The sequence below is a fragment of the Leptonychotes weddellii genome, chromosome 6 (genome assembly GCF_054177405.1).
Source record: "Leptonychotes weddellii isolate Sample4059 chromosome 6, ASM5417740v2, whole genome shotgun sequence".
Taxonomy (NCBI): domain Eukaryota; kingdom Metazoa; phylum Chordata; class Mammalia; order Carnivora; family Phocidae; genus Leptonychotes; species Leptonychotes weddellii.
In genome coordinates, this window is record NC_138374.1 from 12,119,117 (window position 1) to 12,189,444 (window position 70,328).

The 70,328-nt window shown below is 51.5% G+C and overlaps 1 protein-coding gene and 1 long non-coding RNA gene across 7 annotated transcripts; one reads left to right on the plus strand and one right to left on the minus strand.

The window, feature by feature from the left end:
• Positions 1-24,383: 24,383 nt before the first annotated feature.
• Positions 24,384-31,093, minus strand: EMX2 (empty spiracles homeobox 2). Of its 2 annotated transcripts, XM_006749209.3 has the most exons (3): positions 30,237-31,093; positions 28,117-28,301; positions 24,384-25,890 (listed from the first exon to the last, which is right to left on the minus strand). In XM_006749209.3, the coding sequence occupies exons 1-3, from the start codon at positions 30,643-30,645 to the stop codon at positions 25,723-25,725; spliced, it is 762 nt and encodes a 253-aa protein (XP_006749272.1). In that variant the 5' UTR covers positions 30,646-31,093; the 3' UTR covers positions 24,384-25,722. The 2 variants fall into 2 exon arrangements, with proteins under 2 accessions (XP_006749272.1, XP_006749273.1); XM_006749210.3 differs by lacking the exon at positions 28,117-28,301.
• A 275-nt stretch (positions 31,094-31,368) lies between these two features.
• LOC115938911 (uncharacterized) lies at positions 31,369-52,209 on the plus strand. Of its 5 annotated transcripts, none has more exons than XR_014146178.1 (5): positions 31,369-31,797; positions 41,859-42,023; positions 42,289-42,427; positions 46,974-47,167; positions 51,940-52,209. It is a non-coding gene; the product is annotated as an uncharacterized LOC115938911 (long non-coding RNA). The 5 variants fall into 5 exon arrangements; XR_014146176.1 differs by having other exon boundaries at positions 31,421-31,797; positions 42,336-42,427; positions 51,940-52,208; XR_014146180.1 differs by having other exon boundaries at positions 31,421-31,797; positions 42,336-42,427; positions 47,077-47,167; positions 51,940-52,208.
• Positions 52,210-70,328: the final 18,119 nt, after the last annotated feature.

The following is a 70,328-nucleotide window of genomic DNA, read 5'->3' on the forward strand; positions in this document are numbered from 1 at the left end:
CATTTAAAAGACAATTGAGAAGAAGATGCAGTGTGGTTCATTTATTCCACGGTTTTTGAGCATGTGCTGTACTGGGCTAGACTCTGGCCCTCTGGGAGCCCCCACCTGATCAAGGAGACACCCACTAATAGAGAGCCAGTGGGGAGTTGCAAGGCATAAAACTCAAAAGGGAGGATCAGGCCAAGTATGTGAGCCTTATAAGGCTCCAGGATAAGACGTTTGCATTTTTCCACTAATCACTTGGTTTCTCCATCATGCGTCTGTCCCTGAGAGTCTGCAGAGGCAGTTATGGGGAGGGGGTATCTATGAGCTTTTTTCAGCAATTCTAGAAGTTTAGCAGGAAACACACATTTACCCAAGGTAAATCTGCATAGAGTAGTAGGTTTCTTTCCTTTGAGCTGAAATTGTATTAGTACTTCTTATCTCCTGCTAATCAACAGGTCCGTTTGGCAGCCATGTGGCTTTGATTATTTGTAAATGGAGACATGCATTAATTCACAAGCCGTGGAGTTTAGTCTACACATGACCCATAGGAGAAAATCATTAAAAGAGTACCATGGGAGAGGTTTTAAACAGGGAAGTGAGCAGGTCCGACCCAGGTTTTAGAATCATCTTTGCAGGTGCAGTGGGGAAAATGGATTGAAGGGGTCAAGAATGGAATGTTTGACTGCTGTAGTCACCTGGGAGAGGCTGGTGAGGGACCCAGGCAAGTCCTTGTGTACCATCCATCCACTCGTTCATCCATCCATCCATCCATCCATTCAACAGGTTCACCGAGCAGCTACAATGTGCCAGGCACTGCCCTGTGTGCTAGGGACTCAGCAGGGACAAACTACAGAGACAGAGCCTGCCCTAACCAAGCATGCCATCCACGAGGAAGTAGCTGATACACTGTCACACAGGTGGATGTGTGATTAAGGGTCAGGATGGGTACTGGGAAGACAAAATCCAGGGTACTGGGACAGGGTCTTGATGTTAATCACATTATTATGTTTTTAAGGTCTGGGGAGATAAATGGCGTGCTGGAAGAATGCATTAGCCGTAACCAGAATATTTGCCCTTCTTTATCACAGAATAAGAAGGGGCTGGACCTGCCTCCTGCACTGCTGTTCGGTCCCGTACCTAAGAGGGTTCCGTCAAAGGGGTGAGCGTCATTTAGTAATTATTGAGTGCATGAATGGACACCTAGACACCTACAACCTAGGTCAGTATTTTATCTGTTTAATACGTCCATAATACTAATTTACCATGTGCCACACTGCTGTAAGAGCTTTATGAATATGGGGCGCCTGGGTGGCTTAGTCGTTAAGCGTCTGCCTTAGGCTCAGGTCCCGATCCCAGGGTCCTGGGATCGAGCCCCGCATCGGGCTCCCTGCTCAGCGGGGAGTCTGCTTCTCCCTCTGCCCCTCGCCCCATTTGTGCTCTCTCTCACTTTCTCTGTCCCTCTCTCAAATAAATAAATAAAATGTTTAAAAATTTTTTTAAAAAAATTTAAGAGCTTTACGAATATAACTCAGTTAATCCTCCTAATACCCCTTAGGTAGTAAATATTATGACCAAGCCCATACTGCAGATGAAGACACTGAGGCTTAAACAGCTTCATCCTGGCTCCAGGGTCTGTTGACACACAATCAGTGGCTCTCAACCCATTGTCCCCACATCAGCAGCATCCACATCCCCTGGGAGTTTGTGGGAAATGCAAATTCTCAGGCCCAGATAAGAAGGTCAGCGCTCTGTTCTCCATAAGCCCTCCGGCCAATTCCCATACCTGCCCGCAGTGGAAGAAGCACTGGGCCACCCCCGCAGAACGTATCCAATCACCAGAATTACCTGTGATCGTGTTAAAACGACAGCTTCTTCACGCCACCGCGCCAACCTCCTAAATCAGATTGGGAGAGGCACTGGGAATCTGTATGGTTTAACAAATTCCCCCATCGGGCAAGTTTGGGAAACATGCATCCAGGTTGTAACATTTTACCATCACCCTGGGAGAAAACAAAGAGAGGGCTTGACACAGAGCATGGGTGTGGCCGCCGGATGGCAGGTTTATCTTTCCTGAACTTCTGCTCAAACGGGGCAGCTGGTCCTCCCAGAGCTGACCAGCCAAGTAACAGGTATAAATCTTCCGGCCGGACCCAGGGTGCGGGCTGTGCACAGCTTCCCCATCAGGGGGGCAGACCGTGAGTCCCACAGGAATGTGAGCGCCGCCCCAGTCAGATGCTGGCTGACCAGGCTCCCCGAGCCCCATGCTCCGGGCAAAAGTGCCTTTATTGCTGTCTCTTGGGGAAGCATAGATCATCCTTGCCAGGGATTTCCTGTAATAAATACCTTTGTCATCTTGACCAAAGACGCTGTTTACCTGAACCGCCCAGGGCTGAAATATGACCTCTGCCTCCTTCGGCGCTGTCACTTGGGCTCCTGCAGCGCTCGGGTTTGGGGGAGACCAGGAGGGGAAGGAATGAATCACCTATCAACAGCATCATTGCCCCCCACCCAGATTTCTCCCCATTTTCACCTATTACTGCGAATCAAGAGGGGAATGATGAAAAAAAAAATGGGTATAATTTGGCAGAACTTTTAAGATGAACATTTCTACATTAAAAGGATAAATCCGGCCATGTGGCTTTTAACCCAACTTTTCATTTATGATGCATTCTGGAATGCTCATGATGCTCCATTTGCCCAAAACAGGTGGAAATGTGCTAGGCTGGGCTGCAGAGGCCTGGAGTTTAGGTCCTGCTTTGCCACCAGTTACCAGGTCGTGTGGCCTTGAGCAAGTCTTTGAAGCTCCCCAAACCTTGGATTATTTAACTGTTGGGCGATGATAATCACACCCATACGGCCTACCTCAAGGGCTCGTTGGGGGGCTACAGGAGGAAATGGCAGTGAAAATCACTTTGCAAACTGTAAAGTGCTGTCCCCGTGTGAGGGGTTATCATGGCATCAGAGCAGGGATGGGCCCCGTGCAGATCCCAGACCTGGAAGTGTCAGACACAGAGGAAGGGGGATGGGCAGCGAAATGTCCCAGGGTAAGGGTGGGAGCCATCCACTCTGTGGGAACAGCTGATTTCACAATGAAATCCATGTCCTCAGCTTATCAGTATGACACCGAATGGGCCACAGCCAAATGGACCCAGGGAATCATTTCTCTTCCCAGAATGAGTTGGACCCTTAGAGTCCAGCTCTGGCAGGAGACCTATGACAGGTCCCCTGCAATGTCTGCTGCAGCTCACTCATGCCACCTGGGGACCTCTTCCCAACTCCTGCTGCCAGTGACGTCACTTGGCATGAGTAGCAAGAGGTGGCCACGGTGGAAATGTTTACACGCCAGAATGTAAACACTGCAAGTCAGGGTGTTTGGGGTTTTTTTGTTTTGTTTTGTTTTTTTGCTTTGTTCCCCAGAGAGCTAGTCATTAAACACTTACCAGTACATCACTGGGTAGCAGCAGAGATGGGGTAGAGCTGTTGGAATCTGGAGGCCACTGCAGACGTTGAAGAGAGGACAGGAAAGTTCTTCCTCCACTCGGGAGTAGGGGAACCATCAGCCCCTTAAACTCCTGATTAGTATAGGGAGACCTTTCAGAGGAAAGAACATTTATTAGGTAAACCACTTACACAATGAGACATTGCCTTCTCTCTATAAGACACTGAAGCAAACCCCACTCCCCTAACACACATGTTCCAATATCAGACCCAGTGCCGCCACCTCCAGGGAGTCTTCCAATGGTCCTTACCTTATTCAGAGAATTCCAACATCCTCTCGTCTCCTACGTAGATAGTAGAAGGTGGCTTGTCAGGGATCAGGCTTTGGAGTCAGAATGCTTGAGTTAAAAATTCCAATTTGAAGGGCACCTGGCTGGCTCAATAGGAGGAGGGAGCATGTGACTCTTGATCTCAGGGTTGTGAGTTCGAGCCCCACGTTGGGTGTAGAGATTATTTGAATAAAGACGCTGTAAAAAAAAATTCTGATTTGATCACTTGAGTCTACGAAAGCGTAAAGAAATGCTTGGGAAGTGCTTAGCATCATGCCCAGCACCCAGTAAGCTCACTAATCATGATGACAGCAGTTCTCTGAACTGCGTCATTTCAGGCGAAAGCCGTGTCTCTGCAACTGGGTGAAAGTTTCATGAGGACAGGGACCTTGCTTTCTCCCTGTGTCAGTCTCCCACAGTGCCTAAAAGGCCTGCCCACCTCTGTTGTTTGGAAGAGTGGATGAGATTTCAGCCCTCTAAGCTCACTGTCCATTCTCCAACAGATTCTACCACATTCTCAGATGACCTCTTCCCCACCTCTGTGCTGGCCAGGGTTTCACTAAGGGCTCCCCTCAAAGGTCGGACGTTAGCAAAGGAATGCCCCCCTTCTTCCCTGGTCCCATTTCTTTCCCCAGTCTTGATCCTCAGTCTTGTTCAGACCTGTGTGGGGTTAGGTTCAAAAGCAGACCTTGAGATGAGAATTCATTTACAAGGGATTTAGTAAGGAGGTGCTCCCAGGAGAGAGTGGAGGGAAGCAGTAGGTGAAGCAGGACGGAGAAGAGAGAGAATCGAAGCAAGGGTGCCATTCCAGGTGAAGTCCCAGCACCAGCTCAATCCCACAGGAGCTCTGCGGAGTGAAGCACACTTTGGAGTTTGGGCTTCCATACTCATGCTCTAGTCAAATTCTGGCTATGGGCCACCCAGGGGATGTTAACTTCTCAGGCATTTTCAGCCCCGTGCTTGGGCAAAGGGCTATAGTGCCTAGAAGCAGGTGGGCGGTCAGACACGGAGCGTAAAGGGAGCCCCATGGGCCTGGGCAGAGCATCCGCAGCACCCCCTGCAGCTTCACCCCTGATCTCTAACTCGAGGTTGGAAAACAAAGACTTCAGGGGGATCCTGTGCTATCAGAAATCTGAGCCCTGCCTGCTCTTTGCTGTGTGATCTTGAGCCAGCCTCGGTACCTTTCTGAGCTTCAGTTGGTAAAAATCAAGATGATAAGGCAAACAAACTATCGCTACCTCTCAGCGTTGTTGTGTGGCTTAAATAGAATTATGTGGGGCAAAATGTGTTGCGAACCGCGGGGGCTAGATTCCTGTCCTGCAAAATGCAGCCTGCTGTCACCAACATAATCAAGCCTCGATCCAAAACTCAGCTTGGGATTTCCTCCCTTCTCCCCAGCGCACTCCCCCTTGCTGACTTCATTTGCTCTCTCTCTTTAAAGGCTTCTATGTTTGCCCTGTAGGCTGTTAAAACTCCTAATTCAAAATAACCCGATAAAATGCTCTGGGAGGCTTGCTGGTTTCAAACAGATAGATATACTAGGAGCAGGTTGGCCTGAAACACAAAACTCAGAGCTCCAACTAGGACAGAGGCAGAAGGATGGCCCCAGATCACTAAGCTCTCTGCAGCCAGCTCATTACACCCTGATCGCGGGGACACCCAGTCTGGGGTGAGGAGGGTGAGGGCTGCCTGTCCAGGGCTGCGTGAGAGGCACTCGGGGAGCAAACTCCGCATATCTGACCTGGAAGCCAGCCCAGATAGGACCCCTGGCCTGGGGTCGTGGTGTCCCCATCCACATTGCCCATCGGGCAGCTGGGGACCCCCTCCCTTTTTCCTGGAGCCCTCCTAAAGCTGACCCAGATCCATGGGGTGGTAACCCAATGCACTCTCAACCTAAAGGGCTGCTTACGCCTTGCAGAGGAAGATGCACCAGACCCCCAAGGGCAGGTGAAGAGGACCAAGAAACTGCTGACTTGATCCATTTTATCCTTATTTCTGTCAGCCTGCTGACACGGAAATACCTCAGCAGCACGAGGACTGGCCTGGGAACCCAGATGTTTGGCCTGAGGCCCTCCCTGGCTTTGCCAAGGACTACCTGGGTGGGTCACTTCCCAGCTCAGGGTCTCATTGTTCTCACCTGCACAATGGGGGTAATACGTCTCCCATCAGCAGGGTGGTAAGGAGCACGAGGAAAGGAGAAGCCTGTCTGGGCAGGTGGAGGTGGGAGGAGGCTCAGGAGCAGCTTCCACTCCAGAATCACCTGCCAAAGGTTCTGCACACATTCCCCCCAGCGAGCCCTGCGGGATAAATATCACCCCTCTGCAGATGAAGAAACAGGCTAGCTGGCTCCAAAACTCACGCTCTTTCTGCCTTAAAGGAAAGCCCTGGGGCGGGCGGCCCGGGTCTGGAGAAATCAACAGGCAAGCCTTCCGTCCTTCACTGGTTCAGTGAGGCATTCTGGAGCCCAGCCACGCTGCATGATGACAAGAATGCCACACGCCATGGCCCCCAGGGAGCATTTTCCCTCCCGCTGCAGCTCTGCCTCCTTGCGGTCTGGGGTCTGGTCTGCGGTGGCCTCTACCATTTAGCTCTGGGTCACAGGACAGAGCCTGAGCAGAGCCGCCCCTGGGGGTCCTCAACCCAGCTGCTGTTGGACTTGTGCTGGGCAACTCACCAAGGCAGAGAAAAGGCTTTACCGTGGACTAACAGGCTACACTGAGAATCAGCAGGTCTCAGCCTAAGGACAATAACGACAAGAATAGCAATAGGCCGCTGGTGCCAGGCACAGGGCTAGGCACTTTCAATAAATGAGCTCGATCCCCTCCGCCATCCTATGAGGGCATTTGCTGTTCAAGTTCACAGAGCCGGTGAGGAGCCGTGCAAGGCTCAGAGGCTCGAAGCCTCATCTTTGTGCCTCCAGATCCTATCCCCTAATCTGCAACCTCTCTTTCTGTCCCTGACATGCTGACGACTTTGAGCAAATCCTTCCACTCCCTAGGCCTCAGTTTCCCCATGTGTAAATTGTCGAAGCAGGATTTGCTGAGCTCTCTTTCAACTCTGACAATCAAGGGTCTTGATCTGGGAGATACAAAGCGTATGGTGGCGTATGGCTGCCCGCCAGGACCCAGAAAGGACCAGAGCAGGGGACACAGAGCCCGGCTGGGCCAAGCCTCTGCGAATGGAAGGGGAAGCCTTGGAATGGAGGTCAGTCTGGCCAGACGGCTTCTCCCTGGAAGCCAAATTTCTCAATGACGCCCAAGTTAAAGCCCCTTTGTGACATCCCCGTGGCAAGCTGCTTGCTGTAAGGCATGCCTGCACTAATGAGCTCAGAATGTCGAATTCCATCAGTCAGGCAGCGTGGACAGGAAGCGACCAAACATCCCGTTCAGGGAGGAGGTATGGCTCTCTTGCCTTTTTCTGTTTTTTAGTAACATTTGTCACTGCTGCACATGAAAATAAAAACCAGATGGAATCCTGAGCTGAAGAGAGCGTCTTCCCCATCCCTGGGCAGTAGGACAAAACCCGAGGCAGGCACCTAGGGTCACTGTGGCCCAAGAGAAGCTGCCTGTCCGCTTCTCAGCAGCGAGGCCTCCCAGCCAGGGCCACCTAATGACAAACACCTGGGTCTTACCTGCTTCCTCTCTGCTGGGCCTCGGGAGGTTGTAGAGCAGGTGATGAGCTGAAATTTCCCCACCTCTTCCAAACTCCATCCGGGCCATGAACGCTCATAGCTCCTTTTTTCCTCCTGGGAGTCTGTTTTCAGCCCCTGTTCAACACACAGCTAGGGCCACTCACCAGAAGCACACTCCTGTGAGGCCTACTTGGAAGCACGGGGCACTGAACAGGACACACTGGACCGAGGCCCAGCCAGGACCACAGTCTGAACCTCACCTCCTCCAGGAAGCCTTCCCTGACTATCACTGCCTTCTCCTTCAAAGTTGTTCTATCTGTTAAGACCAAGCCACATGACTTCCCACTTAACACCAATTTGCCTTGCTTACTAAATATGTCGTGTGTGGCTTACATAGATCCTCGCTCAGACCGTTGGCAGCTCCTAGAGGACAAGAAGCACTTGATACTTGCCTTGAGGCCCCCCTTGGTCCTTAGCACAGTGCCTGGTTTATTAAAGCTGCTCCATAGATGTATGTGGGAAGAATGCAGTTACAGCAACACTTTGATACGCTATAAGCATTTAGATGACATTTGATAAGCTCATCTCCCCACTACCTACTATGTGCTGTGCACTGGGCAAAGTATTTTAACTGCATTAACTCGATCACACAACAACCCTATCAGGTGCTATTCCTCCCAATTAACAAATGAGGAGAAGAGAACCAGGACTTGCCCGAAGAAGGAAATAAAACAGGAATTTGCGCCCAAATCTGCAGGCCCCTCACCACTTCCTGTGTGTGTGATTGGAGGCCCATCATGCCTCGGAGGTGCCTTGTTGAGAACAGCCCCTCTCTGTTCTGATCCAGGAGGGTACAAGGGAGGATAGAGTGGAGGTCTGGCCAGTGCTCCTTCCCCAAGCCTCAGTTTGCCACACAGCTCATTTGGTTTCCTGCACACAGTGGTGCCGACTCCCTGAAGCTCCCACCCATCGTAGGCAGGCTGCAACCCGGCAAGACGGGAGAGGCCAGTGGCCTCTTCCTTGTTCCCCAGCAAACATCCTAGAGGCCGGAGCAGAATCTCCCTGGGCCTCAATTTGCTCATCTGCAAAGTGGGAGGGTCCCTGCACACTCAGAGGGTTGATGAACAAAGAATAAGAAGGCTGACGCTAGCTTAGGCACCTATGGAAGCTGAGATGGAATCTAAGCTGGGTCATTCTCACTGTCCCCTCTTTCTCTATGTCTGTTCCGCCCTGGAATAGCAGCAGCGCCCAGGGCAGCCACCACCAAAAGAGCAGGCCAACAGAGTGGTGAGTGAGCAGGGCGCTGGGCATTGGTCAGTGAAGGAGAAAGGGGCACCAGCTCTCGAAAAGACCATGCAGCCGGGCCCCCATTCCCCAACAAAGCCCTAAGCACTGCCCTGGACCTTTTCCTGTATTTTCTTCCTTTCCCCCCAAGCCCCCAGTCGGAGAACATTCCAGATGAACCGCTTGTCTCCAAGCCCGGAAGCTTTCCATAGTTTTCAGGCCAATTCATCTCAGCTTGGGGCCTCCAGGATAGGGTTGCCAGGCAGCCCGTGTATCAGAACATCCTCCACCTGCTGGACGCGTCCCGCACCCTGCATGGGCCGGCAGGATGTCCTCCACATCCAGTATTCAGCTTTTATCAATCGATCACAAACATGCAGCCCTTTAGAGCTCTGCTCCTAGCTTTTCTGGGCATCCTCTATTTTTATTTGCTAAGTCTGGCAATGTTACCCCTGGGGAGCCAGGCGTTCTGAGACCGCTAGCCACACCACACCACACCCTGGGTGAGGGCAAAGGGGCTGGTTTCTACACAGACCATGTGAGCAGCTGTGTGTGTGTGCCTGTTATGTGTGTACTGATGTGTGTGCTGTGTGTGGGCAGGTATGAGCCTGTTCAGCACGGGGGTGGAACCATCTCCTCCAATCTCTGAACAAAGCATGGCGGCTAGGGGAAGACTCACCAGGACTTTCCAATCCCCTTTCGCATTGGAACTGTTCTTTGGAGCTGAGGATCCCTCCTGCGAGGTCCACTCTGAGGGCTGCTCAGAGGCTCCTCCCGAGGTGGTCTACACATGCTGTTCAGGGAACATCACAGCCCGATCAGCCTGAGGAGATCGCTTGGTCCAACTCCTTCGCTGCCCAGGTGAGAAAACTGAAGCCCAGAGAGGGGAAGCGACTTGCCCAAAGTTACACAGACTTCAGGCAAAGAGCTGGAACTAGAATCAGGGCCCCCTGGTTTGAGTCCAGGGCTCCTCCTCCTGCATAATCTGACTCTTTTGAGCAGCACACAGTCACAAGAAAGCTGAGTTCTTGAGTAATCAATGGCAGCCACTCAATCCCCAAACCACGGAAATAAATAGTTGTAAGAGTGGTTAGCATTTACACAGCTCTTGCCCCTTACTGCATGCTGGGCTCTTTAATTTACCAGGCTACTCCATGTCATAAGTTTTATTATTGCCCACATTTATGGATGAGCAAACTGAGGCTGAGAAACTTGCCCCAGGCCTCAGAGCTGCTAGGTGAGCGGCGTGCACCCCGGGCCACGGTCAGAAGCTGGTCTCCTCACGCTGACTACACGGCGCTCCATAGCCCGTTCTTCAGATGCCTCCACAGCTGGGGTGAGGGAGGGCCCAACAAGATGGGTCATCAGCAAATCCCCAGGGTCCAAACCCTCTCTCTCTGAGTCAAAAGCAGCTGTATCTCCTGGCCCCTTCTCCTCTTGCCCAAGTCACTCATTGGAGGTAAGATTTTTGAAGCCACCTCACTAAGAGATTTTCCAAGACTCCCGTCCTAGACAGGAGGTGGGAAATGATCGTGTTTCTAGCTTGTAAGCCCTGCCTTGCAACTTGCCCCTTGAGACAAGACACTTTCTCCTCTTTCCTTCTGAATGGCCTTTCCCTATGCGCCCCCGACCCCGCCCCCATCTTCCCACCATCCTCAGTTCAGGCCAGCCACTTAATTCCACAGCCATTTGTCCCAGTGCCCCCGACACCACACAGGTGTACTGTGTACGGACCTGCTTTCAGGAAAGTAAGTAGTTTTTTGGTGGGCAGCCAGTTAAGGGGACTGGATACAGACAGAGAACAGAATACAGCCCCCTCCCCAGGGGACTGCCCTGGGCATGTTATCAGGCGCTCGTGAAACCCAATGCCTGGCCCTGGGGGGCAGCAGGTGTGCCCCAAGACAAGGCTGGTTTTCCTCTCCAGGAAGAAGCATCCCCTGTGGGGAGCGGGAAAGGGGTTCTGCTTCCTCCTGCCAGGTGGGATCTCACTTCCGAGGACCCTCTGGCTGGATCTGCTTGCTTTCTTCTCCCCCTCCCCACTCCATTATTCCCCCCATTGCTCCTCATCTCCCTCCTGACATTTCTGGGTCATTCGGAGTTAACCTCCTCCCACCTTCCTCTCCACGCTCCCCAACATCCTGCTCCCCAAGCCTCCCCTGACTGCCCCCTCCCCTCCAGACCAAGCCTGTCCCTCCTTCTTACAGGATGCAGATGGGCTCTTTCAAGGTCAGACAACACCTCAGCTAAAAATCCCTGCTCTGTCCTGTGTGGCTGTGTGACCTTGGGCAAGATTCTGACCCACTCTGAGCCCAGGTGTCCTCATCTGTAAAATGGGGATAAGAGAGTCCCCACATTTAGGTTATTATTGAGAGGATTAAATGAGATAAGGCACATAAAGTTCAGAGCCCAGCACAGAGCACATTTAATAAGCATCCCTGCTAATACAGAAACCGTAATAATATCTTACAGCACATCCATGTTCTAATGTCCCCCTGGTCTCGACTCTTAATTTATGGCTTCCCCAGTATTGACTTTTTAGAGCTTTATTTTTACATTTTAATTTGTTTGTACTTCATATGTATATGAATTAAGCTTAATTATATTCCCTGTGGGCCACGTCAAATATTTTTTGTCATGAGACACACAGACCCACGGACACCAGCAGAAGTGACAGGGAAGGAGAGAGGGAAAAAGGAGAAGACAGCAGAAGGAGGACTAGTGGGGGGAAAGACCTAGCAGGTCTGGCTAGAGTCAGGCACTCAGGCCAGAGCCTGAGACGGGTGAGGCCCAACCCTGCTCCCATTTGCATCTTAGAGCCCCATTGCAGAGTCTGGGTTTACCCGCTTAGAGAGAGGCAAGCACTTGAGGCAGCAAGGTGGAGAAAGGATGGCAGACTTTGTACGGGGAGAGGCCCCAGAGGGCTGGCTGGGGAATCCAAGTAGACTTCCTGAAGGTGGAGGACCTGGAGCCTGCCCTAAAAGCACAAGGAAAGTGTAATGGGACAGTAAGGGGACAGAGGGAGGCATTTTAGGCCCTTGTGAGCAAAGATTGAGATGAGGAACGTAAAGGAAGCCCCCGCAGGAAAACTCCCTACCCTTACCCCATTTCCCACACGTACACACCCTCATACACCCCATACACATATACACATACACACCCATACAGGCACATGGCTCCCTGGAGGGGCCTCTCCCTCTCCTCAGCACCCACGGTGTCATCCACACACACCTGACAAAGCTCCCAGGCCCTTGTCCTGGCGGCAGCCCCATGGACCTTCTCAGGCCAGGCCTGGTACCTGCTGCCACCTTGGCATGCTTCTCAGAGGCTGCTGGGAGGGCTCAAAACACAAAAGAAGATGGAAGAACATGAGGGGTGGTACATTGGGGTGACCGTGGGAAGACACTGCTCAGCGAGTCACCAGGACATCCTGCCTAGAGGGTCCAGAGACTCCAGACAAACTCCACAAGGGCTCCATCCTCTGCGTCCCTCCCCCATTGGGCCTCCTGTCTGGGGCCCACGGAGGGGCTGCAGATGTGTCTCCAGAGGGTCGACCCAGAAAGTCCCCCAGCTCTGCTGGCCTAGAGGCCTGCAAGGCCTCCCCGAGCACCCCAAGCCCGCCCAGCCCCACCACAGCCCAGATATCCATTTTTCCTCCACCTTCTCAGCACAGGTAACCACGGGTCTCTTGAAGAAACTCGAGAGGTTGGCTCCCTTGAAATGGAGAAGGAGGTCAGGAGACACATTTCCTAACTTTCAAAAAGAACCATTTGGGATAATTAACACATCACCAACACCAAGGGATTGTTTTATATCAGAAGACATATAATTAAGGAAACAATAGCAAGCTTGTTGTCTATTTTGTTCCTAAAGAATGCTAATTATGTTTAGCACCCTGACACATCCAAAGGTTCTCCCCAATATTTAGAAATCAAACAGAACTTGGCTGCGAGGCATCGCTTTGCTTCGGCTTAGAACAGGGAGGGTTGGGGAAGCAAAACAGGCGTCCAACAGGTCTTCCAGTCGGCTATTCAGCTTTTCGGCCACTGATTGCTACACTGGTGAGGAAGGGCACTTGTCATTGCTCAACTGCACTCCCTGTTGCTTAATTACACCTTCCAAGCAGCACCTAATTTGCTCAGGGTGCAACTGAGCTGCCGTGGGTGGAACGCCTCGCCAGGACACTACTTAGCAATGCAGCTACAGCCAGAGGAAGTCAGAAGCCAGGCTCAGCTCTGCTCCGAGAGGCTCGGGCCCCGTGGCCGTCGCTGCCAGGGCCCCAGACTCCGGCAGGCCAGAAGAGAGGAAAAGAGGAAAGCAGCCCTGGCCCAGCTATTCCCTGGAAGCAAGCTTGGAGCCAGAGAGCTCAGAAGGGTCCATCTGGAGGTGTTCAGGGAGCGAACCCCTGCACCCCCTCCCCCACCGCAGGGCTGACCCTTCCAGGGGAGCCCTCCCCAGCAGTCCCTCCAAGGAGGCGGCTCTAGACTGTGACAGTAGCCCTGCCCAGGTGCTGCTCAGCTCTGCTGGTAGCCCCTGCTGGAGCCTGGTCCCCAGGAGTGCTCCGTGCTAGGGCAGAGCAGGAAAAGTGGGGCCTAACGGTGCCAAGGGGGACAGGCATGTGACCCTGGGCAGGCACCAAGGCCCCCGATAAGGGAGAGAGCCCCTTCCTAAGACCCCTCAAGCCCTGCTAATGTCTGCAGTGTAGCTAGCCTGGCAACATCAAGCTCTTTGGGCCCTACCAAGGAAGGGGGAGGCACCCATGTTTCCTCCCAAGAGGCACACACAGGGATCTTCTTGGAAGGAAATTCTCCAAATGGGAGGAGGGCATCAGCGTGTGCAGATGGGCCCTCCCTGTGTCCCAGATGGGCTGCCTCTCCTACTCATAACCCTGGGGAGCTCATCCCCAAGAGGGCATAGGTGTAGGCCCATATCTACTCACAAATCAGTGCGTGACCGCATCGAGAGTAGGGTTATTAAGGAATCATAGTGTTGTGGTTAAGCTTTCACAAGACTCCTGTTAGAGATACATCCTAAAATTTTTACTAGAGAAAAGGTATGAGGTCTGGAATTTGCTTCAAAATAGCAATGGGATGGGGAGTGCCTGGGAAAGAAAACTAGAACAAGACTGACCTTGAGTTTACCATGGGTATGAGTCTGCTCAGGCTGCTGGAACAAGTGCCACCAACAGGGTACCTTAAACAACAGAAATTTATTGTCTCACTTCCGGAGGCTAGAACTCCAAGATCAAGATGTCCACGGGGTTGGTCCCTTCGGAGGCCTCTCTCCCTCTCCTGATGGCGTCTTCTCTCTGTGCCTTCATATCACCTTCCCTCTGTGTGTATCTGGATCACACATACAAATTCCCTCTTTTTACAAGAATGCCAGTCATGATGGATTTTAAAAGAACACCAGCCCACCCTAATGACCTCATTTTAACCTGATAAAGACCCTACCTCCAAACAAGGTCACATTCTGAGGTAGTGGGGCTTAGGACATCAACATATGAACTTGGAGGGGACAGAATTCAACTCATAACAAAATTTTTGAAGATAGAGGTTGTATACATTATACCATTCACTCTGCGTTCTATCAATCTGCATTTTTTTTTCATAATAATGGGAGAAAGGGGCACACGGGGAGGCAATGCTCCAAACAATTGTCACATCACCAGATGAACTCCAGGGAGATGAGACTTATTCTCCAGGCCTCCGAGAAAAATCCTAAAACTCAGGTCCGTTTCAGAAGAGACAAGGCAACTTTGATGGTAGTGAGTTTCCCAACTCTGGAAACATCCAAGCCCAGGCTGCATGACCACCCGTGGGGCCTTCTGTAGGATTCCTTATCTGCGGGGAAGCTGGGCTTCTGACTCTTGGTTGCCAAAAAAGCCAAGGCTGTCTTGGACCACAGTGATGGAAGTACAGCAACCAAACATGGATGAGAGAGTCCTGTTCTACGTGGGACTGAAGGGAACCACTTGGACCCGGGTGCTCCGTTCCAGGAACCCTGTTGCAAAGGACACATTAAGCATCTCAGAGCTACAGCCTTACATCTGGAGTGGGGCAGCCAGGTGCTCAGGGAGGGAGAAAGCATGCCATGGCATTCAAAAGAGACTATGGGATCCACATCTACCAGTTTCTTTTGTATCCTCCTGGAAAGATTATAAGCAACTTCAAACAAATATACACACCCTTTATGTAATTCTTTTAAACTAATGGTATTCTATGCGCACTCCTTTTGCTCTTATCAGTGGATATTTACATATCTTGGAGATCTTCCCATTTTAGAACATTCTTTTTAGCTGCTGCATAAATCCTATTCTGGGGTAAATTGTTGTACCAATCCCCTACTGATGGATATTTAGATTGCTTCAAATATTTCCCTGTAGTGAACAATACTAATTAATCTCATACACATATCACTTCACAAATGAATGATTAAACCTGTGGAATAAATCCATATAAGTAAAAGGGAGAAAGGAAGAAAGGGAGGGGGCAGGGAGGAAAAGAGGGAGGGCAGAAGGGAGGGAGGCAGGGAGGGAAGAAATGCCTAGAGAATGGGGCTGGGCTCCAGGGAATGGCTCTCCACCCTTCCTGGAGACAGATAGGGAAACATGGGTGAAAAGCACAATCAGACGGGCAGCAGGAAGGGCAGAGGGTCGGGATGGGCTATCTTAGTTCCTATTTCTTTGGGTGACCCCAGCACCACCCTGGCTTAGCCTCTTTGGCTGGTAGGAGAGAGCGAGTCCGGGACCTGGGAGGGAAGGACACAAGGGCCTCTCCTGGCCCAGCTGTCCTCCATCTCCGCATCCATCTGCACTAGAAAGAGAGGCCAGAGAAAGCAACGGGCAGGAGGCCAGTAACAAGAGCCTGACCGATGGCAGAGGGAGGGCATAGGTTGACCGAGTGCTTCTAAAGTGCTGGCACATAGTAGGTATTTAAAGCCAAAACAATGGCTGCTCACTCCCTGCTCACACTTGGCCTACGATCTAGCCCAGGGGCCAGGGAAGGGGTCAGAGCTCCTGAGATGAGCCTCAGGGCCAGATGCAAACTCCCGGAGGCTCCTGGCCTCACCTGTTCCCTTCCCTGGGGCCTGGAATCTAGTAACTTCTCTGGACTCTTCTTCCTGAGGTTTACACTGAACTCGCTCGGAAGAAACCGGTTCAGACAGCTGATGGACGGTGAGCAAATGAAGACCTCAGTCGTGGCCCTACACACACACAGATCACGCATGTGCAGGCTGGTCTAGCCACTCCTACCCTCGTGAGGCTGCCCCGTGGGTCTGGCCTGTAGTCCATGCTAAAGAAAATCTCCTTCTCAGCTGGGAAAACTCAAGATGAGGGGGAGGGGAGCAGGTTGTGTGGGTGGCAGGGTGGTGGGCAGAGAAGGGCCTTGATAGTGCTCTGGCTTTCCATAAATTTCAGTACTGATCACCCCCCCACACACACACACATATAGCCAGGAGTTCCCTGGAGCTGAATAAGTCCCCTCTGCGCTGCCCCAGGGAGAGGTACGGAAAACGATGTCTCAGTCAACATGGTGCCTTTTCCGCAGCCGTGGCCTTCCGCTTGAACTGATCTGCAGCATTGGTCACCACTTCTGTTTCTCATGAAGACAGAAGCACAGTCATTTAGAGCAGGGGACAAGAAGTGGTGCAGAGTGAGCCCTTTGCAAAGCCGACCAAAGGGAGCCCAATGAGGCCAGGAGAACCAGGGCAGCAAAGCCAGCTGCACCCCCAACCCCTTACATGGTCCCCACCCACACACGTAGTCATGCCTTCCTGCCACGGTCACCCTATGCTCACCTACACACACACACACTCTTGCAGGTTCTCACCCACAAACACAAAGTGTTAACACTCATGCACTCCCAAACATTCACATGCACACGTGCCTTTGCAATTAATTACTCAGCATCCCCCCCCCAAACATACTTGCGGTTACCACCCCTCTGCGTGACGTGCAGTAACTCCATAGTGACTGAGACCCAGGGCAGTGTCATCCAGAACCCCAAGGCTGGGTAAAGGGAGGGGGCAAGGGGCAGTCCCCCGCTAAGTGCACACCAGTGACGGAAGGACAGCTCAGAACAAAGCTGATTCTCAATAATAAAGGCACTTTCAATAATATCAGAGCCAACACACAGAAACCCTGCCCAAACTCAAGTGTATGGAATAGAGTGTGCGCTGCCTAAAAGGCCGGGTGCTGGGGGGGGGGGGGGCGGGAAATGCTCCCTGAAATCCAGCTCCCACCTCACTCTCCAGGGCACAAAAGGGATGCCTTTTCCTCAGCTTCGTAGACACAGTATGGGCTGCAGGAGCCCCTGTTCCCCAAGGCCTTGTGCCCACTTATACATCCATGTGTGTGCCCCACGTGCTGTGTGAGCACATTCGGGTACAGCCACTCATGCACGCTGGGTACACAACCAAACTCAGGCACAAAACTCTCTTCCTTATTATGTTCACTCCAGGGAACTGAAGCACAGAGCCTTCAGCTTGTCCTTGTCCTGGGCTGATGATGATGATGCCCTCAACCCCCCATCCCAGGCCTGGCACCCCACAGGCAGGCCCCCAGGAATCCTGGCTCAAGAACAGGACCCAATGAGCAGGATCCCCCATAAGTGACTCCCCCTGTCCCCTGTTACCTGGCACTAGGATGAGGCCACTGCCTGCACAGTCTTAGCTGAGGGGAGAGGCTGGGCCTTGTGGGGCCCTCTAGGTGGCCAAGAACATGGCCTGCCCACCTTTTGAGTCTGCCTGCCGTGGGTGCGCGTGGGTATCCGAGGGGAAAGGGAGGTACTGTCTCCAGGAAGCCCTGATTCCCACCTCCCAGGACCTCACAGCCTCTTGGAGCCAAACAGAGGGGAGGTTATGTCCAGGTCAATAAGCCAGACCCTCTGTCCAGGCTGCAAGGTCTGACCACACACACACCCCCAGCCCCTAGGTGGGCCCAGGGAGCCCAGGGGAGGAACAGGAAGCAGGCCTTGAGACACCTGGCTTTAATGACCTCACCGTGGGGCGACTCCTGACTTCTTACTTTCCACGGGCCTCCCTGCAAGAAAGAGGCTCTCCGACCTAAAGAGACCTAATGGGGACCCAGGAGCCCCAGCCTCTGTCCAAGCACGGTACCCTGAAGAGAGGCAGGGGGAGGAGGGAGGAGGGAGGATGATGCCCCAGCCAACACCGCCCTCCTACCTCCACCATTCAACCGGGACTGGACAGGGTCCAGCCCAGAACCACCAGCTGACTGTTGGGGCGGGGGGGCAGTCCCGGCCTCCTGCCTGTCCCCCAGCTCCAGGCTAGCTCCTCCGGTTTAGGGGCGAGAGGGAGGAGCATCCACACTCTCTGGGGAGCAGAGCGGAGCCCCGCGAAGTGACCCCGTTTCTGAATGAAATTGAGCTGCCATTTTCATCTTCTTCCCAAATGTCAGCAGCGTTAGATCAGATTAGGAGCTAATCTCTTGCCAAAATTCATTTCCGAACAAGAGAGGTGGCTGCGGGCGGGCGGGTGGAGGTTTGTTGTTTGTTTCAGTATCCCTCCCCCCGCCCGACACACGGAGACACACGCGCTCCTTCTCCGCTGCTGCTGGGGCGGCAGTGGGGGTGGAGGCCGACTAGCCCGCACTGAGGGCCCGAGGGGGCCTGGGGGAGGTTCGGCCGCCGCGCCCCCGGAGCAGCAGGTCGCCCGCGGGGGGTTGGGAGGGCAGCCGCCCGGGCCGCGAGCTCCGCAGTAGCGCCGAGTCCGCGCGATTCTTCTCCGAAAGCTCGGACCGCTCCGAGGCCCCAGGATGCGCCCTGGGCGTCCTTTCCCGCCGGTGAGGAAGGGGACCCGGGACCAGAGGGGGCAAGGCGCGAGGGACAGGCGCTGAGAGGGCCGCAAGCCTGCACCGCATCCTCCCTGCGAGACCGAGGTCCCTCCCCAAACCCCGCCTCCCCCCTCCCCCAAGCCCCCATCCTCCCTGCGGGCCAGGGTGGTAAAAGGGAAAGGAAAGGCAATTGCACCTAAAGAGAGAAGAGGAAAGGGGGGAAATAAATGCCCAAACGAACTGGTCAGTACGTTGCAGGCCTCATTTGACAAGTGACCAGAACACAGCCGCTGGCCTGAATGCATAATTACCCCCAAGGAAAATTCCCCATCTAATTTGATATTTGGTTCTTTGCAGAAGCTATAGCCTTCGTAAATAATATACAAAGTAAGAAACCTAATCCCGCCTGCTAGAATGTTTAATTCATCATTATGCGAGCTAATTGGAAGGTGATTATATGGTAATTGCTCATTAGTGGTGTATATTTATCGCTGTACCTTATGTCAAGGCCATGGGAATTGTGTAGAGTCTGTTCTCTCATTTCGAGGATCAGTTTCAGAAGCAGGAGCAAAGCAGGCAAGATCAAGTTCTTCCTGACGTCAGGTCCAGCAGAGGGCTATGGAGACCCGCGCTATATATAGGGCCTGAAACGGGCTGGGGGCATGGGTGGCCTGGCACGGGGCTGAGGCAGGGAGCCGGGAGACACCGGGCAGCCAGACCACTGCCAGGAAACCCTATCTTTCCAGGGAAAGAGAGGGAAGACATGGGGCTGGGGGCCCTGGACCCTTTTCCAAGAGCTAACCCATCCCCACTCCAGGCTCCTCCCGGGCCCTTCAGGTGCGTCTGGACCTCTGGGCTTATGCTGGGAGGAGCCCTTACCCCTGCGCTTTCTCTCTCCGACTCCTCCCGCGGTGTGCGGAGGGGCAGTAGGTGTGGGTGCAGAGGGGGATGTCTAAGACTTGATGTGGACACTGGGTAGGAGATGGGGAGCAAGAAGGTAAGGTGATTTGGAGAAAGAGCTAGAACTTGGAGCACTGGAGGCTTGGGTTTCCTCCTCCATCTGATCCCAGAAGAGTGGGGCAACTCCTACCTCCCTGCCCGGCCAAAATTTGCTCTCAATTTCCCACCCAGAGAAGTAGGGCACTGGCCCGACAGGACTGTGTTGTCGTTGGTGTCCAGGGAGGGGAACCCAGAGTCGCTCTGGGGTAGGAGGCAAGACCAGGTCGAAAGAACTCTAGAAGCCTGAAGAAAGGCGGGCCGTGAGCCCAGCCCAGCCCCAAGGCCAGCGCCTGAGCTGGGAACTTGAGAGGCAGGAAGGCCGGTCTGAAATCCCGAGGGTGAGGAGGAAAGACGTGGGCTGGGTCTGCGGGTGGAAGTGCGGGCAAGGACGGGGCGGTGGGTCTCCGGCCGCTCGGAGGATCCGGCCCGGACGCTGGAAGACCAGCCTCCCGCCGAGCATCCTTGCACGTGGGCGCGATCTTTGGCGCGCTCTGGCGCCCCCTCGGAGGAGTGCGACGCGCCATGCCCTACCCGGACCCCCGGCCCGAGGCGCCAAGCACCCCTGCTTGCAGCCCCCGGGGCCCTCCCAAGCCCCCTTCCCACTCCCGCTGGGCAATCGGCACTAATGAACAAAAGGCCAATTAGACGCTGGGGCGCGGCTGATGAATGGACCTTTCGCTTTCAAGCGTGGCACCGCCTCGGGTTTCCCGGCGTACAGGGTCGCGCCGGGAGAAGCCGCCTCCCCGAGCGGGGTCACGGCTGGGGTCAGCGGGTTCTCAAAACTCCCACTTCCCCTCGCTGCGGGTTTGGTTGGGGGAGGTAAATCCGGCGGCCGAGCCCTGGGCCTACACCAGCGGCCCCGCAGCTCGGCCTCGCGGCACCCCGACCTCACAGGCCCCTTTCCCTCTCCCGCCAGGCCCGCCGCTGCCCAGAGGCGGCACCCAAGTAAATCTAAGGCTGACTGCGGGAATGATCAAGGCCGGCCTAGAAAAATGCGCAGTTACCCCAAAACGGCTGTTGTTACCAAACTCCGGAGCGAGTGGTGCGCTGTAGGAACCATACGTGAACCCCGGCTTCTGGCTGGACACACACACGCCTACATCCCCAGGGGTACAAAAGCTGCCCTCAGTGCCCGGCAGCGACGCCAGCCCACGGGGACCTCCACCCAAACACAGAGAAATGTTCCCGCGGTTCACACACACGCTGAGGGCCTTCCCATTGCCTGCGATCCACAACTAGAGCCGGACTCCCAGAGGCACCCTCTGCGACCGGACTCTGGCACACACATTCCGAACACGAAGTGCATTTCTCCACCTCCGTGGACACTAGAGCCTCGCCGCTGCACGGTGTCGCCCTACCTCGATATAATCTCGATGCCCAAGGCAAGCTGGACACCTTGACTCACTCACACAACCCACAGGGGTAGCCCTGACCTCTTCGGCCTCAAACACGCCATTAGCACATTCAGCACCTCCGCATCGTATCCCGACTTAAGTCCTGGCTCAGACACACAATTCCATCTCCACGCGAACACAACTCTTTCAGGGACCTAACCCAGGCACTCCACCTACACCAACACACGAGCCTAGCCTCTCACTCTAGCTACTTCCACCTGCTTATTCCGACTTGAAACTGCCCACAGGCGGGCAGCCCAGCCCAGATGCCCCCACCGCGGAGCGGGCCGGGGCCCGAGCCGCCGGAGTCCCTCCCCAGTCGGCCCGCGCCTCGGGAGACTTTGTTTCCTGCGACTCTGAGGCGGGGACGGGGAGGAGCCGAGGTTTCCAGGGCCGCGCGCAGGCCCGAGCCCCGTTTCTGCCAGGCCCACTTGGCGTGGCCGTCTGCCTGCCACAATCCGCCCCTAGCACAAAAGTGGCCCGCAGGTTCCGGGTGGCCGCCAACGCTCCCGCTCTGGCTCGGCTCGGCTTCCAGGAGCAGAGTCAGAGGGAGCTGGGGGCACCGCACACCCAGAAGGAAAGGCAGAAAGGGGGAACCGTCCGGAGGTCCCAAGGCTTCTGCCACCCCAGGAGTTTCTGGTGCCTCGGAAAAGCCCGACTCCGACCCCCGCCCGCCCCGCGCCTGCATACCGGACCCTTGGCTGCGGAGGAATAGGACCCCAAGCGAGAAACGCACTCGGAGGCCGCGTGTACCTGGCAGGAGAACCTCGCAGGGGCACACGGGCACCGTACACTCCGCTTGACTTTCTCAGGGTAACGCAACGGAGAACCCACCCCAAATCCACTTGGCTCAGGGGGCTACACGGGAAAGGCCCACCAGCAATCAACAAGGGAGCAGGATGCGGATCAAATGTAACCGACATCCCCATTTGGGGTAACAGGCGGGACACAAGGCAACGCGCGTGCAGTTCCGCCATGTGCAGGGAAGAACGCACGACCTGCCCCTCGATGCCCGTAGAGCCCGCAGGCCTGGCACCCGTATACCACGCAGTAGCACACAGACCTGGGGCACCCAGCTCCCACGTACCCCTGCCCAAAGGGCTCCAGTCTCTCATGCGCTCACTGCGGAGGGCACGCAGCCGCAAGGCACACGCGCCCCGCACCCTGCCCCGCGCCCTGCGCCCAGATAGTCATCGTGGGATGGCATCTCGCAAATATTTATATTCCTCAACGCCACGGCAGCCCGCGTCCACATTAGACGCTCTAATCCTGCCACTTTAAATAGATGAATTAATAAAGCAAACGAGCGGCTAATAAGCTGACTGTCCTGCCTTTTTGAGGCGGGGGAAGGACTCGAAAGTGCGCCAAATTTGTTTGCAGTGGATCAAGGCGAGCCGCCTCTGCTTCACTTTCTTTATCTTAATTCCGACTTGAAAAGATATAATTATCTAGTTTGAACAGAGCTGCTATCAAATCCTTCTTTGGGCCGGGAAGGGGGGCGTTGGAGTGGATTGCGGCTCTCTGAGCCGCTCGGTGCAGCCGGAGATAGCGCGTAATGAAGATGTGGAGGCCTGAGATACAAAGGGCATTAACCTCATTAGCATGAAACCTTTTCTTCTTACCATTGTGGGACCCTTTCAGCCGCCTAATCCCCCCTATTTTCAAAGCTTGGTTTGTAATAAAGCTTTTAGGTTTTTTTTTTTTTTTTCAGAGCTAATAGTATTCTCTGATGATTTTATTGCTGTTACACTACATAGGACATTTACCAAAAAAAAAAAAAAGAAAAAAATCTTGGTCACCCTATACCTTTTCTTGTACTTAAAAAAAGTATATAGTTTCTGCAGAAATAAGCCTTTTATTAAGATGGGAATTTTTTTTTTTTCTGGAAAGGCCAGTCGGAATTTTGACATGTCTGTGCTCCGTGTTTGAGGCATTCTGGGTTTGGGGAAATGAGTGGAAGGAGAAGGTAACTTGTTTAAGAAAAGGGGAAGAGATTGTGTCGCGGTGACTGCAAAGCACTGGGGACAGCCACCCGACAGGGAGGTCTCCTTGTCAAAGCAGCTGGAAAGCCCACTTGAGTTTCCAGGATACCCAGGGTAGCACCTGTCCCTTTGAGAAGCAAGCCTGGAACTCTCCAGGCAGCTCGCATCCTCCTACAGCCAAGTGTCCCCCACAACACACACACCTTCCCAGAGCAGTCTGCGTGAAAATGTGCCATGGACAGCCAGGGTTCTCCAGAAGAAACGAGACGGAGAAAAAAAGGAGAGACAGGCAGAGATAAAGAAAAAAAAGAGAGAGAGAGAGAGAGAGAGAAACCAAGAATGAATTCTACTTTAGAAGAGAGGAGGGGAGGAAAAAAAAAAAAGAAAGAAAAATTTCCATAGTGCCCTATAGTCCCCACACGTGCACGGAATGTCTAATCTTAACTTTTCAAGGCAGGGTGTTAACAAAGCTTGTATTTTTGCCCTGCATTGTAACTTGGCCTTATCACAGTGTAAAGGGTGGGGAGATTGTCCTAAATTATGTCCAGGCGGCCCCCCTGGATTCGTGGATTAAGAGATTAAAGGAGACCACTGGGCAAGGCCTCCTCTTTCCCCTTCATATTCCTGGTATGATAATTGCTTAAACTGATTTGCACTTTCACAAAAGCTTGCAGGACGCTTTGTAGCTCGAACAGAACAGACGAGGTTTCTCTATCAATGGAAATAAAACTGATTAATGCAGCCTATCAGGATAAGAAGCAAATGAAGCATGCAAAAACAACCTCGTACCCCCAGAAGGGGGAAGGAGGAGTGAAAAAAGCTAAGTTTCCTCCAAGACTGGTTACAACTTTCTCTTTAATGTTAAAATTAAGAGTTGAAGGTTTCTCGGAATGCTTGCCTTATAAGGCTGCTGAGGCCCTTGGGCTTGCCTCTTCACCTTCAGCAGATTGGGGCCCGACAGAGAGGGAGGAAGGAAGGAAGGAAGGAAGGAAGGAGAAAAGGAAGGAAGGGAAGGAAGGAAGGGAACGGAAGGAAGGGAAGGAGGGAGGAACGGAAGGAAGGGAAGGAAGGAAAAGATGGTGGGGGGGGGAGGAGCTTATACTTCGGGGTTTGAAGTCAGAAGCACAGTTTAAAAGTCCCAGGATTCTGATCCTGCTAAGTGTTTCCTCCAATCCTAGGGGAATATTCTTCTACGCTTAACTATATGTCCGGATTAAAACAACAACGACAACAACTAGAAGTTAAGAGAAGTACGCATTTTTTAACCTGGAATTCAAACTCCCTCAGAGAGCCTTGCAATGGGCCGAGGTCTGGTTGGAAAACTTTTCTCCCATCCCTTTTCTGAAGGACTTAAGTTTTCCTAATCCTCTCCCTTTTTCACCCTCATCTCTCTTTAAAATGCCCAAGAATCCATCAGTCTGGCCCTTTTGTGGGTGAGGAGCCTGGGTTTCTTGAGCCTCATTGGAGAAGGACCACACTCAAATTATAGATACTTTAAAAAAAAAAAAAAAGAACTCACTTCAATTTCTCAAAACGACTACTCTGAGGGCATATTGATAAATCTTTATTGACAAAATATTGACATTGACATACTTCTTGGAAGTATATAGTGTGTTAGAATTCTAACAAATTAACACAAAACACAAAAATATTTACATTCTGGTATAGAAGACATTAAGGAAGCATTTGTCACTCTCTTTAGTAAGTCTATGATCTTGGAATAGAAACTCAGTGCTTGAAAACTTGCCGCCATGTTCTTGGCCACACTTAACATCATCCCCGCTAACTACAGTCCTTCAGATTTTGCAACAGATAGATTTAAAGTTTGGGAATGGCCTTTACAGCGAATGGTTGAATTTGGCCAATCTCTCCAACCACCAAAAGGAGTTTACTTCTTGGTTTTAAGCCTTCGGGATGTTAGGAAAGGGAATGTTCAAGAAATAGAATTAATTTAGGGTTTTTCTTTGCCAGCACAAGTCCTGACTCCTCTTGTGGGCACCCTCCCCCGCCACCCCCAGCCCCCCATCCTGCTCCCCATTTCTCTGTAAGAGGACCACTATCGCTGAGCCTACTTCATTTACCTTTCACAATCACTTTGACATCAGAAGGTATCAAAAAGTGTTTACAGACTGCACATTTCTCGAAAAAAAATCAAAATAAAAAGCACACAGAACCTGTCTTTAAAAGGAAAAGAAAATTACAATTCATTTTCTGTCTTTAGACACCATTCGCCCAACAACTGCTACATGCAATTCAAGTTTTTGAACAGGTGTGGGATGGGGCTGGATATGGAATTTCGATTGCTAGTATTACTAATTATTTTTAAAGACTGGGGGGGAACTCTGCGAAGTGCAAAAGAAAAAGTCCTGTGCCTGGTTGGGGTTTTCTTTTACCATCATTATTATTATCATTATTTTTTTTAAATCAGGACTGCGATAAACGGAATACCTGCCAATCATCTTGTCTCGCTGGGTTGGCGTTTGACTGACAGCTTCCCTTGTTCAGAGCGCCCTCGGCTGTGCCACATTTGGGTCTCTCTCTCTCACTCTCTTTCTCTCTCACTCTCTTTCTCTCTCTCTCTCTCTCACTCAGCTGCCTCTTTAGACAAGGGTTGCATGTCGATCAAGAAGCCTGCGTCCTCTGCCATCTCCACACAGCCTGGGATCAGGACCCTGCGCCCTCGCTGCCCAAAGTCTGCGACGCGCCAAAGCTCTCTCTGACTCCCTCTTCCTCTTCTCGGTGAATGTGTGTGTGCGGTTTGTTTTTGTTTTGTAGGTTGTTTTCTTCTTCTTCTTCTTCTTCTTCTTCTTCTTCTTCTTCTATCCCTCCTCTCCCTGTCTCTGTTTTGCTCCGTGGTGTCCGTTTCTGTGGGGTTCGGTTTGTGTTTTTAATCATCTGAGGTCACGTCTATTTCCTCGGGACTCGCCTGCTTGGTGGCGATTCTCCACCGGTTAATATGGTGCGTCCCTTTTTTCTTTTGTTGCGAATCTGAGCCTTCTTCCTCCAGCTTCTGTCTTTTGAACTTCGTCCTTCGGTTCTGAAACCATACTTTTACCTGTGGACGAGAGGCAGATGGGGCGCATTAGTTTCTCCACACTGCCCTCCTACCGCTTCCTCCTCCTTGTGGTGCCTTCGAGAGCCCAGTCCCCAAGCTGTGCATCCAAAGGGCGGGCCTCCCCAAGGCCTCCCTTCTGGGAGCCGAGCTCCTAGTGCTATCAGCTAGGAAGCCTGGCTCCCTACCCGCCTGGGCCCTGGCGGGGCGCTTGCCCCAGGCCAGGTGGCCCAGAGGGCACAGTGCTCCTGCTCTCTCGCCTGGCTCTGAAGGGGACACCCACCTCCTGCTGAGAGCAAAAGCCTTACAAACCCTGGGAAACCCCTACAACAATAATAAGTAAAGGAAAATAAAAAGAGACAAGTCCCTGACTCCCTCTACCTAGCCAGTGCAGGGAAGACCTTATTCCCGGCCGGCTGCAGCAGCTTTCCTGTGCAAGGCCCAATGTGCTTTCTATTTTGTCTGTTTCCGCAGCATTGCCTAAATATAGCACCTCCTCTGCAAGGCCTCGGCCCTGGGTAGGCAGTCAGGATTTGCCTGAGCTTCCTCTTCCTTGCCCAGGACTCTTGCAGGTGAGCACGAGTTGGGGGGCAGGGGAGTACTGGAGGAAGCCTGGGGGATGGTGGGATGCAGAGGCCTGGGGACCAGCCCAGCTGTACCTTTCCAGCTAGGAAAGAAGCTCAAAAGTGAAAGCTGCTGAAAGACCTTGGGATAAAGAGGAAGTGAGACAGAAACTAAGAAAGAGAAGAGGAGATGGAGCTCCCTCCCTTCCCTCCTCCGGACCAGCCCCAGGACCCACCAGGCCCAAGCTCACACCCTGCTCACATCACCTCCCATCAGAGCAGGGCTGGAGGCCTCAGCTCCCCAGAGCAGCTGCTAGAGGTCCAGGGAGCAACGATGTGGGGCTGGGCTGCCATCCCCATCACCCTCTGGGGGAGCTGGGCAGTGGGTCCCCATTCAGCCACCAGACGAGACACCAACATTGTCCCAGCTTCCCAGCAGTAAAGTACAGTGAGGGAAACGCTGGTGACAGCACTCTCCTGCCCCCAGGCCTGTCCCTTCCCGAAAGCCGAAGCCCGGGCCCCTGAAGCCCGCCCCACTCCCTCCTTTTAGAAGGCCGGCCCAGGTCCCGGCTTGCTCTCCCCAGTGCCCCAGTCCCCCAAAGCGCCCCATGAAAAAGCCGAGCTGGAACAAGGCTGAGTTTAATTTGCTTTGAGTTTGCTAATTGAGGGGGAGGACGGTTCATTTCTCCCCGGCGCTCGCCCAAGGCGCGCGTCGGTGCGCTCGGGGCTTGACACGCACACAAAGACTCCAGGCAGCGTGGGCAGCGAGGCGGACAAAGACCACCGCGGCCTCGGCTATCCAGGAGAAATCAGCCGGGCCGCGCCTTGTGCCGGGCCCCGCACCAACCCGCGAGGCCCTCCTCGGTTTTGTCCAGGGGGACGTTTTAAAAACAAAAGCCTCGACCTCTTTGCGCCTCTCAGAAAAAGTGTTACAACTTAATCTGCCCCAAAACGTTACTGTTTGCCAGGAACTTTGACCCTGCCCTGCAGCTCCACGTACAGTAGCTCCTACTGTAGCCCTAAGCCTCCTCCCGGACCCCAGCAGGCCAGAGCCAGGCCCGCCTCCGGGCCCTGTTGCGCCGCCAGGGTCTGTCCCCCAAGGCAGCCCTTCTCTGCAGCCTTCCAGCTCTCTTTCGCTGATTTAGGGATGCGCCTAGGATGTCTGGCCTCTCTCTGCCTTCTGATTCTCCGATCCCCTCAAGGGGAGTAACTGGAGCCGTCGGTGTGAACCTTGGGTCTGCAGTGGCACAGAACTCGCATTTAACCTATTCCCAGACATCTCCGGATTCGAGCCTCATGCACCCCCCACCCTCGCCCCTCACCCTTCTGGGCTCTCCTGCTATCGGAGCCCAGCCCCGTCCCCAGACTCTAAACGAAAGTCTCAGCAAAAGTGCACAGGTGTCTTAACCAAGAACTGTAAGTCATGCCCAGCTGGACAGGAGGGAGCTACTCAGCCGGTCTCCGCAGCGCCCGGGGTGGGTCGGCTTAGAGTCCCTTGCTGGAGCCCAAGGAAGCCAGGCACCTCCAAACTTAAACGTTCTGAACCCAAGCGTGGAACCAGCTCCCGGGCTCCTTGCCGAAGACCCTCTCGGAGCTCCACACTTGTGTGCTAGCTGCGTGGGGCCAGAGATGTGGGATGGGGTCGCCGGGTGCACCCCTCGCTCACCTGAGTTTCTGTGAGGCTGAGGCTGTGCGCCAGCTGCTTCCTCTCGGCGCCCACCACGTAGTGGTTCTTCTCGAAGGCGTGTTCCAGCCTCAGAAGCTGGGACGGGGAAAAGGCGGTTCGGATCCGCTTTGGCTTTCGGGCCAGCGCGTTGTGCAAAAGGAAGCTCTCCGGGCTTGTGTCGTTCCCTGCCGGAGATACAGCAGAAGTCCCGTTAGAGGGGACCGTCCTGGCCCGCCGGGGGCCGCGCGCTTCTCCCGAGCCGGGCTGGCGGGGCACAGCGCTCATGGCCTTTGCGCGGCCGGGGCGGCTCGGCCCGTGGGGACCCGGGGCCCTCCGGACGTGCGCGAAGAGGACGCTGGCCCAGCCGCCCGCCCCGGAACACCGAGCCCGTACCTGTGCGGTCCCCATCCAGCCGCTGCCCGGGCGGGGCAAGTCCCCAGGCTCCTGACCCCGGCGGGCTTCGCAGCCACCCTGGCGCCACGGGCCTCACCACCTCCGCGCCCGGGCGCTCGGGGCAGAGGAGGGGCAGCAGAGCCAGGCCCCGGGATTGGCGCCCAAGACCCAGAGAAACTTTCTCTTTTTTCTAGCCTCACGTAACTTTAACCCCCGGGGTAGAGAGGCGGCGGGCCGCGATCCAGAGTTTTCTCGGGAACTTAATTTTGAATTATTTAAGTCTCTACCCCTCCCGGAAACTGCAGAGGCCGGGCGTGGGGTTGCGGCCCGGCCGGGACCGAAATTTCGCCGGCCGGTGCGCCGGGTTTCCGCAGCCACTGCCTCCCGAGGACCCGGCTTCAGCACTGCCCCGCTCCGGAGAACTAGAAGATGCCAGCGAAGGGATCGAAACCCAGGGGCTGCCGAGTTGCGGACGCCCTATGGGACTGTCCGCGGTCCCAGAAGATCCCGGCTACTTCGGGCCTGGTGGGGGCACCAAGAGCGTAGCTGGCAGAGAATGAGGAGAGGACCCATAAACTTTGTGAGCAAAGCCAGAGTAGTTTCGGGTTCACTCAGGAGGGTGGGAAATCGATTCACTAAAAACCCAAACAAAGAAAAACAAACCGACAGTTTAGGCGAGAATGGAGGCAAATCCGGTCCCGGAATTAGGATGAAAGGTTGTTTTTGTTTTGTTTTGTTTTGTTTGTAATTGGGGGTGGCGGTGGCATCTACCGGATTCTAGGCTCTGGCAGGAACGCAAAGGGTTAATGAATGGACAAGCCGTGGAGTATTGATCGGCTGTCGCGGGAGGCAGGTCTTTTCCCCCCAGCTCCGACCACTAAACTAATTACTCGTCCCCTTTACTAGAGTTTTAACTTTCCTCCTACCCTCACCCAGAGAAAAAAAGCAAACAAATAAAAAAAATAGCAAGAAGTGTAAACACTTAAACAGATCTTTTCGTCCAGCCCGTCTCCTGATACGGTTCATTTCTTTTAAAACAAAAACAAAAACCAGACCGGACCTGCCTTCCCGCCCAGGACGCTCTGCCCCCCATTTGAGCAGGTCTTGGCGAGAGTGCCGAGCCTCGGAGATTACTACCCGCGAGGGTTCCGGGCTCCTCCCCAGGCTTCCAAAAAAAGGAAAAACAAACCCTTAGGCTTCGCTCTGGGGGCGCGAAGGTCTCCTCGCCGCCCGAAGAGGGTCGGGAACTGAGAAGTCGCGGGGCTAGGCTTGGAGGGACAAGGAGTGGTTGGCGAACAGGGTCTTACGCAGGCGAAGGCGAACCAGGCGGGCGGGCCGGGGCCGTGCCCCTCGGAGCTAGGACAGCAAGGGCACCGCGGCGGAGACGGAGAGCCTGGGTACCCCGCGGGCTCCGGGACTCCTGGGCGGCCGGCGCTCAGAGAAGGCTGTCCCAGCCCGTCTCCACCCGAGAGCACTCGGGGACAACTTCTCCGTTTGCGCCCCCCTCTAAGGGGTCCAGCGGCCCCAGGCCAGCCCCCAAAGCGGCCGCAGCTTCGAAGACTGGGGACCAGCGCCATGCCCGGCCCCTCGCCGCCCAGTTTCCGAACAGGGCGCGCAGGCCCGCGAGCTGGAGGAACCTCCTCCCAGGCCTTGCCAAGCGCCCACCCGGCGCAGGCCGAGGGCAGTGCAGGACGCTGCGCGCTGCAGCCCCGCGACGTGGCACGTACCTTGGAAGCGGTGGCCCAGATATCGGTAGCGGTGGATGAGCCAGGGGTAGAAGGTGGACGGGTCCCGCTGCTGCGAGGCGAAGAGGGGGTGTGGCGAGTGCGAGGAGGGCAGGGGGTGGGCGGCCAGGGCGTGCGGCGGCGGCACCGGGTGCACGGGCACCGCGGGGTTGGGCGGGTGCGAGACCGCCTCGGCGAACACCAAGTCCGGGTTGGAGTAGACGCCCCTGCCGGCGGCGGCGGCGGCGGCGGCCGAGTGGAAGCCGTTGAGGAACGGGTTTATGGGGCTGGAGTTGGCGTAGCTGAGCGCCGCGGGACGGATGGGGTCCTCAGAGCGCGAGGCGGGCAGGGGACTGTCCTTGGCCACCAGCGACTCGATGGTGAAGCAGCGCTTGGGCGCCGGCTGGAACATGCTGCGCCGAGGAGCGGGCGCCCGAGGCTCCCGGCTCCCGGCGACCGCGGCACGCTGCCTCCGCCGCCCGCTGCCCGAGGCGAGGACAGACAAGAATTGGGGACTTGTTTGTTTGGGGTGGGGGTGGGGGGAGGAAAGGAAGAAAGAAAGGAAAGGAAAAGGAAAGGAGGGGGGAGGGGGGAGGGAGAGGCAACGCCGAGGATCCCGAGAATCTTGCACCAAACGCGCCCAACCTGGAGAGAGGGGGAAAAATCCTTCCAGAAGAATTTGCAGGCGTGGATTGGGGTAATTTTCTCTCTCTCTCTCTCTCTTTTTTTTTTTTTTTTTTTTTTTTGGCGAGATGGCGTGGGGGGATCGGAGTTGGAGGCAGGGAGGAGGGGGGAAAGTTTCTCGGGGGAGGCAAAAAAAAGTTTTCTCTCCTCTGCAAAAGGCGGGCAGGGCGCCCTAAGTCCAAGGACAATCCATGGAAGTGTTCGCTTCTTCACAAGTTGTGCAAACGATTTGTTAGTTCATGAGCCTAATTAGTGCGGGGATCACATAAACAGCTTCCTCCGAAGCCTGGTAAATGGCTTGATGATTGGTCGCTATTACTCGCCCTGAGGTGGAAGGGGGGAGACTCTTTAAAGTGCGTCAGAGGGAGGCGAGCGCCCGGGAACCCGGAGGCCTGGATCCCGGCCGAGTGTGGAACGGAGTCGGCGCCGCTGCCTCGGCCGAACCTCCTGCGCCCGCCAGGCCGCCGACCTCGCCGCGCCTTCGCCCCGCGCTCCTAGCTCACTCGCTCCCGCGGCGCCCGCTGCGGCTTCTCCTCCTCCTCTTTCGCCTCCCTCCTCTTCCTTCGGCCTCCTCTCCTCCTTCTCCTCCTCCTCTTCCTCCTTCTTCTCCTCCTCCTCCTCCTCTTCCTCCTCCTCTTTCCCCACCTCCTCCCCCTCTGCCACCGCCTCCTCCTTCACCACCACCACTCCCTCCGGGGCACCCCGGTCCCTGCAGAGTCCCCGGCCCGCGCCGCCTCGGATGCGGCCCCCTGGATCCCGAGCTGGTGGGACAGACGGACGGACGGACACGCAGATTCCCTCGCGCCTAGCTCTCGGCCGCTGCTGGCCCCCGTGGCCCCGCGTCCGCGAAGCTGGGATCGCCGCCCGGAGCACCGCGAGGGTAAGCAGGCAGGGGTGGATTCCTGGCGAGGGCTAACCGAGCGGTTCGGTTACCTCAGTCCCCACCCCCAGCAGAACTCCCGGCTGTTTCCCAGGTGAGGATGTAGCCTGGGCCGGGGGTTGGGGGGAGTCCTCCAACCACGCGTAGCGTCGAGGTCCCAGGGCCGCTGCGTTCGCGATTCTTGACCCGGTTTGTTCGTTTGCAAGTTGAGACACGAGTCAAGACCCTGCCCGGGCGACGGGCTTCCCACCAGCCCCACAGGCTCCCGGCTTTTTCTCTCTGGGAGGGTGCTCACCTCCTTCCCCCAAACCGTTCCTAAGGGTGGTGTCTGGGACCAGGGGGTCCAAGGTCAGGGGAAAGGCGGACTTGGTGTTACTATTATCGTTACGCTGTCGTTATGACTTGCGTTAGTTTTGTCATCATTACTATTGCTGCTGCTGTTGTTGTTTTATTATTATTATTTCTACTATTATTCCGCCATCTGTCGTGCCAGGGGCGGGTTGCTGTGCGGGGCTTGCAACTACGGCGGCGGATCGCGTCTCCGGTCCCAGGCCGTGTCCGCATTTTCGAGCTCGCCTTTGGTTTTGGGATGATTTTAGGGCCGAGTTCCCTCGTCCCCATTGGCTCACGCAGCGGCATAATTATGATCACATCCCCCAGGCTGCTGGCGCTGCTCTCTGTTTATTGGTGGTTAAAGATCTATTATCTATTCATCAGCCGCTTCTTTTTCCTTTTTTTTCTTCTTGCCAATTGCATTCTTCTAAAGTGAAGTACCAGCAGGTATTTTGCACGTTTACAATTAATGAGAAAAAAAATCTGGCATCCTTTAAATCTATTACTTAGAGGTCCATGCCATTTCTCTAAAGGAGGAAGAAATGCCTGTGTTTGGTGACTAGGTTGCCGTGAGACCCGAGAAAAGTCGACTGGGAGCGGGGGAGAAGAGCAAAGTCCTGAGAGCCACATTGCTTCCACCACCAGCTTCATCAGGGGAGGGCCTGGGTCTTTGGACATACTCCCCTGCTTGCCCAACTACCTACCTCCCTCCCTGGAGGTCTCCCCTGACCGTCTCTGGTTTCATCCGCTGTATTTTTCTGTTTAGGTCAATTTCTCGACTTCTTTATTCCAGGCATAATTTGTTTTGGGGTGGGGAGGGGAAACCCTTTAGGAAAACCCCGCAGGCAAGAGAGTTTGAAGTGTGTTTTCTGGGGTTGTCTGAGCACCTGATCTTAGCTAACAGAGATCACATGTGCCACGCACCGCCCCCAACTTTCCCAGAGCATGCACACATATACACACTCACACACAAGACAGGTGTGGGCCTTGGCTTTGCCCTCATGCCTGGAGAAACCTGACCCTGTCTCAAGCTTCAGACCTCTGATGCCAGCTCTGGGCTGGGGTGGTGGCTGGGTTTTCACCCTTCCCAGGTTCTTGTGGTCTTGCTTTGCAGCATTGTCCCTCCCCCCCCCACCCACCCATCCTTTTCCCCAGGCCCAAGGATGCAGGGTGTTCAGTCCAGCCTCGTGGTGGGGTGCATTTGGAGATGTACTTCCCTGTGGCCTGAACCACCGACCTCCAGAGATACTGTCTCCAGTTCAGAAATCCCTCCCTCCATTAAGCTGTAGGGACACAAGCCCCACCGTGCCCAGGCCAGCAGGGAACCTGAAGCCACCCTGAAAGGTGTTTGGCTGTTGCTGGCCAGCAAGCCTGGGGTGGAGGTAGAGGTCAGACCTCCATTTCCAAAGCCAGAAAGAAACACCCGATTTAGGTGGGCTTAGATCATGGATCCTGGAACCAGAGGGCGAGGTCCTCCTTCTCCTTGGAAGGCTCTCCAGGAAGGATGGAGGGTCAAAACTAGGGGTACTAGAAGCCCTGCCCTGGCTGCAGCGTGGGGAATGACCATTTATTTCCCAGTATTAGTGATCTTGGCTGGGGGCGTGAGAGGAGATGACCTTGAGGGCAAAGGGGATCCAGTTAGTGTCTGGGAGGTGGAGTGAGGTATGCCATGGTGTCTAAAATGTAAGGGCGTTCGACCTTTTTTAAAAGTCAGAGACTGGGCGCTAAAGTGTTGTTGGTACTCCCTTAAACCCTTTCCTACCTTTGGCTAGGAGTGTCTGGAGTGCTCGAGGGAGTGAGCCACAGTCTGGAGCCCAGATCCCCTCCTCTTCCTGCCAGAGGCAGGAACATTTGGCCCGGGGAAAGGGCCCAGATTGCTCGGATCCTTGTCTCCCTTCCTGCAATATCGGCTGGCTGCAGGCCACCCAGCTCTTGCAAAGTGCCCGGAGGTTTGCCCCGGGGTCTCTTGTGGCTGGCAGGTGGGCAAGGGTGAGGGAGCAGCAGGGTCCGTTTCCTCTGCCCCAAGTTCTGCCAGCCCCAAGTCTCGCTCCGGCCCACGCGAGGGAGAAAGGGGTTTGGGCCACGCAGAAGCCCTGGAAGCCAGATAATCGATGCTAATTCATGCAATCCGGGACCTGAGGAACTTGGGAAGGTTCGAACTGCCGCCCCTGACGTGCGGGAGAATTAACTAAGAGAGTAACTCATTAACCAGACTGGTGGGTGAGGCTCACCAGGGCACTGGGCACTCTGGTCTGGACTCGGACCCTGGGCCAACTTGACCCTTGCTCCTTGCACCTCGAGGCTGCCCCTCACTTTATTCGTGGCTTAGGCCTTTGCAGAATCCGGCCCTTCTTTGTTTCCTAGCTGCCCTAAAAGGATGGGTGTTTGGTTAAGTACTGGAGCGTGCAGTGGGGATTTCTGAGGCTCCATCTTAGGGCAAAGGGCTCTCTTTCCCACCCCAAACTACCTCAAGTTGGGTTCTGTAGAAGCAGGAATCTACATTAAACAGACAGCTGGACTAGCCGACCCAAGGTGAAGGTTTGAATCTGGGATCTGTCATTTACTGGCTGAGCGATCTTAGGCAAACACCACAACATCTCCCCACTTCCATCTTGTCATCTATAAAAATCTGGTCCATGCTGCCCGCGAGGCAGTGGAGGGTAGAAGTCAGGCCTGTTTTGAGGAGTGATAGAACCCTTCTACTTCTTGATTATGGTGGTAATTACACCTCTTTGAGCGTTTTTCCAAACTCACAGAACTGTACACTACAAAGGGTGAATTTCACTGTATGTTATACAGTAATGAACCTGCCCCACCCAAAAACACCAGTCAGTTCTGGGTGACCTTGAGCAAATTGCCTGACCTCTCGGTGCCTTTCTTTTCTGTGAACTGGAGATAAATAATAGTATCTTGGCCCTTGGGGTTATTTAAGTAGATAGGCCAAGCAAAGTGCTTGGACTGTGATTAGCACATAATGAACTGTAATAAAAGTTAGCTCCTGTCCCTGATGTTGCTATTATTACCCGCCCACCTCCAGGGCTCCCTGCTGGGCTTCAAGACTGAACCAACATAGTTGTGCAAACATAAGCTATTGCTGGTCTCACGTTCCTGCCACTAGTTTCTCCATGCTCCCCCCCAAAGGCCTGGGACTTCCCTGGGCAGGTGCTGGGGTGAGAGAAGCCTGGATTCCTGGCTAGTGGGAGGCATCAAAGGACAGAAATTTGGGGGGATCTCTCGTAATTATCTGCTTTGAGCTTCCTGCCTGGAGTGCATTCATCGCCTCCTGCAATTCGGGATGGATGCCCAGGTGCTACCTGGGGTCACTGCCTTTGCCACCACCTTCTTGAGTCTCAGTTTTCTTATCCGTGAAAAGGAAATATCAAAATCTTAACAGTTGTTGAGAGGAGTTAAGTGAGCTAATGTTTGGCATAGTCCCCATTCAACAAATATTATTGTCAGGCCACCGCCTGGTGTGGTCCAGCCCACCTGGTGCACTCCGCCACATCCAGGACTCTCCCAGTGAGTCGGAACCGGTTCCGTGAGTCCGCACTGGAAACATGGGAAGCGTGGACGTCCGCGAAGGGTGAGCCCTTTCCCAAGCCCAGTGCCAACGCGAGGAAAGGTGTCCCGGGAGGGAGAGGCCTCAGGGCTCGGTTAAGAATTCCTCCAACCCACTGTGATTCCCAGTCACCAGGCCTCTCCGAACGCGCAGAGAGAGGGTGGGAAAACGAAAAGAATTCATACCTTTAGAACATGTTCTTTTAAAAAATTGTTAGGAGAGCAAAATCCCTTCCTGGCGTCCTCCCTGGAGGCTGCTCCCTGGGCCGGGATCCGCGTGCGCGCAGCGGCGCCTAGTGGCGAGGGCCGGAGCGGGCGGCATAGGCGCGGAGCCCCTGAGCCCCGTGCGCAGGGGAGTGCTGGGGTGGCGCCCCACTGCCAAGCTCCTGCGGTCACCGCAGTCTGGGCCGGCAGAGGAAGTCTATGGAGGCTCACTGACTACAGAGTACAGAGGACGACATGGAAATGCGTCCCTCCTCCCTCCATCAGCTCCAGCTCTTCGAATCCCAGCTCCAGTAGGAGTCGGGCTTCTTTCCGAAGAGTGCAAGGAAGGGGGAAGGATTTCAGTTCTAAAAATGACGAGGCGGCCATGATCACCTGTGCCAGGCCGATGGCCAACTACCGCGCAAATGGACCCACACATCCATGCCCGAGGTCCCAGATCCCGCTGCCCAGCCACGGTGGTTCAAAGAATGGACCCCTGTAACCCAGCGCTGGCCCCACCTGGCGTGGAGTCAGAGGGAGCTGGGGTCAGCGGGCGCGGCTCTCCCAGCTTCGCGCCCCCTCGTGGGCGGCCAGTGATAGCTCGAGACAGGGGTCCTGGTGGTTATTGCCGAGGTAGCGATTGGTCACCAGACGGATTGGGCGGCCACGGCGGACATGCCGGGTGACCGTCCCCTTCCTCCTGGAGCGCGCGGACCCCATCTGCCTCGGGGCAGGCTAGCCTCTCCCGTGAGGTGAGGTCGTGGAATCCTCGCGGGGTTCGCTGGAAATCCAGGCGGCATCCTCCAGGTGACTGTTCAAAGCGTCCACCTGGGGGCCAAGCGGTCCCAGGAGTGTCTGGACGCTGGTCTGGGCCTTTGCTGTCCCAGGCGACTGCAGGTAACTGGTGCTGTCCTTCTCTGGATGTTAGCAGAAGCTTGTGAACTCCTGGGGCTCCGGAGATCTAGACAATCTTAGACCGAACACTTCAGACCCAGGAACTCGGCACTGACCCGTTGGAGCTACACGCAGGACCTGACCCTAGAGTTTTACCTCCTTCATCACGCTGAAACGCATCAATCCCTCAACACACAGGCTGTCTGGATTCACTACTAAAGTCAAAGAAACGGAATCAAAGCAGGTCCCCGTTTCCTTCTCCCTCAGCTGCCTTCAAGTGAGTCTAAGGCCAAGTAAAGATGAGTGAGGGACAGACTGATGGACACAGACAGGCAAGCAGGAATTAGGAACCACTGGTCTTGCTCAGGCGACCGCTCCGCAGGGGCGGAGATAGTTCTGTCTCTCCTGCACTCGCCCCTCCAAGTGTAGGCAGTCTTGTCACCCTCCCCGCCACCCACACTAAAACTACAGCCCCACTGGGCCACGGGGGCAGTGACTGTTGCCAGGTGCTCTGGGAGGCTGGGCAAGATGTCTAGCAGACCACAGGGGCATCATGGAAGGTGGGGGACACACCTTCTGACTCCTCTACCGCCTTCTTTGGCATCTTTCCGTTTGATACTCCGCTCTTGTCACCTGTGACTGACCTTGTAAATTGGGGTTCAGTCCTTTTAGGAAACTCCTTGGGATTGTCAGCACTAATGAGCCATCAAACCTGGGGATGGCTTCTGAAACACTGGTGCCCCACCAGCTCCTCTTTCAGGAACGGAACTGTTTCTTCTTTCAGTACCTTTCCCTTTTTTTTCTTTCCTTTTCTTTTCTTTTTTTTTTTTTTGACTCTGGGGGCCAGGCTAGGGCTTAGAAAGGGATCCTGGCCATTTGAAGAAAGAAAGAAACTGGAGACTTTCTCTTGGAGCCTGCAGCTCTCCTTGAAACCTGGAGAGGGTGCCTGGAAGGTTTAGAAGAAATTGTAGCATTTAAAAGCCCATTTGCTCACACTCCTGATCCCAGTGAACTTCAGAATCTGATGTGGAAGGAGTCATAATACCCATTTTCCAGATAAGAAAACTGAGGCTCCAAGAGGAGACACAAAGCACTCACTTCCTGGCCGTGCGTGCCGTGGGCATTCCACCAGGGGCCCTGGGACCGCCCCGCCCCCCGCCAGTATTGCCAGCTACCTACATTCAAGCCAATGAGAAAAGAAAGGGAAGAGCCCCCCGCAGGCGGACGGGGGCGCCCAAACCGTCGCCAGCCGCGAGGTTCGTCCAGGCGGCCCCACGTAGTGGGACTCCGGCGCTTGCCTGGAAGCCACTTCCCCACCGTTGTCCTCCAGGCCACCTTTTCCGTCCACAGGCCTCGCCCCGCGCCCCTTTTCTCCTTCCCTGGTCCCCTCCTGCGGATTCAAGCACAAGCGGGCCGTCAGCGGCCTCACTGCAGCCAGGGAGCTGAAGAGCCGACAGGGCAACGCCCGGTGGCCCGGGCGCTCGGAGGCCGCGGCCGAGACTCGGTGGCCCCGCACCCTGGCGTGGCTCTCGTGGGCGACTCAGAGCGACCCTGAACCCGCGGGGCCGCGCTTGCGGACGGGAAAAGCGGAGCGGCGCGAGCTCCCCTCCCAGGCAGCAGGGCGGCCCGAAGGCCCCGCGTCCAGCTACCTCTGCCTCCGCGGCTACCTAGGCCAGCCTGCGCGGACCTAGCTGGGAGACAGAAGTGTGCCCAGGGACAGGGAGCTTCCGAAGAGGCGCACAGAGAGGGTTTTCCCGCCCCCCCTTCGGCCTGACGAGACCTCACCCCCCCAAGCCTGGGCCCTGGCGGCTTTTATTTACCGGCAGCGGCCAGGCTGCCCCCAGGGCTAGCGGGGCGGGGGGGGGGGTGTCCCTCCAGTGGGGGCCCCGCAGCTGCACCCCTGCCCACCACACTCACATTCCGGGGGCTCCTAGAGTCCGGGGGTCGGACGGACCAGGCCCCGCTCCCCTATTTGAGTCCCCCTCCGCGTCTGGGCGCGGGGACACGCCATGCGCCCAGCTTCCGCGCGGCTGGCGGAGGGGCCGAGCGGGGCCCGAGGGGACCTCCGGGTCGGGCCTCCGAGGCCTCCGCGCCGGGTCCGCCCTTCTCCCCCACCCCGGCGGGGACCCGGAGAGGCCCGACCGCAGCCGCCCTCCGCTTAGCCGGCCGCCCGCGGCTCGCCGGGAGCAGCGCAACAAAGGGTGGCATCGCGGCGGCGCGGGCAGGGACCTCATTGGTTCAATATTAGCTTTTCATTCCAGTCTATTGTGCCCATCTGAGATAATATTGACTCTGAGGTGAGAGCCCACAGACGACAGAGCTTGTCTAACACTCCGCGGCAGGGCGCTCGAAGGGAAGAGAACCAGAAACGGAAAGTTAAAGGCACTGCAAACAGAAGCGGCTCGCGCGGCGGCGCGCCCCGGGGCGGCGGACGGCCCCGGCAGCCGGGCGCTCTGGGCGGCGTGCGCCCGGGCCTCCGGCCGGGGAACCGCGCTTCGGGAGAGGGTCTCTGGGTCCCCCCGCTCGAGGAGGGGCACTGCGCGTTCTCATCGAAAACAGCTCTCGCTTAACACACACTCCCGTCTTCCAGACGATTGCTTTTGAGGTCCCGCTTCTAGGTAACTGGAGAAAAACTGAATCCCCCACACACTGTTTTAGCTTGCCAGGAAGCCAACGTCGGCCTCTGGGGTATTTTCCCCTTTTAAAAGATGAAACTCTTCAGGGTAACTTCTCTGTCAAAACGTTTCTCCTATTTCTTCAGCATGAGAAGAGTAAACACTCGCAGCAATTATCATTAAGCTGCATTACTTGGAAGTGCGCGGTTAATATCAAATTTCTAACTGTGCATTTCGCTTTGCTTTGAATCGTCTCCTTGCAGCCCATCCACGGGTTTCGTAACTGCCTTTCTAACCGCAGCTTTAAAGCGCCTCTGAAACGTCAAGTCTTGCATATAAAGATTCGTTTCAATTTCCAAATTGCCTCTAAATGCCCACATTGGAAAATGGCACTTTAAGTTGTCTTATATGTCTGAGACAGAACACTTAGGTTTACACTGGGGGGCGGGGGGTAACCAAACGCCAAATGCTCAGGGCTTGCGGTGACCGTGGAGAAGGATGCCCTAGGGTCTCATTTACGAAATTTGTGTCTCCCCCACCCCCCTCATTGGAGACTGACCTCTGTAAGAGATAATCTGTTAACTCCATTACTCCAGTGAGGAGCTAGTCATTTGGAATATTTATGTCCACCCCAAGACACGTGGGCTGGTAGGGAGCTGGGATGGAGTGAGGACTGGGGTGGTGCCACCAGCATCTGGGGACCATTGTGCGCCTGCCTCCTCCTCAGGCTCCCTGGGGCTCCGTGGTACCCGTCCCCTTGGCTCCTTGGATATTTCAGAGGAGATGCTGTTTAATATATATGACCTATAATATATTATGTATGGTCCATTTGTATTATGTATTATTTGTATTATTTTTTATATACAATATATAATTAGGGATTATATATTATATATATTATTTAACATATAACGTGTATTATATGGTTTCATCATATTTTATGCTGTTTGACATATATTTAACATCTAGTTCCTGTATTACATTATTATATTACTTATTAACATATAATATGTTTAATTAACTATACATTATATATCATATACTGTATACAGTTCTGGATGTATAAAATACAAATATTTATTATATATGTGTTGTGTGTGCAAAAGTATTTGGGGGAGCCTTTAATCTCCCTGAAAGTGTGTATTTGATTGTTTAATGCAAAGTTATAAAGTCCTGATCGAAACCACGTTGACACCAGTTCTGTCTTTATGGCAAACACCCTGGTGTCCAATTTGGGCCCCAGGGAAAGGCGGGGCGGGGGTAACTCTGACGGGAGGGACAGCAGGTCCCTCTCTGGAAAGTGCTTTTCCAAATGCCCGGTCCCTGGGAACAGAGAAGACCGCGTTGTGGACCTGGCGGCCGCCTCCTTTTCATTTGCGTCGTGGTGGTTGTTTTGGTTTGGAGAGAGGCTGTTTAGAGGCTCCGACGGCCCCTAAACTGATGTCATGAATTAAAAATGAATCTGGGGAGTGCAGCATCTGCCCAGCTGAGGCGTCTGGGCGGGCAGCGGAGGCCTTTCCGTGGTTCTGGGCTCCAGACTCCGGAGCGGCGGGCTCGGGCCTCGCCGTCTGGTGCGGCCGTGCAGCCGCGCTCTGGGCTCCGGCCGGTCCCGGCCTCTGCTGCGTGCGGGCCTCCGGCCTCCCGGCCCCGCGCTCCGAGAAGGTGCCCGGGGCTTGGAGCGCTTGCGGATCAGGTGCTGCCAACTGCAATCCGCTTCTACTCGGGGTTAAGGGCTAAAATTAGCAGGTAGTCGCCCGCTCCCGCAGGAAGGCCGGGGCGGTGTGGCCAGAGTTGAAAAGCAAATGGGGATCTCATAGGTCGCAGGCGTTCGCCCCTGTAAAAGGCAAGAACCGCACAAGAGATCCAGTTGATAGAGTGGGGAGGGTGGGGAGGAAAAAGGAAAAGACAGTCGAAGTCAGGTATGGCTGAAGACAGCTTTAGAAAAGAGAAACGCCCTCACTTTATAGCCGGGGAAACGGGACGCGCGGCTCCTTCCCCCCGAGGCCTGGGAGTCCGACGAGGGGCTGGGGTGGGGGGAGCCAGGAAGACCTAGGGAAGGGGGCGGAGGTTCAGAGACTGCCAGGGTGCGGAGGGCTATTTCTTAAAAAGAACTCCCCCTCCCCCCATTGGACACCAGTCTTGTGGGACAAAACAGTGAAAGTTGCAAGGAAAAAAAAAAAAAACCAAAAACCAAAAAACAACACCTCACCAAGAGGTTTGGGTTTCCCACTTCCAGTAAAACCCTGAGCTCTGCGAGACCGAGCCCACCTCTCATCTGGGGCCAATCGCCAGCCTTGAGGAAAGGTTTTTGCGGACCTCAGAGGGGCGGAGGACTGCAGGTTGGGGCCTCCCTGCTCTGTCCTTGAGGGGACTCCTTGGCTGATTTGGCCGCTGGGAGGTGGGAGAAAGTCTTCGTGTTGCTAAAAATAAAAAACAACCGACCTTCCTCCTCCCCAGCGCTTGCAGTCTCCAGGCCTGGCTGCATGGTGAGACGTCTGAACACGCACAGGATGCCAAGCCTTCCAGATGAAGAATGGATCACAGTGCCAACCATGTGGACGTGGATCTCCCCCAGATGGGCTTTGGTGCATCTCGCCCATCTGTAATATTTCCTCCATCCAGGTGATCCATCTTGCCTCTGCCCAGCGTGGTGGAAAACTTGATTCTCATTGTGGAAGCAGGAGAGTGCCGTATTTCTGCCCCTTGCTCTGAGCCCCGCTGATTCCGATTTAAGGGGCAGCTGCTCAGGTGTGCTGGGAACAAGATAGGGTCTATTTCATTGCTCAGCTGCTGCGGGGGCATCTTGCATGAGAGGCGGTCCATTTCTATCACTGATGCCGCCTGTATACTGTGCTAAGCATCTGTGACAAGGTTCTATCTTATCCAGTGCTCTCGGAAATCCACTGAAGTATTCACTCTACTCCCACCTTCCAGATGTGAAAGCCAAGACTCTGAAATAAAGGGATTCGCCCTAAGGTCACACACACACAAAGCGAGTAAATGAAGACGTCTGGATTCCAACCCAGGTCTGTCTGACCCCAACAACTTGTCCTCTTCCCCCCACCTCCTGTATCCTATCAGAATGCTCCCCTTTTCCCCAGCGAGGAAGTCAGGGCCCACAGTGTGAGGAAAGAGATAACACTTTGCCCTGAGTCCCCCCAAAAGTCAATGACCACAGACTACAGAGCCTAGATCCCACATTCTCTCCAGAGCCTTTATTCCAGGTCTGGAAGAGATGAAAGAGAGCCAGCACATGGGTAGAATGTATGGAATTACAGAGAGCCCGCTCACACCTTGCTTTGGCCACGTTCCCACACACACCCAGGGAGGTGGACACTGTTGTTATTACCCCGTTAGAGAGGCAGAGATGGGCTCAGCGAGGTTGAACAACTTGCTCCCTGTCCAGCCAGTTCACACAGAGCCCTGGCATTGGCCCGCGCCAGCCCGTTCCAAGCCTCCCAGCTCCGCACACCACATATGGGACCATTTAACCAGCAGAGTCGGGCCTTGGATTCTGTTGTGAAATTGCTAGGTTGTTTTCTCTTTAAGTGTTCCTGCAAATATTTGGGGATTCAAAACTTTCTCTTCATTTATGCCCCTCCTATATTCACTCCTTCTCCACCATGCACCCATCTGTGTCACAGGGCCATCAAAGAAACAAAACAAGGAGTTCCCCCTTATCTCTGTTCAATGATACTCAAAGACCATAGTGTATAGATTTTACCTACACTTGTATACTTTGCTCTATAACCATTTGCTTTATGCCCATCACCAAAACGCAAACGTGTCATCGAGAATTTAAAATTACGTGTGCGCGTATTTTTCATGATTTTCGTGGAATTTTTAACCCTTGCTTTAGACAGTGTTTTCTATTTGCTAAGATGCAAGGGCAAGAGTTTGAGGTCGGAGGAATCCTTTGGTCAAATGGTCCCATATCCAAAAGCATAACCAAGAAACCAGACAGGGAATGGCAGGAGAGGTCTCTAACCGGAGGGGATGTACCAAGTACCCTACCATCAGGAAGAGATCTTGCCAGGGAATGGCATGAGCCTTCAGGCAGCCAGGGCTCCATCTCTATGCCCATCTGAACCTCACTTCTTTACTTCTCCACAAGAGCCATTGTCCTTCCATTCCAGGGAAAAGCTTTATTTTGTCTGATTATTATAAAATTATATGTATATTTTCATACTAGACCAGAATGTGTGAAGAAGTAAGTAACAGTCACTTGAATTTCCCCTAGCCAGAGGCCACCACTGTCAAACATTGGGAGATGTTAACTTTTGACACCTTGGAAAAGAAAAGAAATTCAATTATGTCTACACATTTTCATTATTGTTGTTCTAGTAAATAAAGAAAGGAAAGAAACGTGCTATGTAGTTCTGTTTATATGAAATTCATAACTGAATATAGAAGTCAGAACAGTGGTTGCCTCTGGCAGAGGTTGGCTATAAAGGAGCACAAGGGAACTCTTTGGGGTGCTAGAAATGTCCTCTATCTTGACTAGGGTGATGGTAACACATATGTGTACAATTGCCAAAATTCATTGAACTTAAGACTTGTGGGTTTGACTATAAATTTTTATATTTCAATAAAGAAAAAGAAAGAAAAGGAAGAATATCGGGCAATATTATAGCCAAAGACCAAGCTGGGGAGGGGGATGAAGGGAAAAAAAAGCATAAGATGCTCAGCTAAGACAAACTACACACAGACCCAGAGCTTTACAGAGAGGGATACAGGCTTGGCCCCCTATACCAGCCTCCCCCAGCAACCCCCTTTTGCAGGCCCTCACTTAAGTCCAAGAGGAATGGATCCTTAAAAGGGGAATGCAATCGTAAGTTCCTGCTGGGGCCCACCATCTACCAGACTCTCTCTTCTTCGCTGCTGTGACTCCTCCATGTTAGTCAGACACTGCATTTCCTGGTAGGGGCGGGGTGTCCCTTGGAACCCAATAAGAATCTGTGCTGAGTCAGGAAGGAAGCTGGAAGGCCTTAAGTTTCAAATAGGTTAGGTTCCAAAAATTTCTTTCTTCATCGCTGTCTGGGATGCAGAATGTTGTCTCTCAAGAGCGGCAGTGTTAAAAATGGTCAAGTTTTCAAGTTTCTCCTCCCCCAAAAACCTATTAAATGTCTACTCATAAGATAAAGAATTATAGGCTTGGTAGGAATATAAGTGTGTTTAATTATACCGGTAGTATGCATGAAAAGCAACCCCCCCCCCCCGGAAATGTACCTGTTATTTGCCAGACACTGTGTTAGCATTTGGGATTCAAAAATGAAACATCTCATGATCTCTTCCCTCAAGCAGCTCACTGTCTAGTAGAGGAAGACGACCTTGTAAATACATAAGTGCAATAAAATTCATAGGTATTGTGATAGAGGTGGTCATAATTAAAGAAAACAGAAAAATAGAAGTAATGCCAGTTGGCAAGGGAGAACACATTTTGAAGCAGGGAGAGTTGTTGGGACAAGGAATTAGATGAAGCTCTGTGGAGACTCTAGGGTCCTGGGGCACTTTGAAGGGAAGTGGTCCTAGATCTGATTCTACTTCAAAATGTATGTCTTCCCTTTTCTTTTTTCTTTTTTAAGATTTTATGTATTTATTTGAGACAGAGAGAGAACACAAGCACGGGGAGGAGCAGGGAGAGAGGGAGAAGCAGATTCCCCACTGAGCAGGAAGCCCAACATGGGGCTGGATGAGACTCCGGGATCATGACCTGAGTCGAAGGCAGACTTAACCGGCTGAGCCACCCAGGCGTCCCCGTGACTTTCCTTTTCACCGCAGAGCATGACCGTTGGACTTCTCAGTCATGTTTGGGGTTGGTTGGTTTTGACTTTCAAATTATTTGAAGGGAGTAGAAGTGGGCAATACTTACAATTCCAAAGAGAAAAGGAACGAACATTTGGAAGGTATATAAACCTTGAACAAAGCTTGTCAGAGGTAAATTTGGCCCAGTGGTTGAGAGAGGAAAAAGCATAACCCCCAACACTGGGGAAGAAAGAAAGACCATTCCCCACACCAGCCACCAGATGGTGAAGATGGGCCAGGATAGCTTGGTTGCCTTCTTGAAAGCAGAGTGGGTTAGTAGACTGGGCCCCCAGAAGTATGGCACCACTTAAAAATCACATACTTATAGTATTTGGGGATCATGTAGTCATTCAACCAACATAGCGCATTTACCATTTATAAGGAAATTTGCAACTGACCAGCAATTAACAGGGTTAAAAGATCTAGTGGATCATGATTCTTGCCCTCAAGGATTATTTGGGGAACTAGATAACTATTATTTAATGTGCCCAGACATAAAATCCCCTATGTTTTGTTTTGTTTTTCCCTCCTGATGCTGTTGTATCAGCAAGTCAGGAGTAATCACAATGCAGGATCTACTGACCTCACACAATTGTTCTGAGGGCAGAATATGATTAGGAAGTAAACATGCCTTTGTCAAGTTCGGGCATTAGACAAGCATTAATCATTAAAATGGTTTTCAGCTATGTCCTCTTGCTGGTCAGTTTTTCATTCAACAAACATATACTGTGCGCTTCTGCTGAGCAAGCACTGCTATGGACACTGGGAACATGGCAGTAAAGAAAACAGACAAAATCTCTGCCCTCATGGAGCTGACAGTCCCCAATAGGACAGTCTGCTGACACTAATAAAAGGATTCATCAGCCATGTGAGAGAGGCAGGAAGCTTAAGGCAGAGCAAAGCCAAAAGTGTATATATATATATATGTATATATATATACATATATATATACATACTCTGTGTAGAATATTGAAAAAAACTGGAAACAAACCATGTGTCCTTTAATGCGGGACTGGTAAAAGATTGTGTTTCTTCTGTACTAGAGAAAATTGTGTCACTATTAAAAAGATGAGAGTAGGGGCGCCCGGGTGGCTCAGTCGTTAAGCATCTGCCTTCGGTTCAGGTCATGATCCCAGGGTCCTGGGATTGAGCCCCACATCAGGCTCCCTGCTCAGCAGGGAGCCTGCTTCTCCCTCTCCCACTCCCCCTGCTTGTGTTCCTGCTCTCGATGTGTCTCTCTCTGTCAAATAAATAAATAAAATCGTTAAAAAAATAAAAAGATGGGAGTAGCTATCTCTATGTAGTATCACAAGAAGATCTCCAAGACCTGTTAAAGGAGAATAAAGCAAGTTCCAGAACAATACATAATATGATCCCATTGATGTTTAAAACAAACACTTACCTGTTTGTTTATTCACACACTAATGTACAGTGACATGTATATACACTTGAATGAGATCTTAGAGAAAAATTCTGTTAAGATACACAAGTGACAGCAGTGCTACTTCAAGTCCACATTCAAGGGAGCAAAGGGGCACTGGTGGGGGAATGGTGTGGACCAGGTACGTTTACTGACTCTAATGTATACAAGTATACAATGTATACTTCTTGACTGTTTCATTTCTGGCAAGAAGAGTGTATTGGTATATGGCTTGTATAATTAAACAAGGTGTATGCATGTGGGTACAACTGAGTTATAGCAATACGATTATGGATGATAATCGTTGCTCTTTTAATCTCCTTTAATGTTGTTTTAATTGTCTATAGAGAGATATATACACATAGATGAGATGAAGCCAAAACATAAAAGATGGAATTAAAACACGATGCCCTGGCTCTGAAATCTTGCCTCTCCCCACCCCACCTGCAGTTTACAGTGAAACCTTTTTTAAGAGCATCATGGGACGTTGGATAGAAATCCTTGATCTCCTAGTTCTGAGGCACATGTAATTATTTCACAGGTAAGTAGCCTCAAGGATCTTTTCGATAGATATGACTTCATTTTGAGAGCATCATGCCTCTCCCAGCAGTAATTGAGCTTTGGCTGGAGCCAATGTGGGGGTTCTGGTATGTGCTGGGTGACTCCCAATCAGGTTCCCCTGGCTCCCAACCCAAACCAAGTGAGCTGGCCTTGGCTTTGGCTGATCTCTGAAAACCAGCTCATTCATCCTGTCCAGATCTCTTCCACTGCCTCTCTCTCTCTCTGGGACTGTGGGCAAATCTTCCGGGTCTCCAATAGAGGCCGCTGGCCTGCGTAGCCTGTAATTTATAACCCTAAACTTCTCATTTCTACTGTGGCAAATTGTTACAAGGGGCCACGTTCACTCACATGCACCTGCCATGTGCTGAGAACGAACAGAAGCAGAAAAGCAAGGTCTCTGGCTTTAAGGGGCTGCTCTTGGTGGAGTCAAATTCTTGGGGAAGTTGAAGCCAATGGAACTGCTAGAAAGGTGGACTCTGAAGCCATTTGGAGACCCTCCTGCACTTCTCTCCAGCCTCCTGCTCTAAGTCTCTTACACAAAGTTGGGCTCTGCTCCTCCAACCCCTTTGTTCTGAAAATAAACTGGTAGTGCCCCTAGCCATGAGGTATTGCTTCAGGTCCCAGAGACGGGCCCACACCCATGTGACAGTGGGAGAAGAAGAGTCTCGGCATGGGGACAGGGATAGCCTGAGGCCAGGGTGAGATCCGAAAAACTGGAGTGGAGACCCAGGACCTTACAGCCAATCTACTGGCTCTGTCAGTCTTTATTGAGCACTCGCTGTGTGCCAGGCACTGTGTGGAGCACAAGCATGAATCAAGGGCATTTGGGGCTTCCAGACCGGGCTGCCCTATGTTAGAAGCCTTTCCTGAGCAGGCTGATACCCTCTGTTGGAGAACATTCAGATCTGTGCCCTTCTCCAGGAGCCCCTCAAACAGTCAGTTCAACCTGTCTTAGCCGCCAAGGAGCAAAAAGCTGCCAGAGGAGACCCAAGCATGCTAGACACTGGGTCAGAAGGGGCTAGGGGTCATCCTAGATGTCATCCTAGATGGTGCAGAAAACTCCACAGTGGCCTTGGTCGAGGCCAATGTCCAGCAAGGGGAACTTGCTTCCATGTGCTGAGGGTGGATAGGTGTTTTCCCAGAAGTGTGGCAGGAGCTGAGAATGAACCGGACCTCTCATTCCTTCTCCACACCTCCCAGCTGTGTGACCTAGTCAGTGTCTCAACCTCCTGTGTCTCAGTTGTTTCTTCTGTGAGATGGGAATAATAACAGTCCCGCTGATTCTTCTTCTTTCAGAAGATGATCTGGAGATTAAATGAGGTCATGGATAGAAAAGTAAATTATAAAGCACTTTACAATACAAGCAGATGTTGTCATACACTTTGAGGCCATCCCCTCCTCCCCCTCCAGGAAGGCCCTCTGCCACCAGCTGTGTGAGCTTTCCCCACGTGGCGAATGCAGGAACATTCATGTGGGCGGCAGAAGGAATCCCTAGCCAGATCACTGCTCATTGGTTCAAGGGGTCCTTCTAGAACCCACAGATGCCCTCCCAGGATTTCCCTTAGGAGACAAGTGGACAAGCCGGCCCTGGCCCTGGCTGAGCCATCCCATTACTGCTGCAGGCTCAGGCCCCACACTGAAACCCATCAAACCAATGCCATGTATGCCCAACAGGTGGCGATAAGTGGCGTTTTCAGGGTGCTCCCTGGGTGCCATGTGGGAGAGGCTCTTCCTCAGCAGGGAGAAGGAACTCTGGGGGCAGCGGGGGACCCAGCGCCTCTGGTCCTCACGTGCTGTCAAACTTGGGCAAGTCGCCTCACCTCTCTGGGCACTGCTGTCAGATGCACATTGTTTTTTTAATTATAAAAGTGACACATGATCATAAAAAATGTAAATGTGACAGAGGGGAAAGAGTCCGTGAAGATGCCTCCCCCAACTCCACTACCATTTACAGTCCACTAGAGAAATTCTTCTCAGTACAGGAATAGTTCTATATGCTTCTTGAACAGAAACTGGGATCACAAAGATACCTTGTCTCTTGGACCTTTTTTTTTTTTTTTCCCTATCGTATAAGCAGGTCTGCCTCCTTCCTTCAACCACCTGCAGAGTGTTCCAGCATCTATTGGGCCATTTTGTGACATTTCCATAAGATAAATTCCCTGGCATGAAATTACTGGATCAAAAATATTTCTCCACATCCTCAATACATTGAGTGTTCTCTTCCTTTTTAAGACTTTGAGACTGATGAGGGAAAATATTATTTCCTTCTCATTTTAAACTGCCCGTTAGCGAGGTTCAGCATCCTTTCTTGTACGTTTAGTGGCTATTTATATTTCTTCTTCTGTAAAAATCTTGCTTACGTCTTCCAATTTTCCTATTGGCACGATGGTCTTTTTCTTATCTGAAAGCAGCACTTTATATAGCAAAGCTCTTAATCAATTGCTTGTCATACGTTATGTTACATCCCTAGTTTGTCATGTGTTTATAGTGTGTATCTCCCATACCAAAGATTTGAATATTTATGCAGGTAAAATTGTTAGCTTTTTTTCCTTTATGGATCCTGAGGTTTATCTGTTTTCAAGAAAGGCTTTTCACAGTCTCAAGATTATGGAATTATTTTTATCTGGTTTCTTTTGCAACTTCTGTCATTTAGAAAAATGTGTGCATCTTTAATACATCTGGAATTTTTTTTTCTGTGGATGTGGCATGAGGTCAAAACCCACTTTTTTCCCTCTCTTTAAGGGATAACTGATTATTCCAGCATTGTCAATGCACCAATGTAGCCTTTCTCTACAAACACAAATTACAGTCTTTATCACATAACTTACATTTTTCTCCATTAGCCTATTTTATTATATTCTACATTCTACTTTGTTTATCTATTTGGTATTTCTATGACATTAGCGTACTGCTTAATTATTCTGACTTTTGTAATATCTTTTCAAATCCAATGGGTCAAGCCCCATCTCATTTTTCTTCTTTTACAGAAATTGTCTATCCTCATGGATCTGTCCTCCTGGATAATACTGAGAGTCAGCTTGCCAGTTCTTTTAATCAGAAATTTTATTGAATTTACATAAAATTTATAAACTAACTTGGGGGGAGAATTGAGATCTTAACAATATTTAGACATCCCAAGCAGAAAGACAATAATTTATGTTATTTAGATTTTCTTCAGTGTATTCAAACCTCCTTCTAAAAGGTCTTAGATATTTCTTGCATGAATTGGTGTATTTTCAGTTTTTTGGTGATTTATGCTTTTTTTGTTCTATTTTTGCTGTAGCAAAAGGAATAATTTTTATATTTTCAACTTGCTATTTCTATTATATGAGAAAACTATTTAGTTTGTGTCTGGGAATCCTTGCGAACTCTCTTGTTGTTTCTATTAAGTAATCTGTTGAGTCTCTTGGATTTTCCACTTAATAACTGCTTTACTTATTATCAAAGGAAAACATGTCTACTGTAGAACATGAAAACACACAAAAGGAAAGGGACAAATAGTACCTGTAAAATCTACTCTTTAGAAAAAGTTATTCTTAAAACTTTGGTGAATGTCCCACCCCCCAAAAGATATATTATACGCATATATTGTATATGTTATATACATTTATATGTATATACACACACACATAAAATAGTATAATTTATATGACATTGTACACATATCTACTGAAGTATACAATGTATAGGTCTAAGAAGTAAGTAATACATGTATACAGAGTTGTTCAAGTAGCCTCACACTGTGCATAATATTTTCTAACCCACTTTTTCTACTTAATAAACTATCACAAACCTTTTCCCACAATGTTATTATTCTACATTATCATTTCAACAGCTGCATTAAATGTGTGAATTTATTTAAGCAACCCCCAACTGCAGACATGTAGAGAGTCAATTTTTTAATATTAGAAGTCTAAAGTGAACATCTCATTACTTAAAGCTCTGTGAGTATTAATGATTATTTCTTTTTTTCTTTTTTTTTTTAAAGATTTTATTTATTTATTTGAGAGAGAGAGAATGAGAGACAGAGACCATGAGAGGGAGGAGGGTCAGAGGGAGAAGCAGACTCCCTGCTGAGCAGGGAGCCCGATGTGGGACTCGATCCCGGGACTCCAGGATCATGACCTGAGCCGCAGGCAGTCGCTTAACCAACTGAGCCACCCAGGCACCCCAATGATTATTTCTTGAGAAGAACTTTCTAGGAGTGGAATTCTGGGTCCACAGGCATGCAGAAATCTAAGGCTTTGGTGACAAGTTGACAAACTGCCCTCCAGAAAACTTGTACCAATTTATTCTTCTACCTCCACTTTTCAATACTTATTTCTTCTTCAGATCCCACTTTTTTCAGTAAACATGGTACCACAGGCATTTCTTAAGTCTTAATCTCACTGGCAATGTCATTTTAATGGTAACAGAGTGTTTTGTCAGCCACCAGTCCTCTGTCGGAGCCCCCGCAGTTCCGTTTCTGGGATAAACCCAAGAATTCCCAATTTCCAGACTAAGCCGCTTCGTTTGATAATGGGGAACCCCAGCTTTGGGCTCCAGTTTCCAAAGGAGAAATAAAATGGTTAACTCAGCCTCGATTTCATTCGCTCTCTGCTGCCGGGAGGTGGCCAGGGGGCTCCATGAAATATTAATCATTCTAAGAGATCACTAGCTACTTAGCAGAAGATCCATTTGTGCTTTAAATAAAAATGCCCCTTCCCTGTCATTTTTTATCAGTGAAAAAGGTGTCCTATTTCTCCCCATCAGGTGTTCACTTGGCAAGAGACTCCTAATCCAGAAACCCTTCCAGCACGGGGATAAGTTTTTCTAAGCAGCAAATGACTACAAACACATCTGCATTGACAAGTCACAACTTACATCCTTCTATGGTGTTTCTGCTCTTTTGAAAATGTTAATAAAAACTTAATGTGGAAAAAAAACAACTTTTTCCAAATATGTGTACCAATGAGCCTGAGGCAACTCATACTTTCTTATAAAATAAAGTAGGTCACTCACATCAATCATGTTGTCTTAGCACATTTTTTCCAAATTAGGAATTCTCAATCCATCATAGAACATTATGGCATCCCTTTTCCAAACATTTCCTTTTAATATGCTCTTTAACATGATAAGCAAATCTAATAGAATACATTAGTGTCACTTCTCAGTGATGGAGTGTTTCCTCCTGTTGCAATTCACGATGAGTTCAGGGGAACATTTTTACTAGCTTACCATCTAACGGCAACCACTTGTTGAAAATATGACAGTGACCCCAAAACTGCCAAGGCCACACTTGGGTGTGAGTCACAGGACTCCTGCCTCACCTCTCCATGTGTCGCATATGTAGAAAATGCAAAAGATGTGTGTGTCCCAAAGCAAAATAATAAACCCAGATTCTGTGTGCGAAAGGAGTGTTTACATTCAGCCTGTCGAATGCAGGAGGGCTGCACATGCACACAGACTGTCCTCCTATAGATCAAAAGCTTGTACTGGGCTTTGGTTTAAAAACCACATTGCTCTCAGCACGTTTCCAGATCTCCTGGATCACGCAGAAAGGGAGGATCCTTGGCTTTATGCGTGTGAGATTCTCCAAAACCAGTTACCATCTTTTTGTAAGTGAACTTGGACCCCGCAGGAGGTGCATGCTTTGTTTACGACCCACTTGAGATAGATATATTTGCATGTTCCTATATTTGACAACATGTACCTGGCAAAAACAGGGTATTTATTTCCACTCGGATCTCTGGTTCGGGGACTCATGTGTTCAGTGTTAGCACTTGCGTTTCTTTAGGGATTTTTTATTTGGACAGAGTTTTGGAATAAAATATTTGGGAAAGCTGGGGATGGGAGAGGTCTGTAGGGCGCCCAGGAATTCAGCTGTTTCAGGTTTTTGGCCACCCAACAGGAAAACATCTGAGTGGAAAGGGGAAAGTTCAGTCTGTTTTCTGGACCTTTCGTTTGGACACGTAGGGTCCTGTGGACACTGGTTTAGATTCCCCAATCTATAAGCCACATCACTCCTCCCTCAGGCCTTGGGGAAGGGGAAATTAAGTTTTGGATTCTGCTCAGCATAGCTCCCTGATGCAGTCCCATTCTTGCGCAGAGCTAATGACATGAGGCTGTGTGTGCCCAGGAAACGTCATGAACTCATTTGTTGAAAAAAATGAAGCACAGCTCCTGCCCTTATGGAGCATGAAGTCAGGCTTGATATCAAGCCGAACATGATGAGGAAAAGGAAAAAAAAAGAAAAAAGCCCAGGTTGTTCAGAGAAGGGAGAGATCACTGCCAGGTGGGGGTAGACATAATAAAAGTCTGATAAGATAATAGATAATCTTTGAACCAGGCCCTGACCGGTGAGTAGGTTTTGGATCTGCAAGGTGGGGAAGGGGCAGTCTAGGCCAAGGGCTCCTGGGGAGTCAAGGAACAGGCATAGGGAAAGCACACAGGGAATGGTATGCATGACAAATAATTCAGGACCAATGGGACACAGGCTGCATAAAGACAGGCAGGAGAAGAACTTGAAGGAGGAGTTTAAAGTAAGCGTGTGAGGAGTCTTGATGCCAAGCTAGGGTGCCAGGGCTCCAGAGAGTGCTCCCTGTCCGGGTGCCTCAAAATCATTCTCATCACATCGGTGCATTTACTGGGAATAGCGAGATTATTAGGGTGACAATGTTGACGTTGGCGCATTTGAACCCCCTCAATCGTCCGTTTCTTTTACACGTCTCCTGCTATACGTAAGCAAGAGCTATAGCAAATTAAAGTTTTCCAATCCTGAGACTGAGAGCATCGCCCTGGAAATTCCTGCTGGCTTCAAAACCATTGCTCACGGAGGTCTAGGATTCTCCCAAGTTTCGGTCTTTTCCATGAGTTGATTAAAATGTGTAGAAGCTGCCCCTTTCTTTCTGGCCCATAGACCCAGAGGGGACTCTGCAATGGAAGACTTCAGGAGCTTTGGTAAACTCATTACTTTGTCCCACAAACATTTATTGAGCAACCACCGTGTGCTCCAACATTGTTCTGTCTGCCCGGGACAAAGTGTGTCAACAAAACTGACACGGTCCCTGTCTTCATGGGGCTTACTTTTCTGGTGGGAAACACAAAAAGCGAACAGTGATTTCAGAGTGAGGAGGAAACAAAGGATATTGACCAATCCGCTGGAGGCTAAAGGAGCACACCCCAGGTCAGCGAAGGTGGTCAGAGTTGGCCTGAAGGAAGAAGGCTGAAAAGGAGCCAGTGAGATGAGGAGCCCCAGGGGAAACACACAGGCAGAGGACGCAGCAAGTGCAAGTGCGTGGAGCTGGGAGAAGCCAGTAAGCCAGGGCAGAGGGAGCAGTTGGGGCTGGAGGGCGGCAGGAACTGATCCGGGATTTGAGGTGCCATGGGAAGTTCCTGCAGGGTTTTAAGCCGGGGAGTGACCCAGCTGTGAATGTTGGGGGACCCGCTGTAGAAGCCCCCACTAGCCACCATCTGCTTTCGCCCCGCCGTCGCTGACTTGCCCTGCAGAGTCAAAACAAGCGCTCGAAGTGCATCAGCTTTTATTTTTACAGCAATCTTTGTACCCAAACCACCATAGCATTTTTAATAACAAACTGGCAGGGAGTCAGACATCTGTACTTGAAAAAAACAGCGCAAGCCAAGTATTTCTAAATGTTTTATATTTACTTGTAACATTAGAATAACCATGAGGTTGCTTTTTGCATAATCGGAACCATTCTCATTAGGGTTCGACAGATCTCGTCCTTCATGGGCTTGGGCGGTGGTTTTCATTAGGGCACTGACATGGATCTGATGGGAGTGAATCTTTCCTTGAACGTTTGTGGAAAAAAGGGAAGAAGTTGAGAGAAGCCAGGACAAGCTAGGAAAATAAGAACTCTGCGAAGATAACCATTGGCTTGGAATTGGGGTGCCATGGAAAAAGCCCAGGCTGGGCAACCTTGGGCAAGTCACTAAACCTCTCTGAGCTTCCATCTATTCATAAGCAAATTGGGGATGATAACAGAACCTATTTCATGGAGTTGTGGTGGGGTGTCTAGATGAAATAAAATAGGTAAAGGGGCCTGGTATGAGGTTGTGTTCTGGCTGCCTTCCTCCAAAGTCCGTATTTAACATGCAAGATGGAGATGCTACCCCCATCGATTTGTATCTTTTTTTCTAAAGTAGGGTTGTAAGATTTACCAAATAAAAATGCAGGATACTCAGTTGAATTTGAACTTCAGGTAAAAAACAATTATTTAGTAAAAGCATGGTCCATGCAATATTTGGGACATGCTTACAGTAAATAAGTATTTGTTGTTTATCTGAAATTAAAATTTAAGCATTTTGTGTTTTATCTGGAAACTCTATCCTAAAGATTTAATGGTCCTAAGAACCTTAAGAAAAAGTGCTTTTAAGACATGATCCAGTGTTGGTCCCCTAAAGAAGCACCAGGATCAGAGGCGGTTTAATATCCTTGCCAAGACCCTGCCTTTCTTGCTCTCTGAATCCCCAGTGCCTAGAACAGAACCTGCCACCCAGTGGGTCCCCAATAAAGATGCACTGAATGAGCAGCTACAAGACTGTGAGCCCTTGTCGTAAGTCAGTTTTGGTAAGTATGTCTATTTTAAACATGCTTTATGGATCAAGCATTTCCTTTACCTGAAGCTGGTGAGAAGGCTTACCCACGGGCCGCTCCAGCCCTCACTCCCCACCGCCAGAGTAGACCTGGAATCGAAAAGGAAGGCAGGCTCCAAGCTCCCGTCTTCTCTCTTAGCCACCTGCAGCCAATATGGAGCCAGATCTGTGCAGAGTCCATCTCAGCCCCTGCCCTGAGCTCCCTTCCAGAGCTCCCCGCAGAATAACGTGGGCTGCAAGAATATTTCGCACCAACTCACTTCATCCTTCATTTATTTTATTAAAAAAGAAGATAAAACTTCAGGTTCAGCGTCCGTTCTTTTCTTCCTCTTCCTTCTGGCGACCAGGAGACATCTGGGCTGGGAACTGGGGAATGGTGGGCTTTCAGGCTGGGATAAGCTGTTTTGGGGGGGGGGTGGCGGGGGGGGGCAGGTAGTTAGGTGTGGCCCCTCCTGGGCTTTCCAGGCCCGGGAATGTCTGCATTTCCCAGGAAGTCATGAGCACAGAGGATTTCCCCAGGAATCTGGGCTGGGCTTGTAAAGATATGATCCCAACATCAAGAAAAGAAACCAGCCAGTAAATTCCTAGTAAGTTCATTTTCTAAGACTTCTGAATGTGTTTTGAATTTTCTCGAAATTAAGATAATCATAAAAGGTTAAGATATTTAAACAGAGCTCCACCTGATCCCAGGGCTTGATTTGTATGCTTAATTAGTTCCCGAACATATGGTTCAGAGCTTCTTATAAAAACAGGGTAATGACTCGAGGTATATTCGGGTATTAGGTTGAACGATGTTAAAGGGACATTCAGACCCATCTCAAAGGCCTTAACCTGCCCTTGATCTGTGCTGGAAGCTTTTGCTGACATCTGTTTCAAAGAGATATTAGAAAAAAAAAAAAACAAGTTTCCAGTGGCCTCATGATAAAACAAAAATCCATACGGAGATAGATATCAGGCATTAAAATACTTAGGATTCAGCATTGCCTGAGGAATGTGTGGCCCAGAGTCTACCAGTGGAGCGGGCGGGGCGGGTGAGGAGGGGCTCATGCAAAGAGGAGACAGGGCCTCTGAGCATTACTGACAATGCAGGGCCTGGGCTCAGCCTGGAGACTGAGCAGCTGGGTCACAAATGTCCCCAGGGCCCTTTGTTCTTTCTTGTGTTTCACTTCCTGCTAATAAATCAGGTGCTCCTGTGGGTGGAACATAATTCAGGTCACCAGGAGCCACTTCCCCAGCTCCCATGCAACCCCACTGTTCCCCACTCCCTCCCAGAAAGGCACTTTTAGGGACCCCTCCCCAACCCCTCAGACAGGATGGAGTGAGGTATGGCGCTGACTTCCCCACCACCTGGTCTGGGTGTATGACCAGTCCCACCCTTAACCCGCATGGTCAAGAAAGGGGAGATCTCTCTATATATTTGCTCTGCGTAAGACGGCTTTCCAGACTAGTCCTGGCCAGCCCCAAATGCCAATCAGATTGCTGCCCTAAGCCCTTCCTATATAGGCACTTGGGGTCCATTCTAGTGGTGGAAATTTGGGCTCCAGGTACACCTATTGTGTGTGGGGGGGGGCGAGGTGCTGTGGGAAAACCAGAGCTGATTGCAGGGCAGCCCTGCCCTCCAGGCACTCAGGGTCCGAGGAGCTAAGGCAGACACAGGAAGACGGGGATGAGCAAGGCCGGCCCGGATCTCGGAGAGAGGTGTAAGCAACTCCATATGGAAAACCTGCGGGGAAGAGATCATCTCAGGCAGGGTGGCTAGGGCAGCTTCACAGGGGACATGGCGTTTGCCCTGGGCTCTGAAGATGCTCCCGTTTGGACGATGCTCACCGGGGGTGACAAGGCATTCTGGGTGGAGGGGAGGGCGAGAACAAAGACCCAGAGAAAGGAAACCACCGTGTGGCCCCCAAACAGTGAGTCGCTTTCCAGGTGGACACACGCCCCTCATCTGAGCCTCAAACATCCTTGTGAAGTCGAGGAGGCAGGCATAATTACTTCCATTTTATAGATAAGAAAATCAAGAGGCAGAGAGGTATTATACAGATCCCAAGGTTTCACAGCTCAGATGCAGGAGAGACCGGATTCAAACTCAGGCTTACACTGCCCAGATCCACCTTTGGCCGAAAAGTTCAGGAAGGGTCAGATGGCCAGGGGTCTGAAGAGCTGCGGAGAGCTGAGCAGACTGCTCTTCCCTCTGCAGTCACGGGGAGCCACTGAGGACTGGGAGCAGGGCTGGACCACCCTCTGGGCAGCTGGGAGTAGGAGGAGCCTGGGCAAAGAGAGGCTGAGTGCAGGAAGGTGAAGGAAGAATGTGGGCCAGTCCCCCAGAGGTCATTCCATCCAACCTGGACCAGGAGCCAGAGGACAAGGGACAACAGGGATTCGAGAATGGGGAGTTAACACTTTTCTCCTGCAGAAGGCAGGGTAAGAGGCTCCAAGGACCAGTGTAGCTGTGCATCCAGAGGGCTGGCTCCGATTCCTCGCAAGGTCGGCTGAGATGGAGACATCTGTGACAGCTCGTGTGGAGTGTTTGCCACGGGCCACCTGCTGTCACATACATTCCTTCATTCATTCCCTGGAACAACCACAGGAAGTGGTTTATCTTCTCATCTCCATTTTACAGATGAGCAAACTGAGGGGCACAGTGGTTAAGGAACGTAGCCATGGTCACCCAGGGAGGAAATGGCTTAGACTGGTGTGTGAATGGGTCTCCACCCCCCATCCCAGGCTAAACCCCTGACTACTACCCCTCCCCCCACCCCAGCCTGAACCCCTGACTACTACCCACAACCCCCCATTGGGTCTTACATACCACCCAGAGGGTCACGAAGGACTTGGGTCTCATTGCCCATCGAAATCCGTCTACCTAGCTGTCCTTGGCCTGCAAAACCCTCCCCAAAATCTGGCCCAAGTTTACGTTTTCCCCTTGTTACGTCCCCCTGGGTCCCAAAGGATCCTGCTGCCACAGCCCAGCGGACAGGAGGCCAGATCCAGGCTGTGATACAGACAGACAGAGAGAGTCCCTGCGAGCTTGGAGAACCTGCCTGGGGCGTCACAGCAGGAGACCTCAAAGCCAGGCTAAACTCCCTGGGACTGAGATCAAAGCGAGCGGGGGCGGCAGAGCAGTGAGGAACAGAAATGAGCAGGGGTGCGACTGGTCCCATATCATTCCTGTGGCTGCATCACCGGGCTGGGGCTTCTTTGAAGGCCTGCGACACCCCCCGACTGGGGTGCAAGACAAAGGCCTCCTCTCTTCCCTGGGGTCCCACATCAGGGACCGGGGAACCAGTGGCCTGGGGGTTGAGATGTTGCCTGTGAACAGGTGAGAGTTCAGTCTCCCTGCCTGGCTGCACTCAGCGTGCTGCCCATCCGTGGCAGCCCAGCATGCTGTGGCCACATCCAGGCTCTCGGGTAGCTGCCTTCATTTTCCTGTGTGGGTGTGGATCCCTTGTGGCTGCAGGGACAGCACCATGCACATTGTAGGCCTTCCAGAAATCCTGGAGAGCTGACTCCTGGAGAGACACAGCCTTTGTGTGGCCCTAGGTCCCTAAAAGCTCTCAGAAGGGACCTTTACTGAGAGCCGGGGTGGCCCACAGCTGGGGAAGAGCACTGTCCAGGGAGCCCATACCCAAGGCTCTACCCCGGCTTTGCCACCAGCTTCCAGAACAAACCACGTCAACTCCGTCTCCCTATCTGTGGCACTAAAGAAAGGCTAGCTGGTCCTAAAGTTTCCGCAAAGCTCTGACCTGCCAAGCTGGGGCATCTCTCAATGCATCCTCATCTTTACCTTGCCCTTGAAAGACAGTCACATGCAGGGCTTTCTCATCTTCACCTACTGGCCCCCTCTTGGTCAGTTCTTCGTCCTGGGTCGCCTCCTCTGAGAGGCCCTCCTTGATCACCCAGCCTACAGCGTTCCCCTCCCCACCCCCGGGCAGACTCTACTATCACCCTCTTTGGTGTCTCCATCTGACCTTTCCCTGTCTGGCTGTTTTTCCACTTGTTTATGAACTGTCTCCCTGAATAGGATATACGTTCTAGGACCACAGGGAGCCTGCCTGAGCTTTCCCTCAGCGGCTCCTTGCTCAGTCTGCAGAGCCCAGGAGAGAACCTGGCAGAGTAGACACTTAACAGAAGTTTGCTGAGTGAATGAATGAACCATGAGCACTTTTCTGTATGTTTGAAATGGCTACAAAATAGTTCAAAGCGTGGGTGTATTAAAATGTATTAAACCAATCCCCTCTTGTGGGACGTTTAAATTGTTTCTTATTAATAACTACCGTTAATTATGCCCCTAAGAAAATCCCTTTCGTTTCCCTACTCACTGTCCATCTCCTGTGGTAAGCACATCAGCTCCATGGGAGCAGGGACCCTCTCTTCCGGAGAGTCACCATCCCCAGCCCCAAGGGCATGGCCTGACACGCTGCGCTGTTCAAAGGTATTTTTTATTAAATTAAGTAAGGGCTCAATTATTTTTCCTCCTCCCTACAGGTCTACATTTTGAAAATGGCCTGTTTACCAAATTAATGCACTTTCTGATGTACTCATTTCTTTCCTATCTTAAAAAGTCCGTTCTAGCTGCTGTCCTGCCATTTGGGCAGCTTCTGACCACCGCGGGAGAATCAGCTTCTCTATGTCTCGCTCATGTCATTCTGGATCACCGCCAAGGAATTTGAAGTGTCCAGCAGGCCAAGTGACCTTGTTGGGAGTCACTACACTATTCCACGAGGCTCTTGAAATTGCAAAGATGCTCAGGAATCCACGGAAACATCTCGGCTAACCCTGGAGCCCTGGGGTCACCGGACTGTATATCCTCACTCCCGCCACGGGTGCTGGGGCCTGAGGGACTGGCAAGCTTTCGTCTCTATCCCTTCTTACCGCTGCCAGCCACTGCAGAGACCCACAGAGCAAGCTCAGCGCTGAGGCCAAGCCGACAGGGAAAACAGGACGGCTTCTGGGGAGTTGTCTGGCCCCCACACCCGTGGAGGGCAGAAGCCTGGCAGCACACAGAGGCCTCCCTGGGACTGCCCCTCTCAGGGCAGCCACAGCGAGGAGGACACGGGGCCCTTCTGGACGGATGGCTGAATGGGCACAGAACCCCCAGCCTGTAAAGGAAGTATATTAACACTGCTACATTATGTTAACTTTAATGTGCTTCCATAGAATTCGTAACACTTCTTCGAGGTAACTTTTGACTCTTCAAAGGCTCGTATCTCTTTGAGCCCTATTCAGGAGGAAGATGGAGCAACAGCATGGAAGACAAGAAGGATACAGTGACAAATCTGAAGTAAACGAGCAAGATGGGGGTGGAGAGGCCAAGACTGGAACCTATTCACACCAGGCTTCCTCCAGAGAGTGCAGATGGGAGCTGGGTACTCTGGAGGGGCTGTCTGAAGTTAGGATCAGAGCCACCTGTTCAGTTGGGCGGGTTGTGCACTGCATCAGGGCAGCCTCCTTAAAGGAGTGCCGGTCCCATCTTGGATAACATAGACTTGTAAATGTATTCTATTTCTCTGGCTTGCAATAAAGTGTCTATTCTAATAAAATCAGCATATCATAACACTTTTCCAACAGACAGAAGCAACATGTTTTGAGGAAGAGGCTCCTTTTCCAAATATGCTCAGAGGTCCTCTAGGACAACCCTGATAGAAGCCACTTACATTTGGGAAGACTATGCTTTTCTGAGCAAACAGAAAGGAAGAGTGGTGGTCTTGCCATGCCCAGAAATAAAGCTGCCTTCGTGGCAGAGGAATCTGGGAAAGGCAGCATGGAGGATAAAGGAATCTACAAATAAATAAGACAAAAGACAAGCTAAGAGGAAAATGGGCCAAGAGTATGATCCATTGACTAACAGGTGAAGAAAGGGGCATTGAATGGATGGAGGTGAGTTGTGGACATTTGTCATTGTTTGTCCCGCACAGCATCCCAACCCCATTCCTCCTGACCCTGGGCTGACCTCTCAGGGCACAGTGGCCTTCTCCCCATTGCAAGTTACCACGGGGAGAGGCAGGTCCCCCCTCTACTATGGAGAGCTAAGGAGGCAGTTCTTCCTTCTCTAGACCCCTGGGGCCACGTGGACAGGCTGACAGAGTCCACAGACGTCACGCAGATGAAATGCTCAACTTCATGTAATCAAGGGAACACAAATCAACAAAGATTATTGTTGCATTCATGAAAATAACATAAACCACAGTAGCTGGTAATAGCCACTGTGGTGAAGTTGCAGGGAAACACACTCTCAGGACCGACAATGCCATGTCAACTGCACAGTCTCCTTGGAGAAGAATTTGACCGCATTTCTTAAAAAGCACCTCTTCTCGGGGCACCTGGGTGGCTCAGTCGTTGGGCGTCTGCCTTCGGCTCGGGTCATGATCCCAGGGTCTTGGGATCGAGCCCCGCGTCGGGCTCCCTGCTCTGCGGGAAGCCTGCTTCTCCCTCTCCTGCTTCTCCCTCTCCCACTCCCCCTGCTTGTGTTCCCTCTCTCACTGTGTCTCTCTCTGTCAAATAAATAAATAAAAATCTTTAAAAAAAAAAAAAGCACCTCTTCTCGCACTCAGTACTCACTTCCAGTGATCGGCCCTGGAAAAGAGGTGACATGTGCCCAAAGACACAAATGCAGAAATAGTCATTATAATAGTGAAAATTTAGAAACGAACCCAACATCTAGAAACAGGGCGAGGAGATGTAAATAGGAGTAGCTGGCCTGCCTGCAGGGTAGCCAGGCAGGGTGAGAGACGCAGACGGTGCTGTGTGCAGGGACAGAAAATACATCAGAGATACATCTGTAAGTGACACTGGAAAACACAGACTCCTTTTATGTTTCACCTCCCATGAGCACAAACACAAAAGAGGATTTTTTTTTTTTAAGATTTTATTTATTTATTTGACACAGAGAGAGAGAGAGCACAAGCAGTGGGAGAAGCTGAGGGAGAGGGAGAAGCAGGCTCCCCACTGAGCAGAGAGCCCGATGCGGGGCTCGATCCCAGGACCCCGGGATCATGACCTGAGCTGAAGGCAGACGCTTAACTGACTGAGCCACCCAGGCGCCCCTTATTCCAACTGTATCCATGTTCTAAACACAGGGAGAGAGTTCTGAATAGACATCTTTCAAACTGTTGTCAGTAGTTGAGCCTAGGAAAAAAAGTGTAATTTTGCTGTTTTTATTCAAACGTTCACAAATGAGCCTCCCCTCCCACTATCCATATGTTTCTGGAGAGCCCATTGACTCGGGGGTTGAGCTGCCTTCAGTTCAAATCCTGATCTTGCTGTTTTCTTAACTGCCCAACTTTGGGCACATGAACTGAGTGTTAATTTTCTTAACCGAGAAAATCCACATGACACGCTGGGCACAATGCCTGGCCCAGGAGAGTGGCTTTCTAAATGTTACTTATTATCTTGGTATCTCTGCTCTCTCTTAGGCCCCAGTTTTCAGAGCTCTAGGAGATGCTGGTTGCTGAATGAATAAGGTTTCTGATGGTAAGACTCTCTTTCTGAGGTCTACAAATATGAAAGAGAATAAGCTAGGGACCAGAACTTACTATTTTCACATTTCCTCCAATTCAGTGTTTTTCAAACTGTAGGTCATAATCAACTAGTGGGTCAATGTAGTGGGGAGCAACCAGCATTTAAAAAATATAGAATAGAAAATATCAAAATGTGAGTAAGAACAAGCATTGTTTCATGAAATTCGTTTTGTGGCTGTGTGTCCGAGGTTGCAACGTAAAATGTATTTCTTACTCTTGAGCACAGTCAAAATTACATGGGGAAACCTGGGGTCAAACGCAGCCTTCCTGAATAGTCTGGGTGCGCTGTACCCAGCCCATTGCTGCCTAATTCCGTGCTCAACGTCATGGGCCAGGGAGAGGCAGAGTCTCCTGTAGCAGCCTCATGAGCTTGTATGGTGGACCAAGGAGACTGGCGCTCACATGACAGCCTTCTTCCCCCCCTCCCAGGGGTCTTTCCCTCATCAAGCTGGCGCTGGCACTTGGGGGAGCAGAAACCTCATGCCCTATATTAGATTCCCAGGGCTGCTGTAACAAAGTACCACAAACTGGATGCCTTAACATAAGAGAAATTTATTCTCTCACTTTTTAGGAAGCTAGAAGTCCAAGATTGAGGTGTCATCAGGATCAGTTCTTTCTGGAAGCTCTGAGGGAGAGTCTGTGCTATGTTTCTCTCTTAGCCACAAGTGGCTGCCGGAAATCCCAGGCATCCCTTGGCTTGTGGGGGGTGTGCCTCTGCTTCACGTGGCATTCGCCTCTCTATGTCTCTAGGTGTCTCTGTTTCCAAATTTCCTTCTTCTTATAAGGCTACCCTAGTCCAATATGACCTTGTCCTAACTTGATTATATCTTCAAAGACCCTATTTTCTTTCTTTCTTTCTTTCTCTCTTTTTCTCTTTCTTTCTTTCTTTCTTTCTTGAGAGAGAGAGAGCATGAGCAGGGGGAAGAGGGGAGGGGGGAGAAGCAAAGGGAGAGGGAGCATCTCAAACAGATTCCACACCCAGCACAGAGCCTGACACTGCACTCAATCTCACGACCCTGAGATCATGACCCGAGCCAAAATCAAGAGTCAGATGCTCAACCAACTGAGCCACCCAGGCAACCCTCCAAAGACCCTATTTTCAAATAAGGTTGCATTCACAGGTTTGGATGGATATGAGTGTTTTTGGTTTGTTTTTCTTTTTTGGAGGGGGGAAACAATGGCCAACCCAGTGTCTCCAGTTCCAGACAGTGAGGAAGGAACCACACTGATGCTTCAGTCAGGGAGGAATCAAGATGGAGGTAATAGCGAGGTTCTTCTCTGTGCTGTGAGCTTCAGCTCGGGATTCTAGAACTCAAGACCCTTGGACTAGAAGGGACAAGATCCAGTCTATTGAACCTGTGTCCACACTTTTGGAACAGCCAGAGTGGCTTACCCAGCTAGCAATAAGGCCTTGGCCATTATTACGGATGCTGAAGTTTTTCGCTTGAAAGACAGAAATTGAACCCATTATCTTCTCAGCTTATAATGGAAAAAAACTGAAGTCAAATTATTTTCCTTAAATCCAACAGTTGGGATTGGCTGAGTCAGTCCCAGAGTCCAGCACTGGACTCTGTTCAGTGCTCTTTGTACATGGCCTTTGTCTTAAATACCTAATTCTAACAGAGGTGATGGCACCTATGGGTGGCTTGCAGGAATGAGGGAGATTCCAATTCCTCTATAATCTTCATCAGCCTCCCCTCAAAGGCACTTCAAATTTAACAAAAAATAGTGTTATTATTTGATATAGACATGCCCTCAACCTTATGAAAAGTGTGAATATGAGCATCTTTTTTTTTTTTAAAGATTTTATTTATTTATTTGAGAGAGAGGATGAGAGGAGAGAGAGAGCACATGAGAGGGGGGAGGGTCAGAGGGAGAAGCAGGCTTCCCGCAGAGCAGGGAGCCCGAAGCGGGACTCGATCCCGGGACTCCAGGATCATGACCTGAGCCGAAGGCAGTCGCTTAACCAACTGAGCCACCCAGGCGCCCGAATATGAGCATCTTTAGAAAACTGTGCAAATCAAATGTCTCGATATTGTAGCCCACAACCAAAGTCGATGCAGTAGGCTTGACATGCAAATGTTACAGCTTCGGGACATGACCCCTAGTCACTCCTCCCCTTCCAACCAGATTGTCCCCCACCCCCACCCCTTCCAGTATGGAATTCTAGACTCTAATGGAATAGTGGCAATGCCCACTGCTGCCTCCTCAGCACCTGGGACATGCCAGGCTCCATGCTAAGGGCAAAACATGAATTACCTCATTTTTCCTTCCAACAGCCATTTGAGGGGGGAGCTTCTATCTCTTCTAGCAGGTGGGGAAGCTGAGGTCAAGTCTGGCCCCCAGACACGCTTTGGGTTTTTTAACCTGAATGTCTCTCCTGGGGCAAGGACACCCCTGCTGTCAGAGGCACCACCATTTTCTGTTACAACCACACTCACTCAAACAACATCAGATAGGTTTTTTTGCTCAGCAGCATTATTGAGATATAAGTCACACACCATACAATTCGCTCATCTAAGGCGTACAATTCGATGGTTTTCGGTATATTCGCAGCTATGTGCAACCATCACCACGGTCCGTTTTAGAACATTGTCAGCACCTCATAAAGAAACCCTGAACCCTTTTAACTATCACGTCACTACTTGTCTATCCCCCCGACCAGCCCAAAGCTGTCATGAATCTACTTCTCATCTCTATAGATTTGCCTCTTCTGGGCATTTCATATCAATGGGATCATGCCATGTGTGGCCTTTGTGTCCGACTTCTTTCACTCAGCATCATGTTTTCTAGGTCCATCCACACAGTCGCATGTATCAATGTTACAGTTCTTTTTAGGAGTGAATACTATTCCATTGCAGGGATGGATATACCACATTTTGTCTATCCATTCATCAGTGTGAGAGATAAAAGTTTTCTAGATACTAAGCTGTCAATCCGTGTTCTAAGTGATTCATCTTACTTAATCCTCACAACACCACTATGAGGTAAGTGCTGTTATTACCTTTATTTTATGAAGAAAGAAACTAAAGTGCAGAGAGATTACCCAATTTGCCCAAAGTCACACAGGTAGTGACTCCCTGCTTGGCCACTGAGTTTGTTTGTAATTCCCAATGGTATCTGATCCCTCTTTTTATTAGGGTCTTCAGAGGCAACTCATACATACCTCAGCCCGCTCATTTATCCCTTCCTGGAATCCAAAATGGTGCTCCAAGTGCCACTCCTCCTCACCGCCCACTTCCCCACTCCTCACCCCCACCTCTACTCTGACCCCCACCCAAACTTGGCTCCTTCTCCAGCCTGTTCAATCACTCCCTCAGTCAGGAACATTCCAGAAAACTACTTTGCAATACCAACAAATACCTTTATTCAACAAATGACGTTTGGTCAACAAACCCCTTCAAGGGCTGTCATTTGAGCCCTGTTAAATCCTCATTATTCAGGACCTCATTAATTCAATATCTGTGATCTTTTCAAGAGGCTCTGCTGGGCTAGAGTATGATTCAGTTAGCAAACTTTTCTTCACTATGAATCACAAATTCATAGTGTAAACAAGATGGTAGGAGGCATGTTTAAACAAAGTGTTTTCAAACCTTTTCAAAAATTGCAGAAACACCCAAGAGCCACCCAATAGGTGAGATGCAAGTCACATACAACTGTTACCCATTCTTTAAGCAGGTCCCCTAAAGATCCAACGGGAAACCTTGCTAAATGGGATAGTGGCTAGACTCAGTATTCAACACACTGTGACTGCCTCCCTTTAAAATATGTGGTGTATCCAATTCCCTCTGATTCTCCAAACTAGTCCTGGTCCTCAGCCTCGCTTCTTTGATGGAAATCAAATCAGACTCAGCAGAACAAGGTAGTGAGCCCAAATCCCCTCTTGGGCCACACTGGGCTGAGAAACATTTAAGATGGGTCTGCGGAAGGACCAGTAGGAAAGGGGTTTCGGAGAGAACCTCCAAACTTGGAGATGCCTCCTCCCCTTCAAGAATTGTTATTCTTCCCACAGAGAAATTCCACTTAACTGAAAAGTCTGAGGAAGGTGTGACCATCACCTGGGACAGGCAGTCTATGCCTTCAGCCTATTGAGTGCTAGTTGCCTTTGAGGTAGGCATTTCCTGCGGTCCAGCAAGCAGAGAGAAGTGGAAAGCCTGGGAGTGGGGGGTGTCCGTTGACCCTAGTGTTTCCAGAGTGAAACCTTCTACTTCTTTCTCCAGACTGTAAAATATTGTGGGTTCAGGATGCCCCACCCTATCCCAGGTTAGGAGTTAATTATTTTATTTTATTTTTTTTTAAGATTTTATTTATTTATTTGACACAGAGAGAGAGAGCGAGCATAAGCAGGGGGAGCGGCAGGCAGGGCGAGAGGGAGAAGCAGACTGCCTGCTGAGCAAGAAACCCAACGCACGGCTCAATCCCAGGACCCTGGGATCATGACCTGAGCTGAAGGCAGCCGCTTAGCCAACTGAGCCACCAGGCGCCCCAGGAGTTAACTATTTTAAAGTACCAGAGAGATTTCAATCTTCTGCAGCCTTCTAGGGGACACATTTTATCCTGTCTGCAGAGCAGCGTCACTGACGTTCTTTGGGGGTGGCGGGGTGGGGGGTGAGAGCATACCCAGCAAAACACAGGTTTATGACCCATTGTGCCTTGGCTTCCAGCAGTCCCACTGGTGTGGACTCAAGGACAAGTGGGCAGGGAAGTCAGGGCACTGTCTCCCTAACTGGCTTTGTAGCTGATTTCTCTCTGGGCCCCTGTCTCTCCTGCCACAAAATGGAACATTTGACTGGAAGGGACTGCAAACAGCTTTCAACTCCTGCCCTAATTCTGATCTTTTGGTAGAGGCTGCCTGGAGAACTGTGCTCAGAAGGATTTTGAGAGTTTGAGGGAAGGCGAGAACTGGGATCGATTAGCAATGTCTGCCAGGACCACGGGAAGGAGGGTGTCCTTTCCTTGCCATATATTTGCCACTGCTGACATTGATCTCCTAAGTCTTCTTTGGCTCCGAACTTGTAAGGTTTTTATGATTCCTCTTGACTGTGCTATTTTCTGTGCCTCCTCCAAGGACCTATTTCAAGGGCTGTGGTCTTCAGACAACTGCTTGTAGGGTTAGGCCATGCAAGGTAGGGGCAAGCAAGGCCAGAAGAGGCCCCCTTTCTGAGGCTAGAAATAAGTCCCCCAAAGAGTTTTTCTCTGTCAACACTGAACTGGAACCCACAGGGCATGGGGCACAGTCAAAGCGGACGACCTCTTTCATGATTATGCACTATGAGACGAATGTAGATTTGTAGCCTCTGTCTGCACGGTTTAGGCATGGAGGACGAAGAAAGCCAAATACCGTCTGAAAAAAGTGAACGTCATTTTGAACAAGGACTGCTAGGAAGGGGGTATCTCCCTCTCCCTGTCTGCAAAGCAGAGGGGTCCTTGCAACCAGGCAACGAGGTCGTGCGTGCCAAGCACTCAGCACGGAGCCCGGTACCAGTAATCGATACCTGATAAAAGCAACCCGTGATTCATGGGATTCTTCTCTAAGATCACTCTTTGGTGGCATTGGGCAGGAGGATATGAAATCCATTCTGAAATCCGCCCTCCCATCGGCAGGGTGGGAGCCTGCTATCTCAGCACCGGGGCCCCAAGTTGGCCAGTTCCAGTAACACGATTAGTCATTTTTCATTCCTGGGATGTCTACCCATGGGTGGGTGCATGTGTGCATGTGTGAGTGCGTATGTGCCTTTCAGAGTGGGGGAAAATCCATATTCTCTCTCTTCTGACCGAATTAATCAAATAAATCTTCTGTAAGGAGCTGCTAAATGAATCACAGATGGCTCTGCCCTTTACAGGTTGCAGAAAGCACCCGTTACAGTTCTTTTAATTTATCAGAGGAAAAAAGATGCCCTCATGTGCCCCTTCCCACTTGCAATAATAATCAGAACCAGTCTATTTTCCGAGGGTCCGAGACTCATTTTCCAAAAATGTGTATCAATAGATGTAACAGCGGGAAGATTATTTTGCCAAGTTCCAGCCTCCAGCACAGCCAAGGTGCCCTGGCTGGGGAGAGCGTTTATAAAACCACATTTAATAAAAGAGAGTGTTATATTAAGTATGTTTGCTAGTGTATTTAAGCATATGGTTTCCATATCAGGCGTAAAGATGGCAAACACATGCTTTACCTTCTTTCTAACCTTTCCTGGAGACGTCCTTTCCAGGGGGGTGGCGGGATGGGAGGATTTGGGGTGGATGTGAGTGTGTGTTTTGTTTTGCTTTTTACAATGCAGGCTCAAATGGAAAAGCACCAAGGAATGTTCAGAAAACATGTGAAGACTCTGCCTTTTCTATTTAATGTAATTAGCCCAAGAAACTTGCTCTGCGTACTTTCTTCAACTGCCCTAACATTCTCCCAGCGCTCCGTTGCCTCCTCCAAGGCGCTGGGGAGCTGGCTGACTTGAAAGTGTGAATCAATTTCAGCTGCAAAGAACTTGAGCTCCTGGATTTTAAACGTGAACCCCTTGGTACAGCAAGAGCTCCAGGGACGGATGCCCAGCTTTGTGTCCACGCGTCCTTGTTCACCAGCGAGCCGTCCGACGCCAGGATTCGTCTGCCCAGAGATCCCCTTCTGGTACTTGGGTTGGGTATTGGGCATTTTATCTCTTTCCTTTGCATCAGAGGCAATAGGCTGTGGCCTGAAGGCCTGGGGTCCCCGGAAAGGCAGCTGGGAAAGGCCTCCACGGCCCACCACCCTAAAACCATCTAAACAATCCCCTGATTCAGAGACATCCCAGAAGCCCACATGCCACACTAGGAAGGGGAGTGGGTGGGGGCATCTGCAGCAGGGCCGCCCTGCCCACCCCCACCAGCCCGAACAGATTTGCCTGAGCGAGTTATAAATCTACTAGTACCATTTCTTTTTCGTCACTTGCCTAATCCTGTGCCCTTCGTTTCATGTGCTGTAATTACTAACATCTGCTTTCTGAGCCTGGGCCGCTTGGAGTTTGCAAAGGCTGTTTTCAGCCTAGAACAATGGTGACG

Bases quoted from the DNA above. Each gene is read 5' to 3' on its own strand.
- EMX2 (XM_006749209.3), bottom strand. From the start codon at position 30,645: ATGTTCCAGCCGGCGCCCAAGCGCTGCTTCACCATCGAGTCGCTGGTG. The intron at 28,302-30,236 runs GTACGTGCCACG...TATCTCCGGCAG, and splicing joins TCTGGGCCACCGCTTCCAAG to GGAACGACACAAGCCCGGAG. The intron at 25,891-28,116 runs GTGAGCGAGGGG...TCTCGTCCACAG, and splicing joins TCAGCCTCACAGAAACTCAG to GTAAAAGTATGGTTTCAGAA.